This window comes from Symphalangus syndactylus, chromosome 5, assembly GCF_028878055.3.
Source record: "Symphalangus syndactylus isolate Jambi chromosome 5, NHGRI_mSymSyn1-v2.1_pri, whole genome shotgun sequence".
Taxonomy (NCBI): Eukaryota; Metazoa; Chordata; class Mammalia; order Primates; family Hylobatidae; genus Symphalangus; species Symphalangus syndactylus.
Window position 1 is genome coordinate 114,198,191 of NC_072427.2, and position 72,089 is coordinate 114,270,279.

Here is a 72,089-nt window from a genome sequence, read left to right on the forward strand (position 1 = left end):
GACCTTGCAGGCAAATATTCATCTTGGGAGCATTTCAAGAAAAGATGACCCAGAGACAAAAATCAGAGTCATAGAAATTACACTCAGCATAGATATCCACTTCCGTGGTATAAAAAGAAACATTTTCTTTTGGCTTTTAAGAGTAAAATGACCATATCCTTAGATTAACATTATTGCCTAAACCCTGATGAGATTAGTAGAGGAAGGGTCTTAAAGACGATACCCATAAATATGTGTGATGTCTCATTTTGACATGTGTGTTCTACCTGCCACCAAAAGAATCCAATTTATAAAGAGAAAAAATTAATCTAATGAAAGAATTGGAATTCAGAGTCAGCATGTTTAGGTGCCAAATAGATATTATAAAGTAAAGCATATAAAACTTTGGTTACTCAGTATTAGTTAAACCTTACTTAAGAATCTAGGACATTTATCCATAAACTTTAATGTGTATGAAAACCTAGGCAGTAAGTTATAAGTGGAGGTACCTGGGTACCCCCAGTTTTTCTGATTCAGTATGTACAGAGAAAGTATGGGTGATGAGGAGGGTGATATGTATTGAGAAAAGTTTTAAGTTGTGTGTACATGTGTGTATTAAATTCTCATAGTGTAGTGGCCAGTTCCCTCCTACCCTCCTACCCTCCTGCACATGCTGCAGTGTGAATTGGGGTTAAGAAGGGAAAAAAGAATACATAGAATGAGAGAGAGAGAAAGAGAGAGAGAGAGGGAGAAATTCAACTCTCTGGTACCAATAGATAGAGTTGTTAGAAGTATTAACTACATCCATCTGTTCAACCTATCATCTTAATCATTTTAAAAACAATTATCTTACAAATTCAAATGCATCTCTTTTACAAATCTTTATACTCTTGAAAGAGATTTACAGACTCAAAGAAAGGTAATGTTAACATTTAGTGAGGCCTTGCTGTGTGCCAACACTGTCCCGAGTGCTTAATGCACAACAACACATTTAATTTTCACAATGCTGAGAGGCAGATGCCATGTTTATCCCTCTTTAATAGATGAAGCAACGGAGGCCAGATTTTGATCAAGTCCGCAAGGTCACACTGCTAGTGAGCTGCAGAACAGGTATCTGAACTCAAGCAGCCTGTCCTGGAAACTTAATCGTCAACCATATCGCATTTTTTAAACATTTGCTTTCCATCACTTCATTTATTGAATTTTAAACCTTGGCATAGGATTTTGCCATCAAAAGAATTCTACATAGCTATTTTATTTTTCTGTATTATTTTAAGCCGCATTCTAGATGGATGAACTTGGAATTAGGACATTGATTCTCTCCTTTTTGACCTGCCAAGTTTGGATCACTAAATAGCACTGTTTTGAAACTCTAGAAGAGGACAGTTATCACATTTTCTACAATAGAGACCTCCAGGCCAAAGACACCCTCATTCCATGTAAGGTGGTAGATGGCCAGGGTACATTCTGGAGAGCTGCAATTTCATTTTTCCAGGTAATTTTAATAATTCCCTACAAAACAGAGCACCAAGAAATCTCTTCTCACACTTAAAACAGCATGAGCTTCAAACTGCATGGTTACAAATATCTGTGAGACCACCCATTCTTTTCATTAGCAAGAAGGGATAATATCTCTATTACAGTTGTAGGAACACACCCACGTTATGCTACCTTTCACAGGATTACTGATCTAACTACTGGATTTTTTTTTTTTTTTCTGATTTTCCCCTCACTTTTAAACTTATGTCACCTCCCTGAAGTCTTTCTTTTCACACTGGCCTAGTGCAAAAAAAGTGATCTCATTTTAACTATAATAAAAATACTACCCTTCACCAAGGCAAAACTGATGCATGTTGATTATGACGCACCTGTCCTCTTCTGGATCTTTCTGTTTTATCTTCTCTAGGATCATTCTCCATTTTAAAGCTACTGTTGGGCCTCTTTCTCTTTTTGCTCCTTATCAGAATTTTTAATACAGATTCGACAAGTATCATACTACTTGAAAAATAGCTATCTAACTTCTTTTGGGATGAGGACTCCACATCTTCAGGAGGCATCTAATAACTTCCCAAAATGAGGGCACTGACTGCTTCTTGGTGGTACCAAGTCTCAACTAAGAAAAACAGCAGGTCATCCAATGCGTCCAATAAACAGATGGCTCCCTTTCTATATGGAAGAGTATCCAGGTGGGAATAAGAACAGCTTAGATGTCCTCGAAGCCTTTATGATTTAATCAGGAGGGAAAGTCATTCAGAGGAAACATGTTACAAAGCCAACTACATGTCAGAAGATAAAGTCCTACCCCCTTAGTCTTTGTACAAGCCCTTCGGGCTATAAGTCTCCAGGTCCTCTGAATCTTCCTCCAACCACTCCAAATCCGAGTCCTGCATTCTGGCCACTCTGGGTGAGGAGCCCTTACCTAACCTAACGTTTGAAGACCCTTCCTCCTCCTACACCTTTGTTTTGGTACTTCCCTGCACCTGGAAGGCCACTTCCTCTCTCCTTGTCATCTGGCAAGCTCCTTCTTCCCACTTCAAATTCAGCTGTCACTTCCTCTCGTAAGTCACCCTCATTTACCCGTGCAGTTCCACACGTTTGAACTTTTATCACATTGCTCTCATAACATCCACATCCTTTCTTCCACCAGGCTTGAGAAACCAGAGGACAGGCAGAGACCATGCTCTTATTGTCTCCATCACTTAGTTGTGGAATCTGATATCTACTAGGTGTTTATTAAAGGTTAGGGGCTTGAGCAGCCAGAAGCACAGTAGAGTAATTATGTATGATGTTCCAAATCTGGGTTCACATCCAGCCCTGGTAATTCCTATATGGGTGACCTTAATAAACTTACTTAACTTCCTTAAGTTTCAGTTTGTTTTCTATAAAATAAATATAATAATATCTACCTGAGAAGATTGTTGCTATGATAAAAAATAATATATGAAGGAATGCAGTAAGACTTGGAAAATGGTAGTTATTAATATTGTCCTATTGTTAAAGAACAGCTTAAAGATAATAAGGTAAAATTTCATATATCCATGTTGAGGATATAATGAATAGAAAGGGGATGAGTCAGAGGTAGGTAAACCACAGCAGAATTTCTGGAGGAAGGCAATTTAAAAATTTTAAAATTGTAATGCAAATGCAACTCATAGCAGAGGCAAAAAATATACACAGCAGAAATAATGACACCAGGAGTAGACAAATAACACTGAAGCATATTGAAAGAGGTGTTAAAATAATGGGATGTTGAGAGAGAACGGTGGGAGATGTTGAGCAGCGTCACTAAGATGGGACACGGACCCCCGGGGAAGCTCTCAAGTCATAGAATGAGGTGAGTGTTGAAGATTTTTCATGCAGTTATATGTAGGATCTTTTGAAGCAGGAAGAGATGTGAAGGCAGGGAGAACAAATGAGAAAGACTGCAGTAATCCCAGGAACTCCATGTAGATAACTCTAAGGCTGTCCCTTACAAATGCTAATATATTCACGCTAAATGAGTCCACTTTGGAATGTGAGGAGGCGGGAGGCAGAGGAAAGTGTTTATTAACCCTTGTTGACGAAAGCCACTCACTTATTGACTCTGAAGTTGAAGCAACCTGAAAAACAGCTTTACTTGAGAATGTCCAGAAGTGAGTTAATGGCCAATCCCAAAGGGGAGAAAAGTAAGCACTTTTCAAGCATTTGCTGATCAAGACTTTTGCATATCTGAGCTCCTGCACTTCAAAGGGGACTTCCTGCTGGGTTTGCTTACTGCTTTAACTAAGTCCTTGAATTTAAGGACAGGAGATATTCTTCTAAGTGGAGAATTTTGAATAGTCAGATGTTGACCAACAGAGTTGTTCTTCCTGTTAGAAAATGATGCAGCTGGAGTGTTATTAATTGATCAAACTACTCCCTCACCTGGACTCCCAAGTGACTTTTCCCTGGTAGTTGTAAATTGGCAGACATCAGAATTCAATTGTGAAGTGCCTTACGGCTATCCTGAAAGATTGGGATGCAAAGTCAAAAGTCCCTTCACCAAGAGGTCAGGTCACTAAGGTTAGGGTGCCCAGAACTGCGTAATAAGTGTCAGAATACTGCCAGTAAGACTGCAAGCAGAATGTGGAATTGGAAGAACCCACGGTGAGATATAGCAAGATGATAAATAGGCTTGTCTTCCAGGTTAAAGAAACAGCGCCATGGAATCTGGTGAACCCGAATTGTGTTTGGAAACACAATTTTAAATACGGTTGTCTTAGTAAGAATTGGATATATTTCAGAGCAAGAAAAGTGTACTTTTCTCCATCTAAGTACCAACGTGTTAATTGTATTGTTTGTTGCATATAGTCATGACCTAACCCACCAGTGCCATTTTCCCCATATTGTGCTTAGCAGTGATTATATTTGTTAGAAATTGGATCTGAAAAGTGATGACATTAAGATCCAAGTGCCAACAATTTCCTAGCATTGTATTTCAAATATTTGCAGAGACCAAAATGAGGAATTAATTACCTTACAATATTATCTGTAAATATTCATAAAATTTATTTAAAATAAGTTTTGTCTTAAGTTTTAAGTTTCTTCTACCTTTCTTTCAGAATTATTTGGAGAAAAAATATTTTAATGTTAAACATATTTGATTTTATTTCATATTTATATTTTGCAAGTTGCAGTAGCATTAGCATATCAATAGATTTCACAAAGATAATTTAGAATCACTCATTGATGAAATAACCAAATGGAAGTTCACAATAAAAAGTATTACACAAATATCACATTTTTCTTTTAAAATACACTGAGTCAAAGGGAGCTATTATTATGAAAACCTTACATTTTAGGATGGTTTTTAGTTTTTTTAATATATATTATCCCATTTGATGGCCATTAGATACAATATATAAATGATGAAGTTGTGTGAAATGTTTTTGGTATTAAATGGCACTTGGCCAAATTAAAGACAATGAATGGTATTTCCATTTTTGGCATGTGATTTCAATTAATTCTAATAAGATTATATATTTCATTCCATGTGCACTGTATAAAAAATGAATTCATATGAGCTAATGTTATTAAAGTGTTTTGTTTGGCTCCTCCTGTCTCTGGAATGTACCAGGCAGCATGCAGAATATTGCAAGTTTGCATAAACAGAATGGCAGTATAATAGTCAAGATGTAGTTCTGTTGTCTTTTCAAGATATACCACAGCAGGACTAATGCCGATATATCTCAGCTTGAGCAAGATCCAGTTTTCTCCTCTAAAATAAAAAGTCACTCCCAAGATTTAGACTTTCATTTTGTAAAATTATTCCCTTAAAAATACATAAGATATGCCAAGACTGTAAAAAAACAAAGACAAAAGCAAAAATGTGTATTTCCAGACACAATGTTTGCCCTATCAGGAAATGATATTTCATTAATCGCTGCTTCACTGTACATTCTAATGTGTATGTGACTTTAAGAGTAATATATTGAATACTGAGAGTTGCATGAGATGATTAACTTGATATTTTCACCACAAGGAGAAAAGCCTTCATTTGTAAGGACAAATTAATACCTGCTCAGATAGACCTAAAGCTGATGTTTCTAATTTAACAATCTCTTCTCCAAATGACTTGGAAGAGTCCTAAAACCTCGGCTGTTATCCTAAGAAACATGTTTAAAATACTTGCCTTTAGCCAGACTCTGAAGTTTTTTTGGAGTGAAACCAGACATTTGATATGTCCCTTTGTTTTGTTTCAAAAGCTCCTGGGGTCAGATGTCACCAGTCATAACGCTTAATTCACTTGGGATAATATGCTACCAAGACATTCATCAGGATTATACTGCTTAACCCAAATTAGTCAAAAGATTTAAAATCTTATCATTTTGCTGGAAGTTTATGAATTTTTTTTTCAGTTTTAAAGAAAAGAGTCTAACTCAACCATATCAATACATTAAATATTCCACTAAACTCATATTGAATCTTGTATACATTCAAATTATTTCATCTTCCTAAAATAAATTCCCAACTCTTCACCTAAGCAAATCTTAACAACCTGTAAAATCCCCATTCCTTTTGGAAATCTAACCTAACTACTCACTTCTATTTAAAATATTGCATGTGGCTGGGCATGGTGGCTCACACCTGTAATCCCAGCACTTTGGGAGGCTGAGGCAGGAGGTTTGTTTCAGTGCTGGGGTTAAATTTTGGGCAACATTGCAAGAACTCTTGACTCTACCATATACATATACATACATATATATAAAATATGTATAAAATATTTTATATATGTATGTGTATATATATGTGTGTGTGTGTATGTATATGTGTATATATATATATATGTATATGTGTATATATATATATATGTATATGTGTATATATATATATATATATATATATATATATATATGTTAGCCCAGTGCAGTGCCGCATGCCCATAATTCCAGCTACTTGGGAAGGCTGAGGCAGGAGGATTGCTTGAGCCCAGGAGGCTGAAGCTGCAGGGAGCCATGATTGCAACAGAGTGAGACCCTGTCTCAAATATATATATGTATATTATCTCCACTTCTTTGTATCTCCACTTTCTAAGGACCTAAGAAAAATAAAATCATAGCCTTTCCAATGCAATGTAATAGTTAGCTCAGACCCTCTCTTACTGCCATTAACCCGATATGAAAACTAGAGTGGGACATAGTTATAAATATGTTGCATATATCTTATACTACACTGTATTAGGCCATTATTGCATTGCATTTATGTAAATAAATTCTTGAGACTGGGTAATTTACAAAGAAAAGAGGTTTAATTGGCTCATGGTTCTGCAGGCTTTACAGGAATCTTGGGGCTAGCATCTGCTCGGCTTCTGGGGAGGCATCAGGAGGCTTACAATCATGCTGAAAGACAAAACGGGAGTAGGCACATCACGTGGCCAAAGTAGAAGCAAGAGATAGGAGGGGGTGCCACTTTGAAATGGCCAGATCTCCTGTGAACTCACACAGAAAGCTCACTTATCACCAAGAGGGTGGCCTAAGTCATTAATGAGGGATCCACCCCCATGATCCAAACACCTCTTACCAGGCCCCACCTCCAACACTGGGGATTGCATTTCAACAAGAGATTTGGGCAGGGACAAATATCCAAACTACATCATATACTAATTATATTTCACTAGTTTATGTATATTTCAGATGTGTTAGTCACGTTTCCCCAACTGGATCTTAAGCTCATTACAGAGAATAAGGAAAAAAAAAAAAATTAACTGATGTGTTGTAAGCAACGGAATATGTTAGAGACTTTATATACACTATCCTAAGCAATCATTTAGTATTGAAGATAAAAATCTTACACATCTTGTATGACCTCCAAAATTCAGGGTACAGTTGATGTTCAACAGATGCTTGCTCATTTGAAAAGGCAGTGTTTTAAGTCATTTTCTTCCATAGATGTTATTATTGCTAGTTAATTCTGTTAGCCATTAGTAAAGCTCTTTCCTTCTAAGATTAGCCAATTTTCACATTCATGAAAATTCTAGTCTCATTTTTATAAATGCCAACAATTCAGAGAAAGTATCTTGAAGTAATACAATAAATTTAATTAATATGTTTTGTAAAGTATTTCACTCTTCTATCTATTATTTCTGGGACTTCATGTGGAAGGATAAGTTTACAGTAAATTCTCAGTCCAATTATTAAGTTATGGACTCTGGACTAAAAATGCTAGGCTCAGATTCTCGCTCTACAAATTTGAGCATGTCATTTAAACTTTGGTGCTATCTCTGCTCACTGCAACCTTCGTCTCTCGGGTTCAAGCAATTCTCCTGCCTCAGGCTCCTGAGTAGCTGGGATTACAATTGCCCGCCACTACGCCTGGCTAATTTTTGTACTTTTAGTAGAGATGGGTTTTCGCCATGTTGGCCAGGCTGGTCTCAAACTCCTGAACTCAGGTGATCCAGCCGACTAGGCCTCCCAAAGTGCTGGGATTACAGGCATGAGCCATGGCACCTGGCCATTATTTAAACTTTCTAAAGCCCAGCTCCCTTATCTATAAAGTGGGGATGTATATACCCAGAGCTATGTGTGAGGATTAAATAAGATAATGTTTAAAAAATACCTGGCCCTTAATAAGCACTCAGTAAATATATTAGCTGTTATTTTATGATTACTTCATTTATAATTTGGTCTTCTTTGTATCTCCACTTTCTAAGGACTTAAGAAAAAGAAAATCATAGCCTTTCCAATGCAGTGCAATCTGATGGATAGCTCAGACCCTCTCTTTACTGCCATTAACCCGCTATAAAAACTAGAGTGGGACATAGTTTACCAGACCAAAGACCACACTTATGTATGCCAACTTTTTCCATGCTTCACCTTGTCCCCCTTCTCTAGGGTCACCCTTTCTCACACTTGGTTCTCCATGGTCCAATGGCTCATGTGTGAATGGTCCCACTCATCCTCTTCACTTTTATTCTAAAGAGGATCCTGCCAGTGTTACCCTAGTTTCTTCCCATCCCCTACCATCTGATGGGAATCCTCCTTTACCAGATAGGTTCTCCTGAACCTCTGTCGTGCAAGTTCAGTAGGAAAATGGTAGGAAGTGGGGAAAAACAGAGTTCAGACTGGGTCAGAGGAAGGAGCTCTAAGGGAGTTTTCGAAGTAAGAAGCATGGATGCAATTGCTTTGTGCAAAACAAGAGCAGAAAGGGAATTAAAAGGTAATGAATGCTATGGGTCTGAGTTCTCTTTGTGGTATTCTAAAAACAGAGAAAGAGTAAAGCATTCCTATTATTTTGAAATAGGTCTTTAGTTTCTGAGTTTTTCTTTAACTATGGTACATTCTGAGACTAGACACGTCGCTCATGGAGTTATAACTATCACCCAAGTAAAACACATGACTAAAACTTATTAAAAATACAAAAATTAACCAGGCGTGGTGGCAGGCACCTGTAGTCCCAGCTACTTGGGAGGCTGAGGTGGAAGAATCACTTGAGCCCGAGAGGCGGAGGTCTCGGTGAGCTGAGATCGCACCGCTGCACTCCAGCCTAGGAGAGAGAGTGAGACCCTGTCTCAAAAAAAAAGAAGGAAATTTGGAGATACAAACATTTGTAGTCATAAAATAGGTTGCTCAAATTGGCTAAATAACTTTAAGCTCTGGGCTCCATCAAGCCGTGATCAATAAGTCCATTCAACCAGCTGTAAATAGCTCCATTCAATAAGTCACATTACTTTTTAGTAGTTTTTATTTTTCTGAAAAAATCAAAAATACTTAAGATTTATTTCCTTACTTCGTATTGTAGCCCACGTATTTTTGCTTGTCTTCAAGATGATCTGTAAATCCACAGGCACTTTTGGGAAAGACGTATTTTTCCACAGCAATCATTATTAGCCTTTTGAGCCTTGAGAGAATGAACGATCCCTAAGAAACAAACAGAGGGTATAGATGCCTTATTATCTTAAGAGAATTCTAAACTGCTCTTCTTCCCTTTTTCCTTCCAGTGCTTTCTCCACCAGTCGTCAAGTTATCTTCCCAAATGCATATTTGATTGTTGTGCCTGTGTTTAAAACCTGTTTTCCAAGTCTTTGCTGTTGTGAATAATGCCTCAATAAAATTTAAAGGTTACAGCACACCAACATGGGACATGTATACATATGTAACAAAGCTGCACGTTGTGCACATGTACCCTAGAACTTAAAGTATAATAAAAAAATTAATTAAAAAAACCTCTGTTTTTCTCTTAATACCTGTAGAATAAAATCCCATTTCCAGAGATGGCCCTTCCCATCTGAGCCCTATCAAGGCTGCCCCAGAATATGTCATCTTGACATACTGAGTATTTTAACCCAAAATAATCTGAGAAAACTGCAGAAGCAGGAAGGTTTCTCTGTGATGTTTTTATGCCCTTCTCCCCTAAAACAAGCCACAAAACCTAGAAAGAATTTTCTGACCTTCCTCTAAAGCCATCATGAGACTGTCATGTGAGAGGTGCCCATCCTATTCCCTGAGGAAAGGAATGTTCTCATCTCTGAAGACACAGGGAGACAAAGAAGGATCTGAACAAACAGACTTTGCTAAGTTCTCCCCAGCATATTACCATCACATCATACCCTGATTTGTCCCATCATACTTCTCCACAACAATTCACTTCTAGGCTGGGCGCAGTGGCTCATGCTTGTAATCCCATCACTTTGGGAGGCCGAGGCAGGCGGATCACGAGGTCAGGAGATCGAGACCACGGTGAAACCCCGTTTCTACTAAAAATACAAAAAAATTAGCCGGGCGTGGTGGTGGGCACCTGTAGTCCCAGCTACTGGGAGAGGCTGAGGCAGGAGAATGGCGTGAACTCGGGAGGCGGAGCTTGCAGTGAGCCGAGATTGCGCCACTGCACTCCAGCCTGGGCGACAGAGCGAGACTCCGTCTCAAAAAAAAAAAAAAAAAAAAAAAAACAATTCACTTCTTCACCAAACCTTGCAAAATATACAACTCTAAATGTTTTTCTGGGTCTTCACTTCCTTATGAAGGCTCCTATTTCACAGAAACCTTATACTAAATAAATTTGAATATTTTTCTTCTGTTAATCTGTCTGTATTAGTTTGTTTTCACACTGCTATAAAGAGTATTATCAGAGACTGGGTAATTATAGAGGAAAGAGGTTTAATTGACTCAGACGTCCACAGACTTAACAGGAAGCATGGCTGGAGGCCTCAGGAAACCTACAGTCTTTTAGTAAGGTGAAGGGGAAGCAAGCATTTCTTACATGGCAGCAGGCCATGTAATGACAGGGGAAACTGTCATTTGCAAAACCATCAGATCTCATGATAACTCACTATTATGGGAACAGCATGGGGGAAACGGCCCTCATAATCCAGTCATTTCCCTCCCTCAACACATGGGGATTACAATTCCAGATGAGATTTGGGTGGGGACACAGAGCCAAACCATGTCACTGTCTTTTATCAGTTTATTTTCACACAATGCGAGAGTCTGCATGAGGGTTAAGGAAAATCTTCCTCCTCTGCAGCCCCAACCTGCTTTTTCAACCACTCCTTTCTAATACTGCCTGTAATGGGCTGTGCAAAGCTCTTCCTACTGCCTGAAGACACTTTATCCATTGCCTTCACAACCAAGTAGTTGCTTCTCCTCTGTGTTCTATGAATTTATGTTACTATAAAACCGATGCTCTTGTATATGCTGTTTGCTCTTTCTAGAACATTTTTCCCTTCAAAAACCTATACCACTAACTAAATGCTGCATAACCCAGTTCAAATGCTGCCTCTTAGTTGTGTGTTTGTTTGTTTGTTTGTTTTTCGACTTCTCCAGGCAGTATTAGTGAATTAGTGAATTAACAGAAAGCATGGCTAGAAGGCCTCAGGAAACTTACAATCATGGCAGAAGTTGAAGGGGAAGCAAGCACATCATACATAGCAGCAGGCAAAAGAGAAGAGGGCAGGGGAAACTGCCATTTACAAAACCATTAGATCTCATGATAACTCACTATCATGAGAACAGCATAGGGGAAACTTCCCCCATGATCCAATCATTTCCCTCCGTATAAAAATATATGTATATATGTCTATACTTTTTTATTACCACCTTTAACTGTGGCAAAAACTGAGGATAAAATCCGTATTAGCCTTATTTTACATATGATAAGCTGAGGGCCATAGAACTGAAAGGACTTGCTTAAAGGCAGAACTGGCAAATTTGACATCATTGCCCTCACAGCCAAGCAGCTGCTCCTCCTCTGTGCTCCTACAAATTTCTGATCTTCTCTCCATTGCAGTCTTTAGCAAGTAGTATTGAAAATATTTGTCTGTATCTACCTCCTCTGTAGTTCTAGCTGTAGGTCTAACTAAAACCTCCATAGCCACAGAACTAGATATGGGTCTTGTTATTCAAATATTTTCTGAACAAATGAAGCAATCAATCAGTGAAAAACTTACCACTTTAAGAAGAAAAGAGAACGTGAGCTAACATTTAATGAGCACTTACACTATTTTTTAACTTTTATTTGAGGATCACAGGTACACGTGCAGGTTTGTTATGTAGATGAATTGTGTGTCATGGGTGTTTGGGTGTAGAATATTTTGCCACCCAGGTAATCAGCATAGTACTCAATAGGGAGTTTTTCAATCTTCACCCTCTTCTCTCCTTCCACCATCAAGTAGACCCCTGGTGTCTGTTGCTCCCTTCTTTGTGGCCATATGTACTCAATGTCTAGGTGCCTATAAGTGAGAATATGTGGTATTTGGTTTTCTGTTCCTGTGTTAGTTCACTAAGGATAATGCCCTCTAGCTCCATATATGTTGCTGCAAAGAACATGTTCTCATTCTTTTTATGGCTGCATAGTATTCCATGGTGTATATGTACCACATTTTCTACATCCAGTCTACCATTGATGGGCATGTAGGTTGATTCCATGTCTTTGCTACTATAAGCAGTAATGAGCACTTACACATTTACCAGATACTGTGCTACATTCTACAAAGCTCATTCAGCATTATTGAACGAGATTTTTCAAAACTGCCTAAGATTACATAAAATATTGCATAAATTTATGAGGCTTTAACTAAATACAGTATATCTAAATATTCAGGAATTGGATACTTGCTGAAGACTTAATATGCAAATTGTTGAAGATGTATTTCTTATGTATCAATAAAGAAAAAAATCACTGGAGGCCAACCTAGAATCACAGTCAATTTGTTCTCTTTACACAGACGTAAACCCAGCAGTCTCTGAATTTCTGTATTCATGCACTTGGAGAGTAACAATCTCCCTGTTCTGCTGTGTGCTCTGTTTTATTTTAGGCTTTTTTGGTTTCAAGTAGCAGAGCAGCTCAACTCAGCTTAAGCAAAAGAAAGATTTCATTATAGGAATTCAGGTGAACCTCACAAATCCAATGCCTCTAAAGAAACTGGAATCAGTAATAAAAGCTGTCAGGAACCCAGAGCAGGCTCGCAGTCTCTCTCTCTCTCTCCCTCTGCTCCACCCCCGTGATTTCTTGTCTCTTTGTTTCTCTTCTCTTGTTTCTGTAATTCTTCATTGTCATTTCTCTGTCTCTTTCCAAATAATGGATGATGGGTGGCTTGTCCAGCACCCACAGACATTTTACATGTTGCTCATCTCCAGCCATTTTTAGAAACTAGATGACTCTGAGTATGGGTTCCTTGAGAGAGAATTTGACTGACTTAGAGTGGTCAAGTGTCCACCTTGGACCAATCAATAGTAGTCAAAGTAGCAAAGGTCTTACAACAAAATAAATAAATAAAGGAACAAATGGAGACATTCAGGGGTGAATTTCTCATAGAAAGGAGGTGAGTGTCAATTGAGCAGATACTTAAATAATTTTATATTCCATACATGTTCTTTTCCAAAATTGTTCTTATACAAAAAACATATTTAAAAAATTTATGTTACCATTTTATTAGGTATTTAAAATATGCAGTATTGAGCAGAGTCAATTTCCGAATGAGTTTGTAGTAGATTCAATCCTGAAAACTTAGACCACTGTTTTCCAGCCACTATAAAATCATTAGGGATGATTGAATCAACACCTTATTTGGTCATTATGTAATTTTCTCCACTTTCCCAGATAGATTGACATTTTCAGTTCAATGTAACTAGAACTAAAGAAAATCTGCTGAAGAAATGTCTTTTCTTAATATATTATAATCATGTTTGTGTCATAACAGAGTGGCTAAATGAAAGGGACATACTCAAATCCACTACAGGACCAAATTAGCAAATTGAATAGTTTTGGTGTGTTCACAGAATAACTGATTAAACCACGTAACCTCAAGAAAGGCAGCTCCAATACACAGAAATGTCACATAGGAAGAGCCTCTGATCTAAGGACATAGCTTCTGTCCTACCCCATGGATGAAGGGGCAGGACAGAAATCATTCACCCCAATTTTTTCTTAGTTTTTCCTAGTTCAAAATAATCCTCCAGCCTTTAACAGCAGAAATAATCATTACATTGATTCTTGTTATTGTTGGGGTTTTTTATTTTATTATTTTTGAATCTTATTTTTAATACAAATAAATTAGTAAAAATGAGATTATTCTCGGATTGTCTATCCAGTTTTCTTAAAAAAATAAAAAACCCCTCGAAAGTAGTTCACCAAAAACTTTGACTACTAGGCAATAAACTGAGTGCACACATCCATCTCTTCCTCCTGTCTTGCCATTGAAGTGACAGTAAGCATGTTTAAAAGGAAATAAATTACAACAGCATTACAATGCTGTTACAAAACGAGGTAATAGGCAGGGGAATAAGAAGAAAAAGTAAAAAGATGGGATGACATGAAGTGTATGTTCAGGGTGGAGGAAGCCATATACCTAACAGAATATTCATTGAAAGATGCGGCAATTCAGAGAGGACCCCTTCTGCTGGTGAAGATCTATAGAAACTCCAACCTAAGAACCAGCAGATTAGAGAACAGGAATGGGCTATAGAACTGTGTCAGTCAGGGTTTAATCACTAAAACAAAGGCTTAATAGATATTCCAAACTGAAATAAATCACTACAAAGGGTTTGTTAACCTAAAGATGTAAGCAATGGCTACTGCCAATAGTTGAAGATGGTGATTCAATGCAGAGGTTACCGATAGCAGAAAGGTTCTACCCCTCCTGGGACTAGAGGGACCAAAGGACAAGGTAGGGTTCCCAGGTCCTGAAGCTGCAGTGCAATCGTCTGATGGGTTCATCTTGCCTGCTGCCCAGAAAAGTTAATGTACTGAGAAAGCAGGTGTTTTCAGCAAAGAAAGAGTTAAATAATCCCAGCGCTGGCCAAGTAGAAGGACTGGAGTTAATTCTCAACTCCATCTCAATGAGAACTCAGAGGCTAGAGCAGGAGTGTTCAATCTTTTGGCTCCCTGAGCCACATTGGAAGAAGAAGAATTGTTTTGGGCCACACATAAAATACATTAACACTAACCATAGCTGGTGAGCTTTAAAAACGAGTTGTAAAAAGAATCTCAGAATGTTTTTAAGAAAGTTTATGAATTTGTGTTGGGCTGCATTCAAAGCCATCTGGGGCCATGCGTGGCCTGGTTGGACAAGCTTCAGCTAGAGTTTTACAGATAAAAAGAGAAGAAGAAGGCCTGCCTGTCTACCCCTCTCTTGCACACCATAAAGTATATCTGCTTTTCTTTATACTCACAATTTTCTAGCACAGAAAACCTATCCTTACTACTTACATTCATTAATTGAGTCTTTCATTCATAATATTAAGTAGACAACCAACCACACTCACTTGAGAAAAATCGGAGGGTCAGGGTCAGAAAAGAACCAAAATAAACAAACAGAACAAATGATCCCAGAGAAAATAAATAACTCACTAACCAGAATTATAATTAGTCTCTTCAGAAAGATTCAGGAGTATGTTGCCCACAAAACATACCCACACTCAAGAAGAGACTACTGGAAATAGGTCAATTCAAAAATGAGAGCTTTTGGAAATTAAATATGCAACTGACAAATTTCTTAAAATTAACTAAAGTACTTGATAAAAGTCAAGAAATTTTAATTTAGAACATACAGTCAAAGCCCCCAAGATTAAAATATATTACATACATATGTGTGAAAGAAGAATGAGCAAATGTGGAGACTCAAATCAGGAGGCCCAATATCCCTAACTAAGAGGAATTTCTGAAAAAGAGAAGAGAACAAAATAGAGGGAAGAAAAATAAAGCTAAAGAAAATGGAGGCCGCAGAGAAGAAAAAGGACCAAATTCTCCAGAGTCAAAGAAATGTCTAGGTGCTAACTGGAGTACAGGATGAAAGATCCATGTCTAGGCATTAAGAAGAACTAGACACATCCTGCCAGACACGGTGGCTCATGCCTATAATCCCAGCACTTTGGGAGGCTGAGGCTGGCAGATAGCTTGAGAAAAGGAGTTCGAGACCAGCCTGGGCAACATGGAGAAACCCATCTCTACAAAAGACACACAAAAAAGTAGCCAGGCGTGGTGGTGCACACCTGTAGTCCCAGCTGCTTGGGAGGCTGAGGTGGGAGGATCACTTGAGCTCAGGAGGTCAATGCTGCAGTGAGCTCAGATTGCACCATTGCACTCAAACCAGGGCGACAAAGTGAGACCCTGTCTCAAAAAAATTAAAAAATAATAAAAAAATTAAAAACAGAGCTAAAACTAGACACATCCTTTTGAGTTCTCAGCCTGAGGACAAAGAAAAATGTTGAGTGTAAAATAACGACATTTTCAAACACACAATGGGTTATCCACACTTACCTTTGCTAAGAAAAAAACAAAAAATAAATAAAATAAAATGAAAAAATAATAAAATAAAAAAAGGAATTGTGTTTATTATTCAAGAAAAAAAGAGAAGCCATGGGATCTAAGACACAGTACACCAACCCAGAAGTACAATGAAAAGAAATCCTCCCAGGCCAGGCACGGTGGCTCACGCCTGTAATCCCAGCACTTTGGGAGGCTGAGGTGGGCGGATTGCCTGAGGTCAGGAGTTCAAGACCAACCTGGTCAACATGGTGAAACCCTGTCTCTACTAAAAATACAAAAATTAGCCAGGTGTGTTGGTGGGCGCCTGTAATCCCTACTACTCGGGAGGCTGAGGCACGAGAATCGCTTGAACCAGGGAGGCAGAGGTTGCAGTGAACCGAGATTGTGCCACTCCACTCCAGCCTGGGCAAAAGAGCAAGACTCCATTTCAAAAAAAAAAAAAAAAAAGTCATCTTTCCAAAGTAGGACCTGGGGCATGTGAGAAGAAAAAAAAAAATGGTCAAAACTGGAACATGAGTATAGAGGACACTAACTACAATGTTTTCTAGAAGAAATGGATTAACTTTGACATACAGTAGAGTTAAAAGACAGGATTATTGTGGCACTGAATAAAAGGCTTAAGCTTCTTCTGTCAATAGGGAAATTAAAAAAGAAAACTGGAAACTCAAAGAAGAGCAAAATCCTGTATAAGGAAGCCAGGAACCAAATCTGAAGAAGACTGCAGTGTGGAGTGTTTTGAGCTACTTGTGGAATATAAAGAAAAAGCTCCACTTGACCTTCACTCTTAGAACATCGTTTGTCAAGTGGACCGAGGTTAGTGAAGTAGCATTACATCATTCTACTCAGCTCCAAGATGATTTTAAATTACTGTAACTGTAATATTGAAAACATTTATTGGTTCCGAATTTTAGAATGTAAATTATTAAATATTTAATTAGCCATGTTAGTCTGAAATTTAAGTAGTATAAACTTAATCAAGTTCAAATAATGCCATACCGAATAGCTCCATAAAGGTATGAAGCAAAAGGAGGAGAAAAATATGCAGGAGAACTAATTTTCTTATCCTAAAAATGGACATAAGGAGTTAATGTCAACTTTGATAAATAAAAAATAAGGTTTAATAATAATTGTATGATTAATGGCCAGGCTCAGTGGCTCACACCTGTAATCCCAGCACTTTGGGAGGCCAACGCGGGCAGATCACGAGGTCAGGAGATTGAGATCACCCTGGCCAATATGGTGAAACCCGTTCTCCACTAAAAATACAAAACTTAGCTGGGTGTGGTGGCGTGCACCTGTAGTCCCAGCTGCTTGGCAGGCTGAGGCAGGAGAATTGCTTGAAGCCGGGAGGCGGAGGTTGCAGTGAGCCGAGATCACACCATTGCACTCCAGCCTTGGCGACAGAGAGAGACTCCATCTCAAAATAATAATAATAATAATAATATGATTAATAAAAAATCCAGTGGGAAAAATAAAGTAGAAATAAGGAGAGAGCATAGGTCAGCAAATTCATCAATTTCTATTTGGAAAAATAAGGTATTTTACGTTGTAAATTCGGGGGTTTAAATTGTTAAGCAATTTTAAGTTGTTAAATGACAAATAGAGGTGTGGGCTGGCACAGTGTCTCATGCCTATAATCCCAGCACTTTGGGAGGCTGAGATGGAAGGATCGCTTGATCCCAAGAGTTTGAGACCAGCCTGGGCAACATAGTAGGACCCTGTCTCTACATAATATAAATTTAAAATATTAACTGGGCATGGTGGTACACATCTGTAGTCTCAGCTACTCAGGAGGCTGAGGTGTGAAGATCACATGAACCCAGCAGATTGAGGCTGCAGTGAGCCATGATTGTACCACTGCACTTCAGCCTGGATAACAGAGTGAGACCCTGTCTCAAAACACACACACACACACACACATATATAATAGACGTGTGAGTGTGTGGTTTAGCACAGGGCTTGCATGTACAGGCCAATTCTGCAAAAGAGATCCTTTTCATTTGTCTTTTATTTCTTATGCAATGGTTGTAAAAAAAAAAATTAAGAAACTTAACCAAAACATCTAGATTTCTAGTTTTCCTAAAGAAAAATAATTGAAAGAAAAATCTAGCAACACTGAGGTTGCCTTCATACATGGGAGCAACTGGCCAGAGCTGGCATACGGTTTCCTTTGGATGGAGACTATGCTATTCCATTGACCGTAAATCCTCAGTCTCATAGCTATGTATCTCCTACTCTGCTTTCTCTGCTTACATTACCTGCCCAGCCTCTATGAGATTGGAATTTATGACTTCATTGAGAGTTATGGAGTGAAATACGAGCTCTATACATGGTTCAAAGTTGGTACCTCTGGGGGAATGGGGGAATCAAGAGTGGGAAGAGGATAGCTTGAGTGATACTACCCTTCAGTATAGTTTATACCCTTCAGAACATCTTAAGCTAGCCCTCTTATTTTTACATTTATACATGCATAGCTGTGTATGTATGTCTATGTCTGTGTCTTGTGTAGCCCTAGCCTGGACACAAATAGATTCAGAAAAAAGCTCAAGGACAAATAGAGACCCTATGCTAGTCAGTCAAATATGGGCAGGAAGATGGCTTTCAGGATGATTCAGCACCAAGGGTCCACGGATGCTATAAAAATATAAATTGAGGCGGGGTGCAGTGGCTCACGCCTGTAATCCCAGCACTTTGGGAGGCTGAGGTGGGGGGGATCACTTGAGGTCAGGAATTTGAGACCAGCCTGGCCAACATGGTGAAACCCTGTCTCTACTAAGAATACTCAAAAAACAAAAATTAGCCAGCCGTAGTAGAGCATGTCTGTAGTCCCAGCTACTCAGGAGGCTGAGACACAAGAATTGTGTGAACCTGGGAGGCAGATGTTGCAGTGAGTGAGATCGTGCCACTGTACTCCAGCCTGGGTGACAAGAGCAAAACTCAAAAAAATTAAAAATAAATAAATAAATAATAATAATAAAATGAAAAATCAAAACAAGCTATCTGCCTGGTGGAAGTAACCTAAAGTTTCTCTGATCCCGTTTGTGGCAGATGTTAACTCTCAAAAATAACCATGTGATGCTCTACATTTCCCAGCCTTCCTTGCAGTATGGTGCAATGATGTCACTGATGTCACTGAATTCTAGCAGAAAGGATGTAAGCCACTCCCGAGCCTGCCCCGTAACCTCTTCCCAAACAATCCCTTGGATTTGTTTCCCTTCCTTAGCAACTTGAAAGCCAAGTGTTCAAGAGAAGAAAGCAAAGGCACCAAGATATTAATAGACATTATTAATCTAAACATTGAAATCATAGGTGATTTTATTGTGTTATTTATAACTTCATGTCTTTCAAGTTTTTTATAATAAGCATGTACTACTTTTATAATTATTAAAGTAATTTTCTCCACAGGAAAAGAAAACAAGGTGTCTTAACTACAAGATAGAGGGAGCACATCTGACCCATGTTAGATGGTGATGTGAGCAAGAAAGAAGACTTTGTCGTATTAGATTTGAGATTTGAGGTTTGTCTGTTACATCAGTTTTTATTAATTACCTAAACCAGTGGTTCTCAAACCTTAGCATATCTAAAATCACCAGGAAAGCTCCTTAAAACACAGATTGCTCACAGGTGATTCAATGTTAAGTACCCGACATACCAGCATTAAAGCAAGAAGTGCTTATTGCACCTCGATTGCACTGAGATGAAGATGTGGGAAGAACTGGTGATGCCAGATTTCAAGACATAGCATAATGGTGCGCTTATCTGAACTGACATGACTAAAAGCAGTGTGGAAAGTAATGACTTAAAGTTACCTTGAAGCACAATTTCAATGGCAGCATGATTAGCATCTGGGAAACTAGGGGGCAGACAGATCAGCCTCCTTTGAGGTGACCTCTGTTGAGTAAAAGCATGGGTCAGATTCCAAGAGAGAAACCATAACCAGACACTGCAAGCAGTGGATCAGTGAGATTGTGGGGAAACCACAAATTATGGCATTCAGAATGTGAGCCACAATCTTACACCTATATGCCCATCTCTGCCAGTTCTTCATTTCTAAATAGAAGCAATAATAAAAAGTGATCTGCCAGAGGAGGGAAAATACCCATTAGGAATCCCATGATTTTCTATCAAGAATATTGGAGAAAAAAACAGACACGTTTCTACTCATGTAGTAGTAATAGACTCAACCCTGGATGTTAAAGGCAGCAATCAGACAAAATTCAATTTTCTTCTTTTCTTTTTTTAGATATGAAAAAGGCAAATCTATGGAGTGGTTACTTCTACAGTAGTTTTCACAATAGCAATATTACCATATTTTCACTTTTCCTTTTTTTAAAAGGTAGTTTTGCATCATCTGGAACAACTTTACATTCTTCTCAATATCTTCTATAACAAGTCACAGAAACTAGTCTTTATTTTTATATTTAAAGACATTAAATGGGCCAGGCATGGTGGCTCTTACGTGTAATCCCAGCACTTTGGGAGGCTGAGGCAGGCAAATCACTTCAGGTTAGGAGTTCAAGACCAGCCTGGCCAACATGGTGAAGCCCCATCTCTACTAAAAATAAAAATAAAAAAAATTAACCGGGTATGGTGGCGGGTGCCTGTAATCCCAGCTACTCAGGAGGCTGAGGCAGGAGAATTGCTGGAACCCGGGAGCTGGAGGTTGCAGTGAGCTGAGACCGTGCCATTGCTCTCCAGCCTGGGTAACAAGAGCGAGACTCCATCTCAAAAAAACAAACAAAAAAAATGCTATAAAATGTATTTCTCTTTTAGGATTTGACTTTTATAATTTAATTTGTTAATTGTCTCACAATAAAATGATAATAAATCATCCATGTTTTCCAGGAACTACTTTTTTTAATCTCATTTTCTTCTCTTGATTTTTTACATAGTTCTGATCACAGAAATGGCCCTGCTTAGATATCACTGTTAATATTCCTGAGGAGAACTTTGTTACTGCCAGTTATTAATTGAAAATCTAATGGAATGGTTTGATGACACTATTTGGTTTTTCCATTCTATTTGCAATCCAGTGGGATTTTCACTCTTGATGTCATTAACTCTTCATATTTAAATTTTAATCCTCATTTAGTAGCCGTCTATTGTCCTTTACATGTCAAAAAATAATCTGAATTTTCTCTCTCGTTTTGAGGAAATTGTAATAGAAGAAATAATAAACTAAAATGAATTTCATTAAAGTTTTGATGTTCCAAAATTTTAAATATTTCAGCCTATTCAGAAAAAAGGTAACCTTTATTTGATTGCATTTATGTTGGTTGTGATGGTTAATATTGAGTGTCAACCTGATTGGATTGAAGGATGCAAAGTATTGTTTCTGGGTGTGTCTGTAAGGGTGTTGCCAAAGGAGATTAACATTTGAGTCAGTGGACTGGGAAAGACAGACCTACCCTCAATCTGGGTGGGCACCATCTAGTCAGCTGCCAGGGCAGCTAGGATAAAAGCAGGCAGAGGTACGTGGATGGGCTAGACTGACTGAGACTTCCAGCCTACATCTTTCTCCTGTGCTGGATGCTTCCTGCCCTTGAATATGGGACTCGAAGTTTTTCAGCTTTTAGACTATTGGACTTACACCAATGGTTTACCAGGGGCTCTCAGGCCTTCCACCACAGACTGAAGGCTGTACTGTAGGCTTCCCTATTATTGAGGTTTTGGAACTCAGACTGATTTCCTTGCTCCTCAGCTTGCAGACAGCCTATTGTGGGACTTTACCTTGTGATCTTGTGAGTCAATATTCCTTAATAAAGTCTCTTTTATATATACAACTATCCTATTAGGTCTGTCCCTCTAGAGAACCCTGACTAATACATTGGTTTTGTAATATATATTATTAACCATCTACTGTCTGCCAAGAATTGTGCTTAGTGATACAGAGGGATCCACACCCACATGATGCAGCCTCTCCATCTTCAGAGCACTGAGAAGTCAGGTAAAGCCATAAATGCCCATGACAGTGATAGTCAATGTTGAGTTCCTTAGGAAAAGTAGGACTTAAAAGCTACATATCAGAAGACTGACTGTAAGATAAATCAGTGAGGGATTCATGGATGTCTGAACTAGTTTGTGAAGAACTGTAGGATATTGACTGCAGGGAAGGCAAATGCAGACAGAAGGAGGCAGAACCATATGCAGCATATTCAGGAAGGATGAATAACTTTTGGGGTGGCTGTAAGGCAATATGAAACAATATATCATCAATCAGAAGGCCGACAAAAGGTAAGTTGATGCCAGATTATAGAAGTTTAAATGGTACATCCAACATTTTGGAACTTAGCCTGTGATGTATTAGGGTATGATGGAGAAATGAGAAAATTAACAGTTTTGCCTTAAGAAGATGAAGGCTGTGTACAAAATAAATAAAGGAAAGGGTGAAAATAGAATTGATGGGATATTGATGGGAGACAAGTTAGGAGGGTCAAAGAAGAGGAGGAAATCAAAGATGACTCTGAAGTTGAGAGCCTGATTAACTGGGCGGATAATGAATCCTTACACAGCAAAAAGGAAGTCGGAGGACGGAGCTCATTTGGGGAAAGATGTCACTATAGACTCGAGTTAAAAATGCCAGTGGGATAAACCAGTGGAAATGCAGAGCAGGCAAGTACAAAAATGGACCTCTTGCTTAGAAGAGGGCTGGGAGTTAGTGCTAGAGATTTGGGAAATGGCTAAATCCATAGAGTGGGAGGTGGGGGTGAGGGTGATAGAAATCGTCAAGTGAAAGAGTATGGCAAGAGAAAGGTGGAGAGCTAAGAATCATGCAGAGCTAGCATTGCCCAATTTACCGAGACAGCTTCTAGAACACTCATAATAGACAGAATGGCCAACAGTGTCAAATGTTACAGAAAGAGGTAGATCAAGGGATTTCTGTTTCTATTTGTGATTAAAGTCAAGATTGAACAAGTCTATGTAGATAGTCTTTTGTGTCTTTGGGTCAAGTGTAGATTTGGCAGTCAGCTAGATCATCTGACAAAGCCAGAAATCAAACTAGATAACTCCTAACTCCCCAAATCCACCCGGACTCTGAATTATTTATGTGGATTCCTGGAATTGACCACATTGCTTATAATTCCATGTCTTCTGGCTAAACTCTAAGCTCCTTTAGGGTAGAGCTTTTGTCTTACAAGCTCTTGGCCCTTAACAGAAGCTTAATACTTTTTAAATACAGTAGTTGAATGAAAACTAACCCCAACTGTGAACAGATACTCAACCATTTGGGGAGCAATTAGGAATAAAAGAGGAGAAACAATGATTCAGCATAATGTGTGTTCTAGGGCCAGTATAATGCTAAAAAAGGAAGAACTAGGAATGATAGATGACTTAGAGCCCTTGGGTGTAACAGTGAGTCAGTCTTCCCATTGCTACCACAGAGACATGCTTCGTGGATTAATTAACTATTATTCTCAATTTACAAATGAGTTCATAGAGGCAAAGAGGTTAAGTCACTTCTAGAAGTTCATAATGTGTCAGCAGGAGATCAAAGCCTGAAGGAACAGGCTTACCACTTAGAGCTCCATGTCTGTAACCTAATAGAGAGCTTCTGAACTTCCGTAAAACCGTGACTTCACTTCTTAGATGATGAGTTGTTAAAGTTCTCTCTGAGTCCGTAAAACCGTGACTTCACTTCTTAGATGATGAGCTGTTAAAGTTCTCTCTGAGGTTAGTTTTACATGAGCAACTCAGGGAAAACATGCACTTTTAAGTGACAAAGAATTGCAACTGCTGCTATTATCTCTTTAAAAATCATGTGTGGCCTTCCTTATTAAAGACCAAGTGGGAATTATTCTTGGTGGGAAGAGAAAACATATCCTCCCCATTTCCATTTCAATCTAGGAAATAAACATTTACTGCATCACGAACAAACATATTTACTTGCGTTTTATCCAGAGCTTTTGAAATGATTGGTTGCATGCATCCACTTGTAAAATGTTGATTAGACACTGGTTTAAAAGGTTCATTTCTTGAATCATAACTATGAAGAAGTTGAGGCAAAGCTACCTGATGGCTTCCTTTTTGACCTCACTGCAATCTTAAAACAGGGCACAGAAGAGTTAACAGGAGGCCCAGACAGTCCCCTGCTGATCCCATAATGAGTGGGAGCTACAGCTGAATGTCAATAGCTCTTGTGAACTTGGGTAACCCAGCTGAGCCCTCTGCTTGCCAGAGCTGGAGGAGGTAATCAGCTTGACCCCTGTGACCTTCCTGAGGCTGTGTTCTGTCCTGCAGGGAGAAGCCTCTTTGCATATGACTCCTACATCCTGCTCAGTCGAAACCCTTTTAGGAGAACTAGACCTGAGTCAGCCTCAAGAGGGAACATGATATATATTAGCCAATGCTGGTTATAGGTTGCACAATATAGTAGGTGCTTTAAAAAAAATTAATGGGAACACATCCTGGAAACCTCAAAAAGATTTCCAGGAACCACTGTGACATCTGCCCTTCCAGTGTTATTAAAATAAATTGAAGGTTATATAACAGTTCTGTTAGCACTTCACATTTCTTTGTGGAGTTGTGTTTCACCAAATGCTTTCACCTTTCTGTGTTTGGTAAATTGATTTCCTTTTGTTTCATTGTTTACTTGTCACTATTTCCATTGCATAGTCCCAAGGATGTAATATACACAATGTGTACATTGTAGATTAAGAGGATATTTTGTAACATTTTCGTTGAGTTCCTAAACAGCATTTCATCCTTATTCTGTGCAATGAAAGAAACTTGAACAATACATTAAGCTCCTTTCATTCTGTGTGTGTCTAAATATATTGTTATTATTTATAAGCTGAGAGAATGCATGCTAATTGTGCCTTAAACTGCATAATTTATATAACCATGTAGAGTACAGCACAACAGCACTTCCCATAAAAATAAAAGTAATTTGTACAATAAAGATTAACCTATGGTAGACTCTGCACACCTATAAGTAAGTCCCATAACAAATACAGAGTTTATATTTTCAAGAAAATAGGGCTTATCTGTAACAATGAGATTCAGTTGGCTTCAACTTATAGTGATGCTAAAGTGCTTTAACTCGAATACACATTATTCCATCCAGCAACTACAGGCTTCATTTTTCCCCTAAAGCAAATTTACCCCCAAGTATATTTATTATGCATGCACAGTCTTTAGTACTGAGGAATCTTTGATCATGACTAATGGATTTTGCCTGGAAAAAAATTTATGTACTGTAATTTGCTTAGTGATTGTAATAATAATTTTAAACCCTTATTGAATAATTACTCTATAAAAGGTGAATTCCTTACCAAGTGCCATCAGCCACCATCATTACTTTTTGGGTTAAAGGGACAAAAGAAAGATGCAGTTTCAGTGTGGCTAAGGAAACAAGCAAGGTTGGAAATCATAATCTGTGGTCAAATACTATCATTTATTCTGTTTTTTGTTCTTTGAACAGGTACATACAGTTGGACAATGGGGAGGTGGGGGAAGAAAGAGCCTGCTATCAATTCTATATTAAGTTTAATAAAAACAACATGGCACATGGATACGTATGTAACAAACCTGCACATTGTGCACATGTACCCTAAAACCTAAAGTATAATAATTTAAAAAAATATATATCCCACTCAGAAAAAAATATTATACTCTCAACTTAGCCCTAAGAGAAACAACACAGCTATGAACCTAAGATGAGCTGAGACAACAGATGGTCAGAATTACTTCAGGAAGATGACACTTTTATATTTTATCATAATTGTCTCTCTCTCTCACACACACACACACACATACACACACACATACACACACACACACACGACAATGTAACAATGGCACTGTACTCAGACTTTTCTGTTTCTGGCTCAAGCATCTTGTAACTGAGAGCTTGAACATCTCTGAACAAATATCTTAAGAGTACAATTCCCAAAGGAGGCTGATTTTTCAAAACACATGCCACGTGCCCAAGGAAACCACGTCTCAGGAGTCTGACAAGCACGCTAAACTAATAAAATATACTTCCCTTGCTGCTTTTAAAAAGCCAGTTAAGATCAGATTACAAGATAACTAGTTATTTTAACAAAGTCTAAATTTGTATATAGAGTTAGCTCTTAGAAAGTGTCACATCTGTTTTGCCCCTAAAACACTCCTCTTTACAAAGATTTGTGGAATCAATTTCTGTAAACAAATGTAGAGAGCAAATCTTTACCTAGCTAGATCGCATTATAACAGCACAGAAGAACTTCACGACTTTGTTAGAAGTGTCTCTTTTTTGCTTCTAGGTCCTGCACCACCACCACCACCCACACTTCCCTGAAGGGAGAAGAGCTTTGTCAAAAGATTTCCTGGTAAATCAAAAGCACTTTGTGGATAGGAATAGTGTGCACTGTGCCTGAATGAGACCTGGTTATGTATGTGGTGCTCTCCAAAATGAGTTCTTGCTGGCTCCAGTCAATCAAATACCTAAACCCCTAAATGAATGAGAAAGTTTGAGAAACTGCTGTAGTAACTAGATTAGGTTAAACAAATACGCCCAAGTTTTGCATAGTTCTGTATCCCTCCAATCAAAATAAAATTTTCACAGCTTAGCCGCCCAAATATACTTGTGGCGTTATCCTTCTTGAGGTCACGAAATGACAATCCTGCTATGTACTCTGTGCTGTGAATACTGTGATAACTCCATGATCTCACAGACATTTTCAGGGGTTTTATGATTCTGTATCAGACCCTGTGAAAAGTCAGGGGAAAGAAAGACAATGAAAATAATACATTGCCCAGTCTTTTTTGTTTGTTTGTTTTCGTGTTTTTGTTTTTTGTGTTTTGTTTTTTAAGAGACATAGCCTCGCTCTGTCGTCCAGGCTGGAGTGCAGTGGCAGTATCTCGGCTTACTGCAACCTCTGCCTTCCAGGTTTAAGCAATTCTCTGCCTCAGCCTCCTGAGTAGCTGGGATTACAGGTGCCTGCCACCACGCCCGGCTAATTTTTGTATTTTTAGTAGAGACGGGGTTTCACCATCTTGGCCAGGCTGGTCTTGAACTCCTGACCTCAGGTGATCCACCCGCCTCGGCCTCCCAAAGTGCTGGGATTACAGACGTGAGCCACCACCCCCAGCCACATTGCCTAATCTTAAAAAGTTTCCACTGCAGCAGGAGAAGAAGACAAGTAATATTTTATATAAGAAAATATACTAATATCATAATAGAGGAATCAGCCAACTTCTGAGTACTTAAAGATGGGCAACGTCTGTTTTATTTGAGCGACTTATTTGCTGACTTCTCAGCAGAGGTGATGTTGAGGGCTTCAAAGGCTGCATCAAATAGGATCCTAGAGACTTCGCAAGTCAGGAGAGGAAACTGTGGGAGGACACAAATCTTGAGCATAGCTCCTGCTATGGGTGCTAAGGCTAATCCTAAGTGAATAAAAGTCTAGAAGTTTGGGAAACCAATTCTTTAAATGTGTTTATGGTGAAAGATTCCAAGAATTCACAAAAGGAAAGAGAATAATAAAATGATTCCTCAGGCCTATTACTTACATTTAACAATTATCAAAATTTGGGGCCAGGTATGGTGGCTCACATCTGTAATCCTGCCACTTTGGAAGGCTGAGGTGTGTGGATTGCTTGAGCCCAGGAGTTTGAGACCAGCCTAGGCAGCACAGTGAGACCTGGTCTCTATGAAACGTGAAAAAAAAAAAAAAAAATTAGCCAGGCATGGTGGTGTGTACCTGTGGCTCCAGCTACCCTGGAGGCTGAGGTAGGAGCGTTATCTGAGCCCGGGAGGTCAAGGCTGCAGTGAGCCGTAATCACCCAGCCTCTGGGTGACAGAGTAAGACACCGTCTCAAAAAAATTTTGGCCCATTTGTTCATCAACTTGTTTTGTTTTTTCTTTTTTTCGCTTAATTTTTTTTTAAAGTATATTGCAGACATCTATTAGTTTACATCTTCTGATTTTAATGTGTATCTCTAAAAAGATGGATATTTTCTTATATATCATAATGCCATTATCACAAACAAAATCAATGAGAATTTATTAGATGGTCAGATATCATCTAATAGAAGCTCATATTAAATTTTTCCATTTTTCTGAAAACTGCCTTTAACATGGTTTGTGTTTTAAATTAGAGAAAGATTTTTCAAAGCCCAGCTGCCATCCCATGGAGTTGAGTAACATCACATAAGCAGGGGGGGCTCCTGGAGGGCTCCTATCATATCTAAGTCCTTGTTGAATTGCTTTGTACCTAGCACAGAGCCTAGCCCTGATATAACCCAAAATATCTGCTTCCTGAATTGCATCGAACTGAGTTGAGTGACAGATTTTCAGTAGGGTGGTATCTCAACAGTACTCAACAGTTTTAACACAACTCTAGTGGCTACTGGGTGGATATTGGAAAACCTGTCCTAACAAAAAGTCTGTCCCCTCAAGGATCTTGTAGAGAGGCAACACTGCAGTTGTCAAAAGGACCACAAACCATGAACTAGTACTTTGTAGACAAGAAATTCTCCAGTTTATAGATTTGCTGAAATGAAAGGCTTTGAGCTTCTGGAATTCGGAAAAGGGTGTTACTTACACTTGAATGTGGGAAGAGACTAATAAGCAAGTAGATTGATATCAAAGACAGATCTTTTAATCAAGCCAACATTTAATCCTCTGATGATTAAAGGACTAGAAAAATATTTACTTCAACATTCTGGGTGAGTTATTAACAAATCTATGCATTCTCAGAAACTAAGAAAATAAACCAGTGGAGGAGAAAGAACTCCATCCAGGAAGAATAATATTCACCACCCTTACAAAGATTTAGCACCTGACAACTTGAGATGCACTTATGCCTTTATTCTATTGTTTCTCGTTGTTCCTCACAATGACCAGTGAAGTATACAGGCAACCATTGTTATCTACATTTAAGGGAGAAGAAGCTGAGGCCCAAGTTAAGCAACTGATATAATCAAGTTCTCAGGTCAAGAATCTGGATACCAGGAACAACACCGTTGGTTTTGTTTCTTACTGTTTCCTTGATTTCCGTTTTCATTGTTGGCATTTTCTAGTATTCTCTTTGTTTTGTAGCACCAAATTGCCTGTATAGAAGAAGCTTTGTTCAATTCCCACCTATGAGTGAGAACATGCAGTGTTTGGTTTTCTGTCTTTGCGATAGTTTGCTCAGAATGATGGTTTCCAGCTTCATCCATATGTAAATGACAAATTAATGGGTGCAGCACAGCAACATGGCACATGTATACATATGTTACAAACCTGCACATTGTGAACATGTACCCTAGAACTTAAAGTATAATAATAAAGAAAAAAGAAGCTTTAAGGCAATGAAGGTTCCCTGTCTTTGTGGTTGGGCAGAGAAAATAATGTTCAAGCAATCTGAAGCACTCACTAGAGATGAAAACCTCCTCTTCATATTATTTTTACAGATTCTCCAGGCTCCATAATTATTTTTGATGATTTCTTCAAAGAAATGAACAGAATTATATTTCTCTCATAGAGTAAACCTCGACTAGTAATTGGAGATCCAGAATGATTTGAACTATTTGTTAGGTTAATGGTGTGGCTGTACTTTAATCAAAGGTAAAAAAGGAAGTTAAAAGGTGTCCTAAAAAGAGTTTATGTTCAATATTTGTTATAGTATCCATGATATGTATATTGTACATATAGATAAATATCAGACATTAATACTGAATGAAATTTTGACATTAAATTTTAGTATGAAAATCTTCATAATGTCAGATTATAACACTAACATAAAATGCATAGAGCAACAATTAGTTCTGTTTCAATTATTCCACAGCAAATTATCTTCAGTCCATTATTATGAATAAATGTATGTGGTTCTTGCATTATTAATCTACAAGCCACAAGTTGTGCATTTAGCTTTCCATTATTGTTTCTACGTGAATCATTTGGTTCAGCTAGTGGTCTTATTTCCAGTGAGTTTCCAATTAGTTTTTCATTTTCCTTCAAACTATTTTATTACAAAAGGTTTTCTTAATTTTTGAAAAATGGAATTTTTGTGTAAGTGCCCTTTGAAAAGGTTGCATAACAGTCAAGTGCCATAATTCCTAAAGCCTAAAGAAATTGGCCTAAGATATGAATGAAGGTTATTTTGGATTTTCTTTTATTTGTAATAAAAACCCCAGAAATTTAATTGTAGGATTGATTGTTTCTACTTAAGAGCCAAGTTGGTCTCTAGGGGCTGTATTTGGTTCCAAAATCTCATTGCAGAGGCTTCTGATTGAGATCACAGTCCATCTTTTCACGCAGCGATTTCTCAAAACACTCCACTGAGATAGGTGCTAATTTCTATCCTTCTTTATTTCCTACAAGTAGAATTAGAGTGAGAATGTTCAATCAGCTTTATTTTTCTTTTAAATTAAACTTTCAGCACTTTGAATGTTCTTAGACATGAAAGAAATTCATTTATCTAGACCAGGGAATTGTGCAGACTTACAAGGCTGAAGTTTTACTCTCTACTATGTTTCAGTTTTTGTTAATTGTTAGTGGCAAGGGAGATGTAATTGACACGGAAAATACTATTTTAAGAAATGGAAGAATAGAGTCTACTAATCTTATTGGAGTTCTTGCATTTCAAAAGAAAAAAAAAATTTTTAATGGTGGAATTAAGCTCTACACCAATTGGATATTATAGACAATGCATGGGGGTTCACTGGTGAGGTTTGGATAGTAGCAAGTCTGTCTTAAAAAGAGAATTCTTTAATAGGTCAGAGAGCAAATGTTTTTGGCTTTGCAGGTCAGACCACATCTGTTACAACTGCTCAGCTCTGCCATTGTAGCAGGAAAGCAGCTATAGATAATATGTAAATGAATAAGCATGGCGGTGCTACCAAAAGTTTTTATTAGACACTTAAAAAAAGATAGTAGTGGCCGGGCGCGGTGGCTCACGCTTGTAATCCCAGCACTTTGGGAGGCCGAGGCGGGCGGATCACGAGGTCAGGAGATCGAGACCACAGTGAAACCCTGTCTCTACTAAAAATACAAAAAAAATTAGCCGGGCGTGGTGGCGGGCGCCTGTAGTCCCAGCTACTCAGAGAGGCTGAGGCAGGAGAATGGCGTGAACCCGGGAGGCGGAGCTTGCAGTGAGCCGAGACTGCGCCACTGCACTCCAGCCTGGGTGACAGAGCGAGACTCCGTCTCAAAAAAAAAAAAAAAAAAAAAAAAAAAAAGATAGTAGTTAGGTATGATGTTGAAAATGTTGCTGTTGGGTGTATCTTGTCCCATTTTGTATTTACCACAGTGCTGAGTATGGTGCTTTGTGTTAAATAGGTGCTCAACAAAGGCTTGCTGCATGAATGAATGCATAGGCCCAGGTTTTCTTTTTGTTTTTTTTTTTTTTGAGAAGGAGTCTCACTCTTTCACCCAGGCTGGAGTGCAGTGGCACGATCTCAGCTCACTGCAGGCTCCGTCCGCCGGGGTTCACGCCATTCTCCTGCCTCAGCCTCCCGAGTAGCTGGGACTACAGGCGCCCGCCACCTCGCCCGGCTAATTTTTTTGTATTTTTTAGTAGAGACGGGGTTTCACCATGTTAGCCAGGATGGTCTCAATCTCCTGACCTCGTGATCCGCCCGCCTCGGCCTCCCAAAGTGCTGGGATTACAGGCGTGAGCCACTGCGCCCGGCCAGGCCCAGGTTTAAAGAAATTCACATTCACATGACATGGTATCTCCCAGAAACACTCAATTTCAACCCCATAAGACTTATAGAAGATGCCAGGGTAATTTTTCTAAAATGCAAATCTGGTCATGTCATTCTTCTATCTAATCACCTTCTGTGGCTCCTATTCCCCATAGAAATAAATCCAAATTCCACAGCATGGCATAGAAAGCTTTTACCCCATGTCAGACTCCAGCTTCTCTCTTGCTCCCACTCATCTCCCCCTGCCCCTAAATGAAATAGACACATGGACTTGCATGCTGTTTCTAAGCTTTTGTGTATGCTGTCCCCTGCCTTATTTCTTTTCATGTACTCAGTTAGTTGCTACCTGTCTTTTAGTACCAACTAGTTCCAAAGCTCAATTCCTCCAAGAAGCTCTCCTTAAAACCTTACTTCCTGCAGCCTATTGCATCTATGTGTCTTTTTTTTCTTTCTTGTTTTTTTTTTCCCTGAGACAGAGTTTCAGTACTGTTGCCCAGGCTGGAGTGCAAATGGTGTGATCTCAGCTCACTGCAACCGCCGTCTCCCAGGTTCAAGCGATTCTCCTGACTCAGCCTCCAAAGTAGCTGAGATTACAGGTGCCTGCCACCACACCTGGCTAATTTTTTGTATTTTTAGTAGAGACAGGCTTTCACCATATTGGCTAGGCTGGTCTTGAACTCCTAACCTCAGGTGATCTGCTCACCTCAATCTCATCTCTGTGTCTTGCTAATGCTCTCTCTCAGTACCTTGTAGAATACGTAGATGGTTTCTCATTCGCCATCTTTCTGGTCTGCTCTCTGAAGACTCTGGATCTTTTTCATTTTTAATTCCAAGGCACTCAGCATCACAGTGCTGGGTACACAGTAGGTACCCAAATATATTGGAACAAAAAGGGAAAAAAAAAAGGAGAAAAAAAAGACAAAAAGGAAGCCAGGCAAAGAGAAGAGAGATGAAAAGGGAGACTAATTACTATTGGGCTAGATTATTTTTCTAGGCTCTGTACAGCAGAGCCTAGAATAAATTTAATTTCTTCAGTCTCTATGTTTGGGGTAAACTGGAGGCAAGAATAGGTTTCTTTCTTCCTTTACTCCTAGATAAGCAGGGCCTGTTACTGTTACTATTTAGATCCATGAATTCTAAATGGAAAACAGTACTCAACATTAAAAAATAATCTACTAAACACGGAATATAAATTTTAAAGAATTAACTTTTACATTTTATAATTTGTACATAAGGCTTAAAGGTAAAAACGTTGATACAGTTCCTCTTAAGTGATTATATAATTTAATGGACAATGGAAACAATTTTCTTATTAAAGCCTGAACTTTGAAATAAAAGAAAGCATAATAGTTCCAAGTCTGTTGGACTCCAACGTTGAGATGAAAATCCAATTCAGATATAACCAAATTCTCACTTTACAATATTTTGTTTAAATACTAAGTAAAAAGTTAATTATTTTGCAGCTTTTGTTTTTAGGTCATGAGATCAGTCTATTTTACTTCCTCTTTACCATGGCTGGAGGCTCTTAACTATTTATGGATTTCACTCATCAGCAAACTCGGCTAAACTGCTCTGCTCCAAGTATCGCGGGATTTTAATAGAAGTAGAGCTTTCTTTAAACACGGTTTCATTTAAAGATGTGTTTGAATATGTTGCTTACTAATATGTACATATAATATTATTTTGAGAAAAATGCAAATAACTAAGCATACTCATTATAAAATCTGAAATATACATTACAATATACATTCTTATTTAAAAAGAGATCAGTTCTAGGGATAGGAAGAGAGGATGCACAAAACAGAAGAAACTATCAATACCTGTCAATAGATGATTTCTTTTGCTATTCACACATGCTCCCACCCACTTCCAAAATGCCTGTGTTATCAGGAACCACAATAAAATACAAACATGAATAAATAAACAAATTGTCAGGGCAGGAAAATTGAGTGCTTGGCTCTAAATGTGCAGAAAAAAAATCCTTGATTTGATTGTTTCTATATAATTGTGCTTCCTTTAGTTGTAATAATGCCCTTCACCCCTTTGCAACCTTTCCACTTATAAACATCGAGCCTCACAGTTTGAAAACCTGCCTATCTCAGATCAGGGAACCCTGTCCAAGGCCATTCAGTACAGAACAGGGAGTCTGAGGCAAAACTGAGATTCCCAGTTGATCAGACCACTAGACCACATTGCACCATAAAGCAAAGACAAACAGGGGGTTGTTCCAGGGCAGCCTAAGTTTGTTTACCAGTGTGCTTGTAGCTTTTCTGAAGCCCGGTTGTCCTAATTTCTTTTTCCTGTTTGCAACTTGTAAGCATTTTTGTCTTCCTTTCCCGCTACCTAGCCTATTTCTATGATCACTTTCTTCCTTTTGTTTGAAATTAATTATACGAGCAATTGAAAAATTAAAAAAGAATAAAATGAGCTCTCAACCTGCTGGGCTTATGGAAAATGCATCCAGTCATCTGGAAGCACATTTAACACAATATTGGTATAGTGCACATCTTGCTATAAATCATATTGACGAAGTATATCAGTACCAAAGAATATTCTTTAAAAAAAGTGTTTTGATCAGAAACAACTTCTCGCCCTCCCCCCCACATACTGAATCAAAGAATTTTAAGGAAGTGAAGAAGCGGTGGAAGTTAGATAATCAGTTATACTTCAACCCTAATGCAATGGTGAACTTTGCCCAAACTTATAATATTGTAAAGGAAAGCTTACATTTCTCAAAGCATCTATTTAAATATCAATAGGGTATGTCAAATACCACACAGGATAGATCCACAGGCCATTTGGATCTACGGCTAAAACAAAAACAAAAACAAAACAAAACAAAAAACATGCTCAACTAGACAAAACTGAAAAGCCTAGAAATAAAATAGGGAACCAAATCTAATACATTATGATTGCATTATGTTTACTAACACTTGAGGGAAATATAGCAGGCTTGATTGAAAGGAGAATAAGGAGATAGGCTACTCTTGAAATTCTAAAGCGAATCCTAACCATCTAGGAAGACTTTAAGGTCTGAGACGCTGGTTTCATTTATATTTAATTTCATCTGACTTTATTCCTTGATATAGGAATTACAGATTTATCCTAACACCATTATTGAAAGCCATGGTCAGGTTAATACTTGGTTTGGAAATATAATGAGTATACAATATTTCTAGCAGAAATCAAAAACATATTCTTGCACAGGTACAATTGTCTTTGCTAATCTGTAAATTTTACAGTATTTTTCTCTCTGGATCTCTCTTGTTTGCTAGGTTCTATTTCTCTTGATTTTAAAATCTATGTCTCTTAACTGACCCTGGGAGTGGCTAAGGAAAGGTGCTTAGTCATTAGAATGTCCACCTAGTTGCCCAGCCAAACTGGCCCTATGGCCAATAAAGCCAGACCCCTGGGTCCTTGCCCATGTGTGTCTAAGATCTGTGGCTAGCGGCTCCAGCCTGGGTTGAGCAGCAGGAGACAGCCACAGTGACCTGTGTCTGAGTAACCTGGCTGTGAGCCCTGACCCCTGGATGGGGCTGGAGCATTGCAGTCCATGCCCCATTGCCTAATCCCTCTGACTCCAGTGGAACCTAGAAGGAAGGAATAGGATGACTCTTACCTCAAAAAGGGTGTTGAAGGAAGAAGAGGGAAGATTGCCAAATAGCCCTAGGGTGATGGAGGTTCCTGTTCTCCCTGTCTCCTCTCTTGGGAAAGTCAAGGCATTCCAGCTCTTATAGATGGTTAAGAGGATGATAGGATCTTTCTAACTGGAAGCTAATGACGAGCCTGTTAGTTTGTACAAGAGAAAATAATTTAATTAGAGCTAAACCACCCTGAATAGGAGAGGAAAGGGGATCTCTTAGGAGCCCTAAGAATGGAAAGAAGATTGAAATTCTTCTGTTTATTTGTACAATGGAATATTTGGAGGCCAGATCTCCTGTGATACAGACCATGCTTTTATCAAATTGCCGTCTTTTCCCACTGACACAGGCCAGTCTCTCAAGGCATTGAGAAAAGAGAAGAGAGGAGTCTGCTGGCTTATTAACGTACATGAAAAAAAATTTTTTTCTCTAAATGTCACCTAGGAGATTTTCCAGGTATTTGACCCTTACAGCATTGTATTTTTTCCTGGGGAGGGGACCCAGCAATTGCACATAAAAGAAATTGCACGAAACCTTGTGAATCTGGGCTATCATAGAGTGTTTTTGTGTGTTCTGGTATCCTGGTGCCCAGAAGCCTGGTTAACTACACAATCATGAGCAGAAATTCTCTCAACCAAATTATCTGGTCATGGCCTTTCAGAATATAAACACCTGGAAGAACCAGCTAGTGAAGCTCAGAGTTTCCAGTAGGTATAAAAACAGTAGAGAGAGAGGGAAACACAGTTTTCCTAATAGCATTTCCCAAAGAGTCACTTTTCATTGACTTCCAACAGTCCTTGGTCAAGTTAGCTGATATATGTACCAGCCTAATTCTTTGATTTTTCATACTGCCTGAAGGAAGCCAGCACTACAACAAATAAAAAAGAAAAGAAATTCACTTACTCATCCTCTTGAATCAAAGGCTAAGGAATAAAGAAGCCTTCATGAGTTAGCAACTCCCTTCCCTTCTTCTTCCTTTTGGCTGTTTTGGTGAGGAAGGCTTGATCTTAGTTAGCCACCTTCCCAGATAGAGATTGAATTGGAGCGTCTAGTACTTTTAACTTTTCTTTCATAGACCTCAAGAGCTGCAGAACCCTTAGAGATTGATCAGCTACCTGGCTGACTGGTTCATTTTCTCTTCATCCATTTAGCAGGCTTTCGTTCAGGGCCTGCTTTGCAGTAGGTGCCTCCCAAAAGTAGAGAATGTGAAGACAAAAAATGTCAGTTTTTGCCCTAAAAAAGTGCATGGTCCAGTAGTGGAGACAGACATAGAAACACATGTTTTGGGTATGAATCATGGCTCACAAATGGAGGTGTGTGTGCAGTAAATGGCACGTGTCTTGATTTTATCTTTAAAGGAGATTCAGTGCAACTCTGAGCTCTCAACCTGCTGGGCTTATGGAAAATGCAATCTGTCAGTATTGAGGGTTTCTCCTGGCTTTGTCTCTCTCTCATGCAAAGTTCCCAAGGTCTTTCACAACCCAGAGCATGGAGGCGATCCCCTTCAGTTTTGGCTCCCCACGGGCTATTTCTGGGTGCCTGTGGTCCGTGCCTGGCTGGTAACTTGAGGTCTGGAAACCCCACTACTTCCATGACACACGTGGACCACTGGATCCTTGAGTATCTGGGATTCTGGTGCGTAGGGCCATCTTCCTATATACACAGGCAGCCATTCCCTTTCTATGGCCTTGCGTCCTCGCAGGGCTCTGCCAAGAAGTAGGGCCTGCCTGAGTCCTGCTGCCCAAAGCTCCCAGTCAGCTTCATTGTCTTCTCTGCCTGGAGGTAATCACCTCCCTCTCCCTCTTCTATATTTCCTCTACCCCAGCCCAACCGAATCTGCTCCAAGAGATCATACCTGCAAGGAGAAAATACAAGTTAATATCTCCATGAATTATTCTGCCCCTTGACTCTAAGAATGAGTGCTTCTATAACTGTGGTGCCCTGGGCAACTCGGTGCTTTACTGCAGCCCTGCCGAGTGTCAGAGTACAGGTCTCAATAACGTGCCATGGGAAGGAAGAAGGGAGCAACTGCCTATTGGAGAATTTGGAACTCAGAGAAGATAACGTTTCCTCGGGGTCATAAGGGCAGGAGATGTGCACAACGTGCATTGGGGCATGGGGGACGAACACCTGGAGTCAAAGAGCAGAACGTGGAAAACAGAGCGGGATGACAGAGTCTTCACGTTCCAGGGAATGTGAAGATCCTGCTATGGTTAAAGTATAGGGGCGGAAGGCAGGGAGGAAAGTGGAGATGACAAGAGATGAGGTTAAGAAAGAGTTTGAAGCTAAATCCTGCAGGGACTTAGAGTAAATGTGGTGGGGGTTATGGCGAGTTTCTGATGTAAACAGATAGTTTAAGGTCACATGCCTTTGGGGCATGTGGGAATCCATGGACTGTGGAGTTTGCTGACTGTAGCTTTGCAATCCCAACTGTGTCACTGTCTTGCCGTAGGGTCCCAGGCAAGTTACTTAGCTTCTTTGTGCCTCAGTTTTTATTATCTGTAAAATGGGCATAGGTGATAACAGCACCCACTTCAGAGCCCTTTGTGACTGCTGAATGAGACAACATGTAAAGCATCTGCCCAGTCCTAGATACATAATTCATATTAAATACATATTAGCCAACGATATTATAATTTTACAATGATTTTCATGTCATTGTATTCATAGCAACCTGGAGAGGTACATCCAACATGTACTGCTATGACATTCTGTGGCTGTGGCTACATGAAGGAACCAGAATTTGAAGTCCTCTTAACTAAACCTCTTGGTAGACAGAAGATTTGATGTGACATTGTAGATAATAATGACCTCCAAATCAAAGCAGATGAACATAAGAACTAGTATGTAGAGCCAGGACCTCAACAACTTCGCCAAGTGTAAAGGCAGCATCTGGCACCCAGATGATACTCAAGTCATTTTGTTTAGAGATTCCCCAAGAGAACATGATAAAAACAAAAATGGGCAATCAAAATGGGTAACGTGGTGTATTTGTTTACTAGGGCTGCTGTAACAAAGTACCACAAACCAGGTAATTTAAAACAGAAGTGTATTCTTGCACAGTCTGGAGGCTAGAAGTTCAAAATCAAATTGTTGAGAGTAACCCGCTCCCTCTGAGACCCTGGGTAGCATCCTTCCTTGCCTCCTCCTAGTTTCTGGTTGGGGCCATCGGTACGTGGTGTTGCTTAGTTTTCCTGTGTCATCACACAGGGTTCTCCACGTGTGTTCCTCTCTGTGTCTTTTTTCTTCTGTGAAGGGTATACATTAGATTGAATTAAGGACCCATCCAACTCCAGTATGACCTAATCTTAACTTATATCTTATGTCTGCAAAGACCCCATTTCCAGATAAGATCATATTCTCAGATACCAGGGATTACAGGGACTAGGATTTCAACACATCTTTTTGGGGAACACAGTTCAATCTATAAGTGGTGTCACAGAAACAGCACAGGGCTCAAAGCTGTGCTAAAGCTACCTCTCGGGGGTCAGATGTGTTGTTTGTGAACTCAGGGATTATCTGAGCTTCTCTTGATTCTAAAAATGAAATACGCTGCAAGGCAAAAACTGAAGTAACTAATTGAAACTGTGTATTCAAATCAAAACTGCAGTTTGAGGAACTAGGGATTACATAACTAATAACCTAAGCCCTTACTGACCCTGGCTACATTAGGAAGCATTGCTTATGAAAGAATGCACTCTGTTTGAACAATTTCTTCAGTCGGGCAGAGGATAGCTTTTCTTGTGTAACTGGCATTTCCCACCCCTCTCTTGAAATGTGTTTTGATAAATATATTTGGAAGAAACAACACGAAGGATAAGAGCATGGGAATTTTAGTTTTCTCTCCAAATCTCATTGTCCTATCCAATGGTTTGGCTTCTGAGTACCAAAGCATACTATTATTTAATAATCATCCCCTTAGGTTAATTGTAAAATAAAGTTCACCACCAATGTACCATCTCTACCGACTTTCCACCTCCCTTACCTCTTATCCCTAGTTGTAGTAACATAATTTTTTGAGGTGCTCCCTGTAATGCAATGAGGCATGGATCATACTTGTATTTGATTCTGTTCTCAAAATATATCACAATTTAGGGCAGTCTTGCCTGGTTGCTATCTAGCCAATTACTCTCATATGTATAGAGTCTCTCATTTTTACATGTTTATACAACTTGATTGTAAATGTGAATGCTAGATTTTCATCTTCGATTGGCCTAAGACAACCTAAATGTTGACACCTGCTTTGTATCCATAGGAAGAATACAACCGTTTGATGGGCCCTTTAAAGGTGGTTCAGACTGGGGGTATAGTATGAGAAGAGAGGTACAGGCTGAAGACCATAGAGTGTATCTGGAGGAAACTGATTTATTTCATTAATTATTAACCTCATCATTTCAGACAGCTATAACAAAGAACCTTAGACTGGGCAATTTATAAATAATGGAAATGTATTGCTCACTGCTCTGAAGGCTGGGGAGTCCAAGGTCGAGACACCAGCAGATTCGGTATCTGGTGAGGGCTTGCTCTCTGCTTCAAAGATGGTACCTTCTTTCTACATCCTCACAGGGTAGAAAGAGCAAGGGAGCTCCAAGGAGCCTCTTATAAGTGCAGTAATTCCATTAACAAAGGTGGAGTACTTGTGACTTTATCACTTCCCAAAGGCACCACTTCTTAATACTATCACATTGGGAATTAGGGGTTCCAACATATGAATTTGGGGGAGACACAGATCTTCAGACCATAGCAATTATTTATTCCCAAATAAGCCTGAAGAAGGAATGCTTGGCCCAGGTTATGAAAGGGCTTTGCCTCCAAGGCTTACCATTTTGGAATTTATTCTGTAGGCAGCAAGGAACAATTGTAGGTTTTGGGTAAGGTGGTGGGCCTGAGCAGGTGTTTTAGTAAAGCAGTCCCATTAGCAGCACAGAAGATGGACTGGCGAGGGAGAATCTGCAGTTTCAGAGCCCATCAGGAAAGTCATGGCAAGAGTTGCAGTGAAGGGTAATGACAAGCCTGCATCAAGGTAGTGGTGTCAGGAGAGCAATGGAAGGTGTAGCTATAGGAGACTGTACAGACACAGAACCAATTTGTCATTGGCATAAAAATGCTATTGCTAGTTCTAGCAATGGGGGAATGATGTGACCCCACGCAAGTGTGAGGAGGATTGTGTTTCTATTTTGGGTGTGTTGAGTGTGAGGTGACCTCAGGACAGCCCAGTGAAGATGTTCTCTGGGAAGCATGAGGTCACTATCTCTGCTCTGGCATGTTTGTGAAGGAGACTCTCAAGGGCACACACTGCAGCACTGTGTCCTTTGCTGAATTCAGATATCCTGCCCTGTGGTTACTGAACACATAGTGGTTACTCAGTACATCCAAGTGAAGATCTTTACATGTCACTCTTCATGGAACACTCAACGTCATTAGCAGCCCCACCTATCTGTTCGGCCGTAGATGCAGGAGATCTGTGGTTCTCACATTCTTAATGCAGCAACTTCTAACCAGAACACTCGTCTAAAATCAGCTTTTTACTGAGGAGTGAAAAGGGATACAGGAATAGCCTGAAGTCATGTGTTCCATATAACTAAGAAATGGGTATAGATTTCAGGAGCCTGAACTCTCAAATGCCTACTTTTATCAGGCGACTTATTTTTTTTCCTTTGCTAGTTGATTTATTAACTTTATGCATTACAGAAGTTTCAAGGGCCCCATCTGAGAAGAATAACCAGAAAAGGCCTTTTTTATCCATAAAACGGGGGTGGGGGGAGAAGCATTGGTATGATGCCAAAAGCAATCATGTGTTTTAGATATGCCCTTGGTTGGTATGCCCATAAAAATAATTTACGGGGGAAAGTTGACATGGAGCCACTTCATGCCCTTACAACTAGAAGTTTCAACTTCTGACTTCGGTAGAGAGAGACAAAAATGTGAATAGGGCAGAGGTAAAGAAACAACGTGCCACGCAGACATGTGGCTATGCAGTGCCTAACCAGTCATCTAACCCCATATGAGAAGGGCAGCTCGTTTGCCTTTCCACAGCCTCAGGCAGGATGGAAAAGGGGAAGGCATTCTGCATCTAAAGCTAGGACCCATGGGTTCTAATTTTGACTGTGTCCCTAAATGGAAGTTCTGCTACTAACCTTGGGTAAATTGCTTCACCCTCTGCGTGGCAGCAGTTTCGCCTGTAATTTTTTCTCCTTCATGCATTGCATTCTCTATTGATTCTCTACCCTTGCAGCCTCCTTTAAACAATCACATGAAATGAATAAAATACCTATATATTTTTGGATGATGTGTATTTGCTACTGAGAGAAGCTCCTCTTCATGTAGCTAACAACGAAGATTACCAGGGTAGAGCCTGGCTTACTTGTGTCAAGATGATATGAGTTAACTGAAGGTCAGTTTCAGCACACTATTTACCATGCCTCCCAGGCACTGCTGATAAGAAAAAGACAAAAGGACAAAGACAAAATTAACTTTTAATTTCCCATCCAACCTACAACTGACAGAAACAGAGAGATGGGTAGAATTCTTCTAACATACAATGGAGAATTATATATTAAACATCTTATCTGATTTAACTTATCAGAGATAACCAAGCATGCAACTATTTAAATCTATATTTATAGGGTAAGGTCCCTCACTCTGTGCACTGATAAATTTTAGTGACATATTTTCATGTCTTGTATCAGTCCAAAAATCTTTCAGCCCTAAATTAGATGAATAAATAAACAAATCAGATATAATATTTTCTCTTTGGAATAGTTTTCTTTCCAAGCAATCACTAAAGTTATTTACATGATGATATAACACATTACTTAACATAATGAGTAACAATCTTCTCTCCCTCTAAGGTGCTAGCCACAAAACCTTCTTCAGTAATTTATTTTTGCAATTCAATAGCATCACCAGGAATACAAGTAAAGAACCTGGTATTTTGTATCTGATTTATTTCATGAAACCAAATCAATAATTAGAGTTGGAAAAACATTAGCCATACAAGCCACCTAATAACATGAGAATGATGTATGTTAATTGCAGGCAATGAATTGATTTCACTGAACATCCCACCCATGAATGAGCTGTGAAGCATAAGGTCAGATGACCAGCACTTTCCAATAATAGATTGGAAACAATTTTTGAGTATAAGCTTTTCTTACATACACTTTCATCTTTGTGTAGCATATCCTAATTCCAGCCATTTTATAATTAAAGGCAAGGCACATCCTTGGCTTCAGGAAAGTCAAATTCAGTAATGAAGTTTTAAAAGATATGCAAATTAATTATTACTTTGTTGCTTTACAAGTTCATTCTTTTTGTTACCAAAGTAAAAGTTATCCTATCACATTTAAGTTTAGTCTGATTTCTATAATAATGATTGATTACTTAAAAGTCTATCTATTATATAAAACATGTTTTACCTCTGATACATATTTTTCAACATGCAGGATTCCTATTTAAAAGTGATGCACTCTTCAGGAAAAATATACAGTACTGACTTTAGATTTGACAAGCTCAGAAACTGGCAGGAAAGGAAGCATCCCTCCAAAATGACAATACTTGAAAGCTATGTAATCATTCTGCTTTATCTTAATACAGTTTAGGAATCCACGATGAAACAGAAACTCCAAAAGAAAATAATCTTGAGCTCTAAAGCGCATGCAATACATATTGCATATATAATCTGAATATTCAGAGTTTCAGTATCCAAACTTTTCCTTTCTACGGGGAATGTTAAATGTTCTAAGTTCTATGCTTAGTCTTAAACAGTAAAATGAGGTAATATTAAACATGAACAGAGAAATATGGAAAGAATTAGAAGTATTTTTATTCAAGTTGTTAAAAGGGTATCTGGCTTTATGAGGCATGGAATTAAAAAATAACTTTTTTTTTTTTTTTTTTTTTTTGGGATGGAGTCTCACTCTGTCGCCCAGGCTGGAGTGCAGTGGCGTGATCTTGGCTCACTGCAGGCTCCACCTCCCGGGTTCACGCCATTCTCCTGCCTCAGCCTCCTGAGTAGCTGGGACTACAGGTGCCCGCCACCACGTCTGGCTAATTTTTTTGTATTTTTGGTAGAGACGGGGTTTCATTGTGTTAGCCAGGATAGTCTCGATCTCCTGACCTTGTGATCCACCTGCCTCGGCCTCCCAAAGTGCTGGGATTACAGGCGTGAGCCACCGTGCCCAGCAAAAAATAACTTTTTAAAATTTTATTAGTTCCAAGAGTCCGTTGCAAAAAAATAACAGATAAGGGAAAAGAATAAAGTAAATGCCATCCATAACTCAACAATTACTGATATACATACGGTCTCTTACGGATTTAATTGTATCTCTCCCAAAATTCAAATATTGAAGTCCTAATCCCCGATACCTCAGAATGTGACCTTATTTGGAGATAGGGTCTTTATACAGAGATAGTCAAGTTAAAGTGAAGTTTTTATGGTTGGCCCTAATCCAGTATGGCTGAAATCCTTATTAAAAAAAAGGGGGGGGGGGTGTTTGAACAGAGATACCCAGAGAGGGAAGATAATGAGAAGATGTAGGGAGAAGACAGCCATCTGCAAGCAAGGAGAGAGGCCTGGAACAGGATCCTCGCTCACAGTCCTCAGAGGAATCCACCCTGCTACATCTTGATTTTGGACTCTTAGCTTCCAGAATTTTGAAATAATAAATTTCTGTTATTTAAGCCACCCAGACTGGGGTACTGTTATGGCAGCCCTAGCAAACTAATATGCCCTCCATCTTTTTCCTAAGTTCACATACACATAGATACATAGACATACACACATAATTGGTATCATAATTTATATACTATTTTGTAACTATTTTACTTTACATACGGAAATATCTCCCCATGTTTTAAAATATGCTAATAATAATAATAAACAACATTGGCTGAGCACTTATTAGGTACCAGGCACTGTTCTAAGTACTTTATGTCTACTATTTTAATCTTTGTGAATTTTAAAAGAACAACATTTTTAATAGCTATATAGTATTCCATTTTATGGACATACATGTGATGTATATTCTATTATCAAATATTCAGGTTTCTTTCTATTTTTTTCTGTTTAATAAGCATCTCTACCATGAACACCTTTGTATCATAACCTAGGCACATACATACTACCTTCTTGGGATGAGGATCTGTGGATATATAAAATTTAAATGGAATATGGTAAAATATATATATTTATAACATATTTACATATATTATATAATATCTTCATATATGTAACACGTACATACTTATATTTAGAGAGTGAGGGAGAGAAAAATTACCTTCCAGGATGGTAATTTTAAAACTACCAAGTTTTACTCCCATCAGCAATAAACAGAAGTGCTTATTTTCCTTTACCCTCTTATTTTTTAAAGCCCAATTTGTAGGCAAATGATGACAACGTATTGTCTTTGACTCCTAATAAACTTGCACTTTGAAACTGCGTCGTTTAGTTCTTCCTCCTGTATTTTTCGTGAGTGTCTTGTTTCTTTGTTGACTTTCAATCTGAGGTCATAGTGAAAGCTTTTCTTCCCTGGATTATTGCTATGACTTTCCGATCTCCCAGCGTCCCTCCTGGTTTAAGAATTACCACCAGCTATTCCTCATTTGGTCACTTAAAACCTAGATTGCCTCTTATCTGTCTTAGAATCATATTTCTGACAATCTCAATCAAGCCAAACAAAAGTACAGACCAGAATATAAGAGTCTGTAAGAATGAAGGAAAAATGCAATCATGAAGTCCGTGCACACGGCTTCAAAAGAGACCCTTACCGCACAGTTTCTTTATGCAAATTTTAGCTACAGCAGATAGTAGAAGAATCAGACAGAAAAAAAAATGGTGGCTCTTCAAAGTCAATTTACAATAAATAAAACACTCTTCCTTCTTGCCTGAAATTTTCCCTCTGCACTGACTCCTTCATCTTTCTCACACCCTTCTCCAGGATTCAAGTGTTACTATAGAGATGTGACTTAAATCAGTGGTTTTCCGCTGTGGCCTTACTCAATTTTCTCCCCATTTCCTAGGTGGTGACTTTTTCATATGCTAATATTTCACTTTACATAAATCTCCCATATGACACTTGTGTAATATCTCTTAATTATTTGTTCATATATCTGTTTCCCAGACTAGCCTTTAAGTCATCCTGACATTTGTCTTTGTAGCTTCAGTGCTTGGTTCCAGACAAAGCCTGCCATACAGTAACCGCATGACTGTTGATGTCGCTCTCCTGAGGGCATATTTGAATTGAGGGCAGATCAAAATATTTACTCTTATATCTAAGGTTAAATCTTATGAAATTTTGTTGATGTGCATATATAACCATTTGAAAGGAAACAAATGAACCAGCTTACGCATGACAGAACGATACATGGATCTGCTTGGATCCCTGATGGGTTTATGCATGTATGCAAAATGACAATTATAAATATCACAAGTCACTATACCTCTGTGGTCTCAGATTCTTGTTTTTGTTTTCTTTCTAATCTCTGAAAATAGAGGGCTGTGACATGGTCTCCAAGGCACTTTTCAGTCCTAAAATCCTGTGATTCGGATTCAACTTATTCAAGGCTGGATGTAAAGCGCCTCCCCTGCTATTCTGAGGGCAGGTTGAGCCTAGTGCTGCTTGTGTCACTGTCTTGGAGTCTCAGAGATAGCATGCTGTTTACAGACAACAGTGCTGCCCTGCCTCAGATAGCTGATCCTATCACACATGGTTATTTCCAGCTGTCTTCAGGAGCAGACAGCTGCTGTGTCCAAATTTGCCTGCTTCACCACTGGAGAGTGTAGCAAGCAGTCGCACTCCTTGTAGGGCACTTACACTGCTCACCAAATGCTTGAGAGAACGTGACCTTACAGGGACAGATAGCTGCACGTAAGGGCTAACTTGGAACTAAGGCTGTTCCATATTTTCATCAGGTTTGCAAATTTGTTCAGTAGCCAGCTGGGGCCAGAGTTGGGGGAGAGGGTCGACAATTAGTAAAACATTCAATAAGAACAAATGGCCGGGCGCGGTGGCTCACGCTTGTAATCCCAGCACTTTGGGAGGCCGAGGCAGGCGGATCACGAGGTCAGGAGATCGAGACCACGGTGAAACCCCGTCTCTACTAAAAATACAAAAAAATATTAGCCGGGCGTAGTGGCGGGCGCCTGTAGTCCCAGCTACTCGGAGAGGCTAAGGCAGGAGAATAGCGTGAACCCGGGAGGCGGAGCTTGCAGCCTGGGTGACAGAGCGAGACTCCGTCTCAAAAAAAAAAAAAAAAAAAAAAAAAAAAAGAACAAATGAGCCTAAAGAAGTTAAGAGCAAAAATTTATAATCTGCTAATAATACTGTTTTTTTGTAAGTATGTAAGCTTAGAGGTATTGTTTCTTTCTGTTTGTAAGTATGTAGATATTGTATGAAGCGATGGTTCAAAATGATGATATTACAAGCAGCTGTAAATACCCAATAATTTGAGAAGTGGGTTAATCAGTGTCCACCTAGTGTGCACAGTGCTGGAGAGACACTTTCGTGACTTGGGTATTCTTAATGCTAAAACTTGGGCAGAAAGTTAAAAACTTAAAAATGGTTGGGAAAGAGTGATAGTGATATTTGAAAATGGCAAATAAAATAATAAATAAATAATAAAATAAAAAATTACTAATCATGTTTTCAAAATAATTTTCACTTACCAAGAAGCTCCAGTACATATATTCACTTAATCTAGTGCTGTTTATATTTTTTTAAAAGTCCAAGTTGACAATTTTGGAGACCGAACTGAGACCTTTATTTCGTCCTTAGCGAAGCTATGTGACACATATTTGAAGACCTGTCACTTCTACCCCAAACAGATACTGACTTTCTGGGATGAAAGGGAGCCTAAAGTCCACTTCTTCCCTCACTCGGCCTTCCTGAACAGCTTCTATTTTGTGCCCCACTACGGTAGACTCTTTCGCAGAGAGTGGAAGATCAGAACAGAGATGACCTCATTTCCAACAGGATACGAACAGCTCCCCACGAGGGCCAATTTCCCCAATTTAAATTGAATTCAGAGGAATAACGCACACAAGTCTAAATCATACAGTCTCTTTCACCTGGTTTCTCCTTGAAAAAAGAATTTGAAGGACTGATTTTGATGTTAGCTTCTTGCAGTTGCTCCAAGGCACCAAAGGATTTCTTTACTCAGATTCTAGCAATGCAACAATTTCATTTACTTAAATTATTTTAAATGGCTCTTTTGATGTGTGAAGAATCATATTTGGCCTGGCAAATGGCTACCGGGGCCCTAAAGAAGAGTCTTCAATAGAGAAGCCATCCACTGCTTACCTTTCTAAGAAGGAAAAGATTTACTTTGGGTAAAATACAGAGGCCGTTATTAAATAAAGACGGACAACAAAAGTAAAACTCAAGTCTTTGGCAGTTTCTCTAAAGTTTTATTAGAGAAACTTGAGTAGCATTGAAATTTCATGATAAGGTGCAGGAAGAATAAGGATATTTGTGTATCTCCATTGAAACGAATTCCTTTTTCTCATATGCTTGGGCAATACTTAAATGTAAAAGGTCATAGATAAATGGGAAACTTACATGTTACAAAGAAACCATATCCTTGGTTTTCAATAAGCACTTATAATAGACACATAACCTAATGAAGGAGTCTTACTTGGTTATAAATGATTGCAGGATATTTTGTAATAACCACCACAACATCACTTTAATATGCCTGCCAAGTACAATGAAGCATCTATCAAATATATTTCCAGCCTGTAGTTGTTGGGGAAATGTTATTTTTAGAGAGTCTTGAGAAATTTATTTTCTCAGATGTTAGTTTTCTAGCATTCTGAGAAGACTTTGACTAAGTCACTTGGTAAGGGAAATTACTACAATCAAAGACACTCCACAGTGCCATGCTGCCCTTCCAGTTTTTAAAAATCTCTGTCTCAGCATTAGTCACTAGGGCAGAATGCATCTCTTGAACCAATTTTATCACCTGAAAAGCAAAAGTATTTCTGTCCCTGAACATTGACGTCAACTCAAACCTTATCTGGATTTCCCACAGCAAAATATATAAATAATAATTAACAATTACTAAGTGTCAGAAACTGTGCTAAGTGCATAATACGTCTAATCCTCAAAAGGCCCCCATCATATGGGTGATAACATTTTCCCCCATTTCACAGCTGGGAAAACTGAAACATAAGGTGTTAACATAAGGATCCCAACCCAGGTAACAGGTTTCAGAGCTAGAATTTCTAACCACTACATTATTCAGCCTCATCTGGGCTCATCCACACAATTAGCAAAAGCTATAAAGAGTCAAGGGTCTATGTGTGTGTGTGGTTGAGGGCAGGGAGGGACATATTGAATATTAAAGATTCTATTCAAGGTCATTTTTGCACAGGAAATAGGCTGAACCTTTACTACCTTATAACTCACATCCTGAAGTTGAAAATCCAGGTATCATATTTTAACTGTCTTAAAGACACGTAAGTCCAGTTTCACCTGGGAAAACTAAAAACTAGAACTGTATTTGAAATAAATATGTAAGGTAAGCACAGCTTGAAACTTTAAAGGACAATCAATTTTCTTTAATTTTTTGGAAACTTTCAAGCTTACAGAAACAGGGTGAGAATAGTATATGAAATAACCATTGCTGACATTTTGCCACATTTGATTTATATATATTTTTATTTCGCTCAAGTATTTGAAAGTGAATCACAGATATCATGACATATAAACTTAAATATTTAAGTATGCATTGCTGTAATGTAATAACAATTTCCCACAATTTGCAATAATAGCAATATTATTGTTGTCACATCTAAGAAAATCATAATTCCTTAATACCATACCATAGGCAAGTCATATTTAAGTTCCCCCTTGTACAGAACATGTATTTTATAATTGTTTTGTTCAAGCCAGGGTCAAAACAAGATCTACTCATTGCTTTTGCTAGTTATCTCAAGTCTCTTTTTCTAATTTCTTTCTGAAGTTGCTTCACTGGACACTACAAAGTCCTTCTTAAATATTCCTTAAAATAAGTGATTTTTAAAATTTAAAAACAAAGATTGATAATTGGAGTTGACATCTTTTTTAGGGAAATTAAAACAAATAAAAATAATGAGTTGTTTTTTTATTATCTTTTAGATGTCCTTTTCAAGTTGTCTAGTACAATGACTTTTACCTGCCTCTTACCCTAGTCTCATCTTTTCCAGCCCATGTGTCAGATGAAAACCAATGAAAAAAATAAAACCTTAGAAATTCAGGGCTGAATGATCAAAGATGTTGGAGATCAACTGGCATAACCACCTCCCTTAATACATTAGAAAACCAAGTTCCAAAGAGGTTAAATAAATTGTCCTGGGTCACAACTACATATCAGCAGAAAATGGAACCAGCACAAATGTCCAGTCCTTTTTCCAGTAATATCACAGTAGAAGAAGATCATATTGCATGGCCCCTGTCTTTCTAAAAGATTGCAGAACAAATGACTTTTCAGATCCTATGCTCTGGCACAGAAGTCAATAAAGCTATTCCTGACATTCCAATTTACATCTGTGACAGCACTTTTTATCAAGCTAGTCTGCAGATGAACTCTCCAAAACCAGTCCAAACCTATGGACATGAGGTCAAAGGTTTGTTGTGAGTCTTTTGTGCTCTCCCGCATGCCTGATAAAGGCCACATACAAACTGGATGGACTATGTCTCTCAGTGGAACCTCATAAACTCAGCCAGTAGCAGTTTAAAGGAGACCCAATGCAATGCCCTCTTCCAAAACTGGTTTTAAATATAGCTTTTCTCTTGCCACTGGGGAATATTTCTCCTCTTTCTATGTGGTTGTGGTGAGACTGCCAATCATGACTTGTCTCTACCCAATAGGGAAACATTGTGTGGCCTAATTGATGGTGGAATCCCCTTCTCTAATTCACATGGTTTACAGAGCACATGCACAACCCTAGCAGTGACAATTAGACAATTGCACTCATGCAGTTCCATATATGGGAACTGGGAGTAAAACTGTTCTCTCTTTCTTTTGGATCATGGGCTGTAGGGTATGAGCTTTGACAACCTTTCCTGCCAGTGCCACCTGGTGAGAAGCTTCAGTCAATTCTTAAAAAGAAACCAAGTCATGTGGATCTAAGAGATAGAAAGAGTGGGCCCTGACAAGAACACTTAGACTTGGAATTCTCGGTTAGTTAATTGAATTAAAAAATCCACTTTTTTTGTTTTTTTTGGAACATAGGGTCTTGTTCTGCTGCCCAGGCTGGAGTGCAGTGTTGTGATCAGTCATAGCTCTCTGCAGTCTCAACCTCCCAGGCTGAAGTTATCCTCCTGCCTCAGCCTCCCAAGTAGTTAGGACTATAGGCACAAACCACTACACCCAGCTAATTTTTAAAATTTTTTAAAGATAGGGTCTCACTATGCTGGCAAGGCTGGTTGCAAACTCCTGGGCTCAAGTGATTCTCCTGCCTTGGCCTCCCCAAGTTCTGGCATTACAAGCATGAGCCACCACACTTGGCTACTTTTTTGTTTGTTTGTTTGTTTGCTTTGCTTTTGCTGGATTTCTGAATTTACGTCCAAAAACATTCTGATGAGTACAAAGTTCTACTTTGTAAAGAACCATCATCCTAAGGTTTTAAGACATCTAAAGCTAATGGTTTGTACTTTGTCACAGCTATTTAGAATTTTTTTATTTTTATTTTTGAGATAGAGTCTCACTCTGTGGCCCAGGCTGGAGTGCAGTGGTGCAATCTTGGCTCACTGCAACCTCTGCCTCCCCGGTTCAAGCAATTCTCATGATTCAGCTTCCCGAGTAGCTGAGACTACGGGCGCACACCACATGCCTGGCTAATTTTTGTATTTTTAGTACAAATGGGGTTTCTTCCATGTTGGCCAGGCTGGTCTCAAACTCCTGGCCTCAAGCAATCTGCCCTCAGCTTCCCAAAGTGCTGGGATTATAGGAGTGAGCCACTGCTTCCAGCAGCAACTGTTTATAATTTTGAAAGCAGAAGCTACATCTGTCTGGGGATGCCGTACCCAACAGTAACCAATCAGAAATGAAGACGTGTTTTTCTTTTCTTTAGGGAGAAAAATGCCCAGGACTTCATGACTTAGGCCAGGATGAAAAATCACTTTAGAGTCACAGAGAGTAGCCTGACTTAGAAAGGTAGAAATACGGAACCATGGAATTACTTGGGAGCCTTCCTGAAAAGGATATAGCACCTTGACTAAATCACTGAGGATTGCGTCCCTGAGAAAGGTGAGCAAAAGGTAAATGTGAGAGATGTGGGTAAAGGCGGCAAGATCAGTTACTTCTCCCTTAGGTAGCTCACTGAGGAGGAAAAGCCACGGGGGTCCAGGATCTGGGAGTTAGTATACACGAAAGTGGATCAGCTCCAGTCCCTTACTAGTAGCTTGCAGTTTAGAATGGACAGTTTGTGTATAACAGCAATTGCTGGGAATTCAAACATGGACAGCCTTTGGCCAACCTTAGAACTGAAGAAGTGAGATAATTGCAGCATTCTGGGCCAGTCATCACTGTTCCAACTGTGTAGGACTAATCTTTGAGAGGCATCAGCTGTAGCAAAGCACTGTTTTGCCTCTATATCTTTCCACTTTCTGGTAGCCAGATTTGCCCTACTTTGAACTAGATGAGCCTGCAGAGGGTAGGGAATCGATGAGTAAGGGAAAGACAGGGAACCTCAAGAAAAAAATACTAGACTTCCAGTTACGAAAACATGTAAGTCTTTGCTATAGTTTGGACGTGTCCCCTAAAAAGCATGGGCTGGAAACTTAATCCGCAGTGCAACACTATTGGGAGGCAGGGGCTAATCACAGGTGTTTAGGTCATGAGGGCTCTACCCTCATGAATGGATTCATGTCAATTATAAGAAAGCTTCAGGCTGTGAGTTCAATCTCCTGCTCCCCTTCACCCACATGATGCCCTCCTCCCTCACCAGATTCCAACCCCTCCATCTTGGACATTCCAAACTCCAGAACTGTGAGGAAAAACTATTTGCTTTGTAAATTACCCAGTCTCTGATATTCTGTTACAGCAGTGCAACGTGCACTAAGATAGTTCCACAGCAGTTCATTGAAAATGAAAAAAAGTTACTAAGTGACTGCTTTTGTACCAGGATTTGTGGAGCAGTTTATAGAACATATAATTTCATTTGCTAAAGACGGATTTGGGCATTCAAATAAATCTTAAATCATATTCTGTCATATTTCATTTGTTAACTGTGAGGTCTTCAGAAGTGTATGGCCTCAACTGAGGACACCACGGGGCTCTCTTTTGCCCAATTCTGGCCAGACTTCTTGTAACATATTTAATGCAGGTTTTTGTATGCACATACTGTACACCTCCAAGGGAGGCAATATAGTTTGTTAACCAGAACTGGAAAATGATGAATTATTTGTTCTCACCCATAGGTGGTAGACATCTGTGGGTATCTCTATACATAAGGAAGACAACATACTGCCCCTATGTTCCCATCTCAATTAGTTAATTTTACTTAGAAACAAAGTTGTGGACTTCTCTTAAAAATTGCTTTACATTGGCCGGGCGTGGTGGCTCACGCCTGTAATCCCGGCACTTTGGGAGGCCGAGGTGGGTGGATCACGAAGTCAGGAGATCAAGACCATCCTGGCTAACACGGTGAAACCCCGTCTCTACAAAAAATACAAAAAATTAGCAGGGCATGGTGGCGGGCGCCTGTAGTCCCAGCTGCTGGGGAGGCTGAGGCAGGAGAATGGCATGAACCCGGGAGGCGGAGCTTGCAGTGAACCGAGATCACGCCACTGCACTCCAGCCTGGGCAACTAAGCAAGACTCCATCTCAAAAAATAGAGTAAAATTAAATTAAATTAAAAAATAAAAAAATTGCTTTACCCATTGCTCTTCTAGTTTTATCTAAGTCACTGCCCATAGCCTGTGTCCCTTGTAATTTATTAGGTGTCTTTCACAATTTGTAACAAACTCCTATTTTCTAGTCATATCCCTTTTGTTATTCCACCTACTAGAAATGTGTATTAGTCAGCTCCAGTCAGCTCAGTCCTCTTCCTTCAGCCATCACTGTCAGGCTCCCAAACAGATTTCTTCTGTTGCCCAACGGGATCTTGCTTCACCTTCTAGTCTGAATGTTCTGGAAACTTCTTTTTTGTTTGTTTCAACATAGGCAATTAATCATGCACATTTATGACCTGCAATCACCAAAAAGGCTTCAGGACGTACCCAGTGGGAGAATTCATGGACTAGTAGGCAAAATGCCAGCTCAGACAAGAATACTTGATACTCTGGTATTTCTGGCTCTAGTAAATATTGCCCAAATCACCATAAAAAAAAAGACATTTAAGTGCACTGATTTGGGGGGAGGGTAGAATGCAAAAGAGATCATTTTAGGGCTCTGTCACTTTCTCCCTAGCCTGTCCTCCCCTCAAATATCTTTGTTCTTTTAAATCCTATCCCGTCCTTGTTCCTTTTCCCTTTATTATTTTCCACAGCCTAAAAGTTGGTTCAGCCTAGAAATAGTACCGGGTAGCAAAATCTTAATAGGGTATATGGTCATGGGTAAAGAGATGGTTGCAAAACGTATTGTTGGAATGAGTTGGGGATAGAAGCTGAAATCAGGGAGAAGTCTCTTGTAACAAAAAACTCTTGTAACAAAAAACATATAAAGAGTGAGAGAAGGGAAATCAAATCATCATTTATTACAAATACATCTTCTAACTTGGTTCAATAGTTGTCTCTAAAGCCACTATGTTACAAGATTTTGTTAATGATCTTAGTTTTTTCTAAGTTAAACAAGTAATGCTTGTTCCTTGTGAAAAAACAAATAATACAGAAGTCTAAAAAAAATGTAAAACCTCCAAAACCTGATTCCCTGGGAGGAAAAATTGAATACAACTTGGTACATTTTTGGACTTGCAAATTTTTATATACATGTATTTTTTCAACATGTAATACATAATATATAAAGGGCCCCTTCTTTTAAAAAGAATTACTTTATTCTTTTGTATGAATAAGATAAAAATGAACATACTCTCAGCATACACTTTGCTCTTACTCAGGGACGTCATAATTGTTCATATTAGAGGTATATAAATTTGACATTTAATAGGCAACTCTCTACAAATTATTATTTATGAGTCAATATTTAGTTAGTTTATTCAAAAAACAGTGACTAAAAAGCATGGTATCTGTTCTTATGCAGCTTAAGTTCTATTTGGAAAATAAAGCCACACCAAAGAAATATTAAAACAAAAATATCAGGAATAAATGCTAATAAAATAATGAAAATATCACAATGTGAAATAGTGACTGGGTATCTACTTTACATTTTTATGGTATCTCTTTTAAGTCTTATCCACCAAGAAAAAAACTAAAGTATGAGTTTTATACTGTAGTTTTGTACAATTAAATTCTCAAGATTCAAAAATACCTTCCAAATGCTAGCAATTAGGCATATAAACTCTCGTAGGCTTTGTGCAATGGTATCCTGTAAGGCCAGCTCTTTCTAAGTCAATCACTATGGGTCCGATTGACCTTGGCAGTATTACAGGGTCATATTTTTACATGGCTGAGCTGTTCTTGAACAATTTCTACAATATACTAGGTACAAATAGTCTTTTCTTCAGCACCAGGCATGCGTGTCTTATCTTCTCACCCATTCTTCTCCCCACTGCCACTCCACCCCACCTTTTCTTTCATTACTTTTATGAAAGAAAAACTATTGTAGGACATGTAAAGAAAACTCGTCCCCACGGGCTTTTTTTCTTTCAGCCTGCCCTTTCTTCATGCTATGTTATAGTTGAAATACTGCACTCGTGGACTCCTGGTTTATTCTTAAGAGGGATTTTATTTGTGAGTTTATCTGGTTGTTTTGTGGCTCCAATATCGCAAAGAATAACCTCTTTTCATTTTCATCAGAGGAAGGACAAGAGCTGGAAAGGGATGTGGTTCTATCAGCAATTCGCCTAGGAAAAATTTCGATGTTTTTCTAAACTGTTCTACAAAGGAATTGCAATGTCATCACAAAAAAAGACTGAGATTAGAGTTCTTAACTATCAAAGTATCTCCAATAAAATATAATTTTTAAATAAAGAAATAAGACCCATTTCCATGAAGGCAATCTTTTATTTCCTTCATGCTTCAACCCAGCATAGTGTGGGGCGGAGGGGAGAGGAGAAAATATTAAACTAGAAACCAAGGTTGTCAGGCAGGATCAAAGCAGCGTCCCCGGTGGCATGTTCAAACAGATGATTGAGAGTTTAAAGAAAAGGTAATTGACAAAAGTGTGGACAGGCTAAAACGAAGCCAACAAGGGACAGTCAAATATTGAGGGGGCCAGTTTTGCCACTCAACTGGCTGCAATGGCAAAAGAAAGTGGGGCAGCTATGGAGGCTGATGTAGAAAAGGGCTCCGATGGGAGCTGCAAACTTCACCGAAGTACCCAGCCAGCTCACACGCAGCTCAGCAGAGCAAAAGTTGGGGAAGTAAACGTCCCAGCTTCACTCTTCTTGAAGTCTGCATCTCCTGATGGTGCCTCCCATTGGTGGAACTCAACTGGAAACCTGAGGACAAATGAGCTTGTTGGTGCACCTCATCCAGGTCAGCCTCTCAGGGCAGAGAGCTGTGGGGAGAGGAATAGAGATCTGCAGGGCAAAGAAGGTAACCAGCCCATCGGATGCTGCTGCACATGAAATCTCAAGGTCCTTGGGCCTTTCCTTTCCTCTCTAGGCGAGGTAGAGGCCAAGGGTCATCCTAATTGCCAATATTCTGTAGATTTTCCCCTTATTCTATATGGCTTATTTGAAGAGGAGGAAGTGAAGAGCTGAAAAAGAATAGTTGAAAATGACATTAAAATGCTTTTCAAAATTCTCAACACCTTTCTTTCCTTTCTTCCCTGATATATTCCAGGGGTGATTTTTTCCCCATCATTAAAAAAAGGTTTATGGGTTTACATATGGAGGCAATCTAAGTGTGCCAGATTTAAAAATGATTTAACTTTCATGTAGCATTTCCATAATATCAATATGAATATGAAATGTTTATAGTATTGATTTGCCATTTTCACATTTTTCCTTATTTAGTATGAGTATTTATCAAAATCCCGGAGCATTGACAACTTTTGTTCTCCACTAAATTGTGAGCTTCCTAAGAGGAGTCCACATGTATTTTTGTGTCTCCTAGAATCTGTGTAATGGGTTTAGATGTGATTTCATAGAGACTAATTTTAGTCTTATTATTGTATGTTAAGCACTATGCTAAGTGTGTTTTAAACATTCTCTACTTCAATCACCAAAACAACCCTACAAGTTTTCAGATGAGAAAATTTAACTTCAGAAGGGTTAAATAACTTGCCCCAGGTCATGCAACAACGTGTTACAGCTAGGAGCTAGCCTGGGTCTGGATGACTGCCATGTTTTTTTCATTTCTAACGAATACATGAAACTGCCACTTAGAAGTACATAAGACAAGGAGGCATGCGACTTTCTACAGTGCCTGGCAAGACTCACTAAAGACACTGAAGGTGGGATTATTATAAGTATCATTATCATTACGCTGAGGAATATGAAAACATTCCTACACTCACGTAGGTAAATTGTGATAGGGAGTATTAGATAATTACTCAAATGACTACAATGAAGATAGAATAAAGAAAGGATCATAAGGCAAGTACAAAAATACATGTGATGGTGGTGGCCCATTGAACAATGAATAGGATTTCAATAGCTAGAAGATGAAAGAATGTCATTCCAGGTGGAGAGAACATTGTGAACAAAGGCAGTAAGGCTGGAACACACAAGGTGTTTACAGGGATCAACAAGGAATTTAATGATGGGAGCATAAGGAGGTATAGGGAATGGGGAAAGAAAGGACTGGAAAAGTAGGTTGGGGCCGGGCGCGGTGGCTCACGCTTGTAATCCCAGCACTTTGGGAGGCCAAGGCGGGCGGATCACGAGGTCAGGAGATCGAGACCACGGTGAAACCCCGTCTCTACTAAAAATACAAAAAAATTAGCCGGGCGTGGTGGTGGGCGCCTGTAGTCCCAGCTACTGGGAGAGGCTGAGGCAGGAGAATGGCGTGAACCCGGGAGGCGGAGCTTGCAGTGAGCCGAGATCACGCCACTGCACTCCAGCCTGGGCGACAGAGCGAGACTCCATCTCAAAAAAAAAAAAAAAAAAAAAAAAAAGGTTGGTTGGGGCCTAGTGATTAACCTACTTGATTGTATTATCATCCAGTAAATATTTCCAGAACTTGTAGACAAGAGAGCTCATCAAGTGCCATGATGAAATCTTAAAAACATTTTTATCGAGTGGATTTCTCTGATCTAGCAAATTAACAACCTTGGGAAAAAGAAAAGAAAATGAACTCAGTATGATGAAGCACCCCCAGGCCTACTCTCTTCCAAGTGTCTTCTACACAAAAGTGGGTGTGAACATTTTAAGATTCAAATCCGATTATGTCACATTTTCCTTTAAGCATTTTATTTGCCTTTCATTTCCTAAATTCAACACGCTGACCTCTTCAACCGCATCGTTTACCAAACCCCATCTTTAAGAGGGTCCGCCGGCACCGTACTTCTGTCTGTTTCCTAGACGTGCTCTTCCACGTGGGCGAAGCACTCCTCCCTCACACCTCCATGCCTGGCTGAGCTGTCTTTCAGGTTCCAACCCAGATGTGCCTTCTTTTATGAAGTCGTTCCTGCAGCCTCGTTGGTGGACTCCATCCTGCACAGCTCCCATAGTGCCATTTTTTATGTACCTCTATTTGTGCACTTGCCACATTATTTTGTCATGTTAATTCAAATTCCAGAGGCTTTTTGTGGGGGTGGGGGGGAACGGAGTCTCACTCTGTCTCTCAGGCTGGAGTGCAGTGGCGCGATCTCGGCTCACTGCAAGCTCCGCCTCCAAGGGCTTTTAAAACTTGTTTTGACATTCCCACTTCCTGGAGCAAAGTAGGTGCACAGTAGGTGTTTACTGAATTTAAAAAATAAATGAAATAGTGGCATTTTCCTTGTGAGCAGACTTAGCTTGACAGTCATAGAACCAAGCTCTGTGCTTAGATAGTGAAATGGTTTGGATTTGTGTCCCTGCCCAAATCTCATGTCGATTTGTAATCCTCAGTGTGGAGGCGGGGCCTGGTGGGAGGTGTTTGGATCATGGGAGCAGATTTCCCCTTCGGTACTGTTCTAATGATAGAGTTCTTCTGAGATGTGGTTGTTTAAAAGTGTGTGGCACCTCCACACTCCTTCTCTTCCTCCTGCTCTGGGCATGTGAAGATACCTGCATCTGTTTTGCCTTCTGCCATGTGTAAAATCTCCCTGAGGCCTTCCCAGCCATGCTTCCTGTACAGCCTGTGGAACTGTGAGCCAATTAAAACTCTTTTCTTTATAAACTACACAGTTTCTGGCATTTCTTTATAGCAATGTGAGAACAGACTAATACAGATGGTAAGACTTTCAGCACCTATGACTGATGGGTCATGATGGGGTAGCTCATGACTTCTCACCCCGTTCTATCCAATCTCTGAAATGGTTGTCAAGGTAACTTCTGTATTCTTAATCTGTCTAGACGGCTATAGTATGGTCCCATAATTATAGCATTTGTATTCTGTTATTTTTACTTTAAATATTTTCGAAGGTGCTTTCTTCTCAGCTTGTAGATTTTTGAGGAATTCTGTTTTTGAAAGGTATGTTATTTCATCTTTATACTTCAGTCTCGTATCCCAACTCATTATGTTGTGAGATTATAGTTCCTCCTCTTTTTCTCCCAAGAATTACTGGAAATCACCCAAACTTCTCTTTTTTGGAATCACAAGCGTAGTTTTCTGTTGTAACAAGTTTGCATTTTTTTCATGGTTCCTTCCCACTCATTCTTGTTACCTTCAGAATTCAGTGCAAAACTACTTGGGGGAGGGCTGTATAATCCATCCTAATCAATTTTTATCAAACTGCATGCTGTACATGCTATTTTAATATATTTATTATTGATATATCTTCTGGTTAAAAAATAATTTGAGACAACTAATTTTAAAATTTTATTTAATAATTCTCACTTAAGAATGGCTTGATTCAACTAATTAAGAATTGAGTTTTATATGATTGCTTATTCAAAGATAATTTCCTCAATAGCCAAATCTTATCTTCATCAGATTTTATTCCCTTATATTGTTTTTCTTCCTGGCATTCAGCAAGTTAACTTGTTTTTAAACTCATCTTAATATAGATCTGAAACAGAGAAGCAAGCTGTGGTTCTGGCTCTTCTTATGGACCAGGAAAGGAACAAGTGAAAGGAGATTCCCAAATCCAAATGTTTAAATCTTATTTAGGCAACTAAGTACTTCTTTAAATGAAGTAGACTATCTAAATCAGACAAGCATACCCTGTCATCCAGACCTTATTTTAAATCATTTAAATCATGAAATCTACTAATACTCATATCTGATTGAGATTAGGGTTCTGAAAAATTATGAAAACAAGTTAAAACATGGGGATGATGAGATGATTGTAGAGAACAGACCACTTCAGGGAGGGAGGGGGGTGTAGGAGGAGTATCCTGTGACATGGACAGTTAGTGGTCTCTCTGCTGCATCTGTCATCTTCTAGTGAGATGGTCACCTGAAGGAACGGGCAGGAAAGAGGGGGAGTGTCAAAGTCAAATCGTTGAGTTTAGGATGTTGGAGCTGGTTGCTGTAGCAGCCTGTGAAGTGTTAGGCATCATACAGAGTGACCCATCAGGTACCCTTCTCTTAGGTCACTTGTTTATTCTTATGACCAATTTTATTTGTTTTGAAGAAAGGAAAGGTTAACATCTTAAGGACCTAGTGCTAGAACTCATGAGGTGGTAACTAATTCAGAGACATTGTGGGTTCACATTTGACCTTCTATAATTGTGGAAGGTTAATATGAGTGGAATACTCAAATATTATTCTTTAAACCCAAGCAACCATGAGCTCCTTCTTATCCGTATGCATATGTATGCCTGTGTCAGCTTGTGCCACTATAACAAAACACCAGAGACCAGGTGACTTATAAACAACAGAAATTCATTTCCCTCAGTCCTACAGGATGGAACTCAGATCAGGGTGCCAGCATGATTGGGTTCTGATGAGGGACCTCTCCAGGTCATAGACTGCCTGCTTCTCCTTGTCCTCTCAATGGTTGGAAAGAGAGCAAATAGAGCTCTCTGGGTTCCTTTTTATAAAGGCACTAATTCCATCACGAGGGCTCCACTTTCATAACCTAGTTAGCTCCCAAAGGCCACGCTTCTAGTACCATCACCTTAGGGTTAGGATTTTAACATATAGATTTTGGAAGGACACAAACATTCAGTCCATAACAGCTTGTGTCTTTGAATGCCTATTCCTCCTACCTTTCAAGCTTTCTTATTTGCAGGCTGTGTGATTCAATCATCCAGGTATGGACCTTTCTTGTGCTCACCCCATTTTATTTGACATTTTCCTAAGAATATTACAGGCCCTCTAGATACACCATTTTGCCTGATGGTAGGCACTAAATACTTACCTCATTGAAAGAAAAATGAATCTCTTTTTCTGCAGGAAAATCAGAATTAACCAAGAGGATAATTTCCAACAATATTAACGTCAAATTTAGTGGAATAAAATGTCATTATACAACTAAAAATAAGGTAATGCATATACATGGTTATTTTAAATAAAAATATTTATTGAGTATCTCTCTGTGCCAGGCACTGAACATATGCTCCTTAGAGCTTTATGATCATGCTGCAAAGTAGATATTATGAATTTAATTTGTAGATGAAGAGCCAGATACTCCGTGAAACCAAGTAACTTGTCCCAGATTTCTCAGCTAATTAGTAATTGGCTAAATTCTCGTTGGTTCCCACATGTGTCCTTTTTCAAAGATTCTTTTCTGTATCATCCCAATTTACCCACCTTACTGCATCTCTACAGAATGATAATCTCTTCTCTCCTCATACGAGGAGGAAAGTTGATCTGCAAGAACCTTGGTTAAAATGGAGGAAGCTTCTTCTCCTCTCAGCAGCGACTCCTATCAGTAGCACCGATGTCATATAATAACTGCTTGAGATTACTCCCCTCATTTTTTCTCTCCAAGTTGACTCAACTGTGGGAGCATGGGGTGAGTTAGTTCTAGTTCAGCAGCCCCACGCCAGACAACATCAGTAGCCTACTGAGTCTTGTTTTTCTCACCCTATCCATTCATCCATTCATTCATCCACCCATATTTAATCCCAAAATTTTATGTCAGGCACTATGAAATGTGTTAGGAATTTAAAGAAACAGATCTTTCCTTCAAAGAGATAAGAGTCTAGGAGGGGAGTAGACTGTAAATTGATACAAAAACAAGAACATGTCAAATCGCTAGTAAAGGTGCAAAGGAGGAAGGGATCAACTCTTCTTGATGGGTCACAGAAGGCTTTACAAAAGAAATGGTTGAGCTTTCTCAGCAGCCACTAAAACAATGAAGAGTCAGGAATTTTCCCCTACCTGGGCCAACTTTGCCCAAAGTCTGTTTTACCCACAGAAGTTGTGAACAATTGAGGTATCATCATGCTTCTTTGTCAGTCTATCATGGGACACAGTGTCGATGCATGTCACGTCTCATCTCTACAATACCAAGGAGGATCTTTGTTGTGTGGAGGTGTACATCTTCTTGGGATTTATCATCACTCTGGGAGACAATGTTGACTCTTCAAAGTGATCTATAATCTTTTGCATGACATCCTGCATGTGTGCCTCAAGAACATAGTCATCACGTTTCTGATGATTTTAGATGACTCTCCCACAAACTTGTGATGACATGCCTAAGCTCAAATTAAAATCAGTCTGTAGAATAATGGCCTGCCAGGACACAGTGGAGACAAGCAAGCATCCTGGTGCTTTTTAAAGCACCAGAGTGGAGAAGAATGTGAATCTAAGTAGAGTGGTTGAAAATAGCTGTATGTTTTGCCATTAGCAGCTGTGGCTGCAAATCAAGGGCAAATCTCATCTAGGCAGTGTAGACAGGCCTCTCTGACATGAGTCATTCTTATCTGCACATATACATGCCTGGTTGGTGAAAGAATGATTAGTACTGTTTTCAAATACAAAACCCAGTTGTGTATGTAAGTTTGCAGTGAGTATTTATAAAATGCCTGGAAAGGCCATATACCAAGTCTATTCATTCTTTTGAGTGCTCTGTTATTCACAGAATATATGCTGTCTATGATATAAGAATGGTTTATATTCTCAGAATTGGTGCTTCAAGCATTATGCTAACCATTCGATGCAACAAAACCCCTATGGTCAATGCATAGGACCACAATTCCTATGGTCAATGATCACCTTTTCTCTAATTGATCTTGTTGCATGGAGTCTAAAATAAACCTGACTTTAAAAATTATGTTGCACTATACTCAAATTTTAGCATATTTGAGTTGACAGATTTAACGAAAATGTAAAATTTTAAGAATATACTTAATTCTGAAACAAATCTGAAATTTGATGTTTCCATACTGTGGAAAACTACTGTGAAAAACATATTTGCCAATTGTTATTGAAACCATTTGCATTAATAGCCTTTCTTTAGAGAAGACATATATAAAGGGCTGATATTAAGCTTTCTGGTGTTTTTCTCAAGGATCTAGCCATTATCAGAGTTTCTAAAGTAGTTTCAAGTGGGGGTTCCCAACCATGGCGATGACTGAGAGACACTGTGGGGTAGAAAAGAGTGGAGTTGGCCCCTGTGCCCACTGACTATCTGAGGGCAAGGGTTAAGCCTCTTGCTCACTGCACACCCAACTTCCAGGATGGGGTATGGCACAAAGAAAAGGTTCAGTATATGTTTGTTGAATGAGTATGTGAGCAAATAAGCCAGTTTATAGTCAACCAATCACCAGAGACATAGTCAGTTTGTTTCTGGGGTCAATACAGAGAAATTGCATAGACCTTGGGGTTGTGATGACCTCTTATCATGAGACAGTTTCGGTTTATCTCTAAACTGAGCACAGTGCATAATGGTGCATAATGTGATAAACATGTAGAAGTGTCAATAACCAGGCAAGAGAAAGACATAAAGTGTATTCAAATAGAAAAAGATGAAGTCAAATTATCTGTATATGCAGATAACATGATTGTATATTTAGAAAACCCCACCATCTCAGCCTCAAATCTCTTTAAGCTGATAAGCAACTTAGCAAAGTCTCAGGATACAAAAATCAATGTGCAAAAATCACAAGCATTCCTATACACCAATAACAGACAAAGAGCCAAATCATGAGTGAACTCCCATTCACAATTGCTACAAAGAGAGCAAAATACCTAGGAATCCAACTTACAAGGGATGTGAAGGACCTCTTCAAGAAGAACTACAAACCACTGCTCAAGGAAATAACAGAGGACAGAAACAAATGGAAAAATGGAAAAACATTCCATGCACATGGATAGAAAGAATCAATATCGTGAAAATGGCTATACTGTCCAAAGTAATTTACAGATTCAGTGCTATCCCCATCAAGCTATCATTGCATTTCTTCACAGAATTAGAAAAAGCTACTTTACATTTCATATGGAACCAAAAAAGAGCCCACATAGCCAAGACAATCCTAAGCAAAAAGAACAAAGCTGGAGGCATCATGCTACCTGACTTCAAACTCTACTACAAGGCTACAGTAACCAAAACAGCATGGTACGGATACCAAAACAGATATGTAGACCAATGGAACAGAACAGAGGCCCCAGAAATACTGCCACACATCTGCAACCATCTGATCCTTGACAAACCTGACAAAAACAAGCAATGGGGACAGGATTCAAAGGATTCCCTATTTAATAAATGGTCTTGGGAAAACCGACTAGCCATTGTGGAAAACTGAAACTAGATTCCTTCCATACACTTTATACAAAAATTGACTCAAGATGGATTAAAGACTCAAATGTAGGACCTAAAACCATAAAAACCCTAGAAGAAAACCTAAGCAATACCATTCAAGACATAGGCATGGGCAAAGACTTCATGACTAAACACCAAATGGCAACAAAAGCCAAAATTAACAAATGGGATCTAATTAAAATAAAGAGCTTCTGCATAGCAAAAGAAGCTATCATCAGAGTGAACAAGCAACCTAGAGAATGGGAGAAAATTTTTGCAATCTATCCATCTGACAAAGGGCTAATATCCAGAATCTACAAAGAACTTCAACAAATTTACAAGAAAAAAACAAACAACCTTGTCAAAAAGTGGGCGAAGGATATGAACAGACACTTCTTAAAAGAAGACATTTATGTGGCCAACAAACATATGAAAAAAAGCTCATCATCACTGGTCATTGGATAAATGCAAATCAAAACCACAATGAGATACCATCTCATGCCAGTTAGAATGGCATTCATTAAAAAGTCAGGAAACAACAGATGCTGGAAAGGGTGTAGAGAAATAGGAAGGCTTTTACACTGTTGGTGGGAGTATAAATTAGTTCAACAATTGTGGAATACAGTGTGGCGATTCCTCAAGGATCTAGAATCAGAAATACCATTTGATCCAGCAATCTTATTACTGGGTACACACCCAAAGGATTATAAATCATCCTACTATAAAGACACATGCACATGTATGTTTATTGCAGCACTGTTTACAATAGCAAAGACTTGGAAACAACCCAAATGCCCATCAATCATAGATTGGATAAAGAAAATGTGGTACATATACATCATGGAATACTATGCAGCTGTAAAAAAGGATGAGCTCATGTCCTTTGCAGGCACATGGATGAAGCTGGAAACCATCATTCTCAGCCAACTGACACAGGAACATAAAACTAAACACCACATGTTCTCACTCATATGTGGGAGTTGAACAATGAGAACACATAGACACAGGGAGGGGAACATTACATGACAGGGTGTCAGGGGCTAGGGGAGGGATAGCATTAGGAGAAATACCTAATGTAGATGACGGGTTGATGAGTGCAGCAAACCACCATGGCACGTGTATACCTATGTAACAAACCTACACATTCTGCACATGTATCCCAGGACTTAAAGTATAATAAAAAAAAAATTAAAAATAGACCAGGAGCAGTGGCTCACACCTGTAATCCCAGCATTTTGGGAGGCCCAGACAGGTGGATCATGAAGTCAGGAGATCGAGACCATCCTGGCTAACACAGTGAAACCCTGTCTCTACTAAAAACACAAAAAATTAGCTGGGCACGGTGGTGGGCGCCTGTAGTTCCAGCTACTTAGCTACTCAAGAGGCTGAGGCAGGAGAATGGTGTGAACCCAGGAGGCGGAGCTTGCAGTGAGCCAAAATTGTGCCACTGCACTCCAGCGTGGGTGACAGAGCAAGATTCAAAAAAAAAAAAATAATAATGATAGTAAATAAATAAATAAATAAATAATAAAATATAAATAATAAAAAATAAAAATAATAAATAAAAGTATCGATAGCAATGCTTGACACCTAGTAAGAGGCTCTTCAAATGCTGGTAGCCTCCATCCCTGCTTACCCCTAATTGTGCTTCCCCAACTCCAATTTTAGCCTATATTTTATCTATTTTTTAAAAGCGTTCTGTTATGGAAAATATATTGAATGGAAACTTGGACTTGGATATTGGTCCAAACCCAATATCACTTAACTTCTGGGCTTTGGTTTCCCACCTGCAGTATGAGGGAATTGGATTCATTCTCTGGATCTCTTCTCTAAGTTTTAGCTTTGGTTTTCCCATCTGCAGTATGAGGGGATTGGATTCATTCTCCGTATCTCTTCTCTAAATTTTAGCTTTTAAGTCTTCTAATGTCATTTAGGCAATGCAACAATTTATAATTATCTGAATCCATAAATACAATGCAAAGACTGTTAATTACATTGTTATCTTCTCACTTGGTTTTAGACACCTTTTCTAAAATTCTGTGAACGTTCCTCCCACTCTTTAGGTATCAGTTATATACAGCGTAAATTCTGTTTGCCTGATTGAGATTTGGGTATTCTGTTTTCTCAAATCTTAGTCAACTGAGAGTTACTCTAACTGAGGCAGATTATCTATGAGTAAATTAATTTCTTGATGTTTCAGAAAATAATACAGAATCTTCTAAGTCATCATTTTCATTTTAGGGTTGCTATTAAATATTGTGCTATAACATTTTTACAATAGTGTTGGGGGAGGTAGTACAAATAAGTTTTGGTTAATAAAGAGTTTTTGCCAATAGGATTCTGGGCAATAAAAAGTTCACTGTAACAAGAGGAAAATTATAACTGGTAAAACAAATGAAAAACCCAGATGATTTATTATATTTCTCAGATAACTTTTTCCTTAAAATCTACACATGAGCATTTATGACAATCTTGAATTTCTTCAACAGTGGCAGTATTTTTGAAAGAGCACCTCTTCTTTTCTTTCTTTTTTTTTTTTTTTTTGAGACGGTATCTCACTCTATCACCCAGGCTGGAGTGCAGTGGTGCGATCTTGGCTCACTGCAAACTCCGCCTCCTGGGTTCACGCCACTCTCCTGCCTCAGCCTCCCGAGTAGCTGGGACTACAGGTGCCCCCCACCGTGCCTGGCTAATTTTTTGTATTTTTAGTAGAGACGGGGTTTCACCGTGTTAGCCAGGATGGTCTCAATCTCCTGACCTCGTGATCCACCTGCCTTGGCCTCCCAAAGTCCTGGGGTTACAGGCATGAGCCACCAAGTTCTTCTTAAATGTAGGAAATGTTTAAAATTCTTCAAGTCTCATCATAATTCTGAGTTACTGGAATTTGTGTTCAGAAAGAGTTGTCAGTCTTCACTCATTACAAATGCAATGAGAAAAATAATGCTTCTATTATTAATTCATGGAAAGTAAAAGAATAATTAAACTCACTTTATGTATTCCTTCTAACTAGTAATGTTGTTTTACTATTAAGATTAAATATGTGACATTGTATGAAAAACATTTCTGCACAGACTGATTTCAGGAAACAAAGTGACTAGAAATATATCAGATTAAAGTTGGTGTTGGTAGTATCTGATTTTCCCCTTTCATAGCCTGTAAAGAGAGGTTCTACCAAAGACAAATATCTCCATATTTTTACGATTTAATATTTTCTTTCCATGAAGAAACTTAGCTTATGATTGAAAAGAACATAGTAAATAGAAGAGTTGTAAATTATTGATATAGTCCATTGAACATAATCCATGCAGTTTTGGTTTAAAAACTCCTTTTCAACATAGAACACAGACAGGGCTACTTGATTGAAAGCTGTTTCCCCATTAAGACGCCAATGTCAAAGTTCACATATTCTGCTTAATTCTTTTACTATATATTGCTGATGTCTTGCAGATGCAGCTATTAAGGGTGGCCTTCTAATTAGGACTTTTGAAAGCAATACTTTTCATATGAAAATCAGTGTTAGATAAAGGCAATAGAATCATCAAGCAAATTTCATTTCTTGGATTTTCTTTCTCATTTCAATGACTTAAAAGTTATAGCAGGCTTTAATTGCTCCCTGAATGGAGAATTTGACCTGTAATCAAACACGCAGAGATCTATGTTTCCTGGTCCTGGGAGAGAGTCACATAACAAGTCATCATATATTTACTTTTAAATGATCGCTACCTGAAGTCATCAGTGTGAAGGCATGAATTTGCTGGGAAGTAGGAGAGGGGAAGCATTACATTAGTTCAGGCTTGTGTTTTTCTATCTGGGTGGTGGTGGTTGAAAATGATTATGGAGTTAAGAGACTCAAGTAGTTTTGTGGCTCACTGGAGTTTTTCATATCAATATTTCTTCTCTTCAACATACACTTTAAACTTTCACGAAAATGATTTCTAGAGGTAGTTTGTAAATGTTTAATTTTCACCTTTTGCATAGTAATGTGTTGTATGCTCCTGCCCAGAATTTGAATTTTTCTAAAACTCTGATAGACTGTCACTTAAGAAAAAATTATTCAGGCCGGGTGCAGTGGCTCACACCTGTAATCCCAGCACTTTGGGAGGCTGAGGCAGGCAGACCACCTGAGGTCTGGAGTTTGAGACCAGCCTGACCAACAAGCTGAAACCCCATCTCTAATAAAAATACAAAAATTAGCTGGGTGTGGTGGTGCATGCATGTAATCCCAGCCACTCCAGAGGCTGAGACAGGAGAATCGCTTGAACCCAGGAGGCAGAAGTTGCCAAGATGGTGCCACTGCACTCCAGCCTAGGCAATACAGCCAGACTCTGTCTCAAAAAAAAAAATAATAATAATTAATTAATTCAAAGGTATTAAAGTTCTGGAGAAAGCTTATGGTACTTCTCCTTCAATTTAGGTTCTAAAGACTTTCTTTATCCTCTGTTACAGGTTTTCCAGAGCTTCTCCATGATTTTGTTAACTGATTGAGTTTTTGATTGAACAGTTACTCGGGTCTTGAGTAACTGTTTTGAAGAAACCAGACTAATATATACACCCATGCAAATTCTGTTGTCCTCTTTTAATGAGATGGTGAATGTTATTTTATTTCCCATTACTATTTCAGTGATTTAGAGTTTAGAAAAGGAGACTTTTGCCCTCATACTAAAATGAAGTTCACTATTGTTATCTAGATGGTAATGGTCCAGAGTGCTAAAATGAGATCTAAAAGTAGCCCTCAGTCTGAGTCCAGTCGCATAGAGACATAGTACAGCAACTTTCAAGATTTTATTAACAGAAATTCAAATGTCGCCTGGATAATCCTAGTTTCTAATTATCTTTGGGAGACATAATACAGCAACTTTCAAGATTTTACTAACAGAAATTCAAACGTCGCCTGGATAATCCTAGTTTCTAATTATCTTTGGGAGACACAAGGTTTTCAAGGACTTGCTTTGGATTACATATACTGATTTCTTATCAACTGCTTGGTAAATTACAATCAAATCATAATCACTATATCATAATCAGAATATCAGGCCCTTAGGAATTTGGTAAGAGCTCAAATTTGATGCCATATATTTATATTTTCTTTTTGAAGTTGAACAAGAGCTTATAGGGCATTTAGCTGCCTCCCTAACTTTGTTCTCTCATTAAAAAAAAAATAAGAAAACAGAAGTTCTCAAAGGTGAAGTAAAGTAACTTGACCAATGTCAAACAGCTGGTGAGTGACAGACCAAGAAATTAACTCAGTTCTCCTGAGTGAAGTGTAACTTCATTAATGCATGAAGCCAAGAGTTAGAGCTTGGAGCCTGGAGACCAGAGAAGAGATTTTCATCAATTTATTTTTTGATAGAAAAGAAAGAAATTCCTATGACTATTAGGAACATTTCCTAAATCACATTCTCCCTTGTTTCCAGTTGTAATACCTAGCCCAGGGCTCCAGTCCATCTGAACAGTTCTTTCCTCATAGGTGACTCATTTAGCCTTGATTGATAGAAAATAATAATTACTTTATTCCAGTCAAGTTGTTATGCAGATACACAAAGGGCTATTGGAGTAAGACGAGAAGTCTCAAGAAAAAAAAAAAAGAGAGAGAGAGAGAGAGAGGTAACCTTTGCTAAGTCACTTGTGATAAGACCATCTTCTGAAACCCCAAATCAAGACATTGGACTTCTGGTGAGGGAAATCTTTTATATGAACAGCTTCCAAAAGGTATAAAAATTAAATCCATTTAGTTAGCTAATTGACTTTGCTGAAAATAATGAAATACCAATAAAATTTAGGCTATGTTAAAGAGTACAGGATGTACCGTCACCATAAGCATAAGAAACGTTACAATGTAAGTAAGACAGAAGCCTGGTGCTCAAGAAGAGTCTGAAGACCAGCTTGTTAAAAATGCAGAACGCCAGGCTGCAACCCAGGCTTATAGAATCAGAATGTGCATTTTCACCTGATCCCTGGGTGATTTGTATGAACATTAAAGTTTGAGAAGCAGTGGCGTAGAAGCCAAGAGAAAGGCTATTTCAGGAAGTCTGAAGTCTAGCCATCGTAAGAGGATAAATATTCCAAATTCTTTTATTTTGCTAGTTGCTTTTGTTCATAACTTTCCAGTCTTCAAGATACGAACTCCCCGGATAGCTGTTCTTATGTCTCGTAACATTCAGGAAACGTTGAAAATATGTCCCATCTTCTTCAGAGTAGGGCCTACTGCTCCATTTTTCCATTTTAAATGGTTATGTTATTGCCATTCTCCTGACAACCCGGTGAAGCAGAAACCACACATACACCTTTCCCTTTTCTCAATATTTCTTAACCTCAAATATGCCACTGTAACCAGTTCTTGATTAAACAGTGCACAAGGGGAATGGCATTGAAAGGGTCATTTAAACAACTTTTAGTCATGATTTTAACCATTAGGGCCACTCTAATCCCCTCTTGGCTGTTTTTTTGTTGTTGTTTTTTGTTTTTTTGTTGTTGTTTGTTTGTTTTTTTTTTTTTTGAGACAGAGTTTCTCTCCTGTTGCCCAGGCTGAAGTGCAATGGTGCAATCTTGGCTCACTGCAACCTCCGCCTCCTGGGTTTAAGCGATTCTGCTGCCTCAGCCTCCTGAGTAGCTGGGATTTCGGGCACCCCCCACCACACTTAACTAATTTTTTGTGTTTTTAGTAGAGACAGGGTTTCACTATGTTGGCCAGGCTGGTCTTGAACTCCTGACCTCAAGCAATCCACCCGCCTCGGCCTCCCAAAGTGCTGGGATTACAGGTGTGAGCCACCGCGCCCGGCCCCCTCTAGGCTTTTATAAGGAATTGCTAATAATTAATAAAATTCACAGATGTTTAGTTTTGCCTTCTCTCCCTTTTGCTGTTTAAATTTCTGACTCATTCATTAAAAGATGATGGAATTACTAACGATTAGGAAGATAAGCTAAGACTATCAAGGATCCATAAGCTGCTGAACTGAAAGCAGTTGTTAATTGTCATTGCTACTAACATTTATTGAGTTATTCTGTGCAGGATTTGTGGTAGAAGGCTGAATATTTATTATCTGATCTAAATGGCATTTTTCTGATACCACTCAGGACTCCCCATGGGCTGATGTTAGTTCCAAAAGTTAGGTTGTCAGACAACGCCAGGTTTATTTTGTTTTGTTTTGTTTTTTCAGATGGAGTCTTACTCTATTGCTCAAGCCAGAGTGCAGGGGCGCCATCATGGCTCACTGCAGGCTCTAAGTCCTGGACCTAAGCCACACTCCCACCTCAGCCTCCCGAGTAGCTGGGACTACAGGTACATGCCACCACACCTCGCCTTTTTTATATTTTTTTATAGGGACTGGATCCCTCACTATGTTGCCCAGGATGATCTTGAGCTTCTAGGCTCAAGAGATGCCGTTGCCTTGGCCTCCCAAAGCCAGGTTTAATTTTACTTTAATAATTGATTGTCAAATGTAGCCTTCCACATCTTGAAAAGCATGTATATTGGATGCTTTTATTTCTGTTTAATAAGAAGGAATTGAGGTTATTATCTAATGAATCCCAAAATGTAAAATTGGCATGAAAACTTGCTTTGCTACAAAAATACATTATCAATTAGCCATCTTTTCTGTGTTCAAAAGTGGCTTAATAGCATATGTATTCAGGAATTAATATTGATGTTTGAAAAGTGTGAATACACCTATAATTAGTGTCACATATTTTGATTACATATGAACATGTGAAATTGTTCATCTTCTGGAAATCGATGTTTTGTTCATTAAAATATTTCTTCTGGGAATCAATGTTTCGTTCACTCTAAAAATCAGTCTTTCAATTGCCATGCTA

General features: G+C 38.9%; 1 long non-coding RNA gene across 1 annotated transcript; it reads right to left on the reverse strand.

The window, feature by feature from the left end:
• Nucleotides 1–9,235: 9,235 nt before the first annotated feature.
• LOC129481805 (uncharacterized) lies at nt 9,236–37,409 on the reverse strand. Its single transcript, XR_008657511.2, has 3 exons — nt 37,309–37,409; nt 35,432–35,598; nt 9,236–9,353 (listed from the first exon to the last, which is right to left on the reverse strand). It is a non-coding gene; the product is annotated as an uncharacterized lncRNA (long non-coding RNA).
• Between the last annotated feature and the right edge of the window lie 34,680 nt (nt 37,410–72,089).